The 72,089-nt window shown below is 38.5% G+C and overlaps 1 long non-coding RNA gene across 1 annotated transcript; it reads right to left on the bottom strand.

The window, feature by feature from the left end:
* Window positions 1-28,645: 28,645 nt before the first annotated feature.
* LOC148590947 (uncharacterized) lies at window positions 28,646-56,157 on the bottom strand. Its single transcript, XR_015914218.1, has 2 exons — window positions 55,983-56,157; window positions 28,646-28,767 (listed from the first exon to the last, which is right to left on the bottom strand). It is a non-coding gene; the product is annotated as an uncharacterized LOC148590947 (long non-coding RNA).
* Between the last annotated feature and the right edge of the window lie 15,932 nt (window positions 56,158-72,089).

Below are 72,089 nucleotides of genomic sequence, written 5' to 3' on the forward strand. Positions count from 1 at the left end.
TGTATACTGTAAAGAAGCTGTCCCTATTTATCTTAAACCAGCTTCTTGCTGCACATTGTGTATGCTACACAGCAGAAGGTAAGACAAGGCTCCTTGATTTTATTTAATGCTGGACAAAAAAAGAGACGTGGTGTGGTTTAATGAACTAACTGTCACCATAGAAACAAGGAACTCACAAGTGGAGCTGTGTAAATAATTGATATTTTGTTTCAAAGACTAAACCAAAAAAAAAGAAAAAAGGAAAAGAAAAAAAAATCCATTCAATTTAGTAAGATCTTTTAAACTGACATGAAATAAAGCGTGTTGGACAGACAGAAAGTTTTATTTTTAGCTTTCAATTTTTATGTGAAAAAATTATTTTATTTTTAGCTCCAAATACATTTAATTAGTAATACTTCTGAAGGGAAACAATGTTCCATACAGGAATGCCAATACCTCTTCCCCCCCCCCCCCCCCCAAATGTGTTAGTGATTATTTTTCAACCTGACACTGCATTTTTCAGTAAATATGCTGTTGGCATAAAAATACTTTTATTCAGTTCCATTCCCAGAAACTAATATTACATGGGCCAATATCTTTCCAACTTGTGTGGAAAAAATCCATTCCACCTTTTATTTTCTTTTTAATCATATTCCTTCATTACTGAAGAACTCCCCAGCAGTTCTGGGGAATGTTAAAGTAATACCTTTGACAGAGCCAGGTAGAAATTATTTTATGTGTATAATGGAATGGGAATAGTCTATCTCACACACATGCTTAGTTGAATGTTAATTTCAAAGCTGCAGGTAGAAACATATTATATTTTAATACCTGCAGCTTCTTCCATTCCAATCTCAGTGGAAGTCCAACAAATACTAGGAAGATGACTGAACCTTTGCAAAGCTTGCAAAGGAGGGACTACTCACTTAAACTACTACAATGCTGCTGTCTGTGTTGGAAGAACATATTTCTGTTGCCCAAGTAGCTAACAGAAATTTCTGCAGTAATTCTGTAGAAATTACAGCAATTCTTACATCCTTTCTCTAAGTCATCTTAACTGACCCTTCCCAATTTGGTGATCATCTCACCTAAGTTAAACAGAAGCACCACGCTTGTTTTCCTGCTTTCCTCCAGGGTCAGCAGGGAGAAAAAGACTATTCCAGAGAACAAATTGCCCCACTTATGTCAGCAGCCCATGCTAGTTTGAGAGGAGTAGCCATAAGCAAGGGCCTTCACTGGCTATTTAGTCTTAGTTAAAATTAGACATCTGACTTTTTAGTCACTAAAATGAAGTAAGACAAATCGCATCAAAACAGCGATAAACAGTGACAAAACAGTGGATAAAAAATATATATATACTAGGATTTGGGGCTGGGATTCTGGAAAGACACCAAAGTATATCTAATGTAGTAAATTCGTGCCAGAATATTTTTCATCCAGTGGAAGTTTGCCCAGTCTGTAGCAGACACTGGCGAGAAACTTTTCTGCAGACCATTCCGAACTAGCTTATCCATGATGCAAAGCCCTTTCTATCTTGCACCAAAGTTGATCCCACTACCAGGCTTTCATCTTCCCTACTACGACTGAACTTACAGTAGGCCTGCAAAATCCCTTTTAACTTTTGTCACTCCCCTTAGGAATACGATTGCTTTTTTTTTTTTTTTTTTTTTTTCTGGAATACTGATTTCTAGCACAGTTTGCTTCAGGCTGCTGAACTGTGAAGGTTCTATTCATTCCAGTGCCACCCCACTATTACCAGTAGGATTCATATCCACTGCTTCATCCATCCATGAAGTAGACTTCTACATCTGACCTACTTCTAAACTGCCTTTGGACAGTGGAGAGAAATATGCACTTCTAGATTCGTATCAATATAAGTTGTATCACTAAAATAGGACAAATGAATCACTTGTAAATAATTACTTCCTTTGACCATAAACACACTCTGAATAATTAGCATTAATAAAGGCCTCTATACTATACACAATCAGAATGAGTGACACGAACCCATCCATTGTATCTGACTATCAGACTTCTAAAAGGTCTATTGACATAAGGCATTCAGAAAAGATCTAAAGAAAGAGTCTTTGAGTCTTGAGTGAATTGAGTCCAGAGAAATATCTGGAAAAAAATCAGTGAAACTTTTTATTTCATTTGTATAAAAAGGTATAAAACATGATCACAATTATTGAGAGTTACTCAGGTATCTTGTTCAGATGGAGATCTCTGTAAGAAAGTTATTTAAAATGAGCACAAGTCCTCTGATTTTGAGTGATCCCTCAATTCTACCTTGGAATTTCTGCTTGTTTCTACCATCTTTAAATGTTGCAGCAGACAATCTATGCAGTATTGTGTAGAGAAATCCAGCAACAGAAAAATCATCTTTGACCTAAGGCAGTCCAGAGTCATCTAGATCAGTATCCTGCCTCAGATAAGAGCCAGGCAGAGAAGACAGAGGCATATTCCCTTAGTCATACCCTCCCAGGTCCTAGTGATTAAATAGCTTTTAAAAGATGAGTGTGAGAAGACGGATCATAGTCCTACTGTTCCCATGTAGAGCTGCAGCAACATGGGAGACACAAGCACACACAAGGACAGGCGTATAATGAAATAAATTCTTCCCAGGGCTGTCGAGGGACATAAGAACAGATAACTAAAAGGCTGTGAAATAACAGGAGACTGAGGAGGGATGCGACAAAAATCTAAAACTAAGAAACTGTGCTCTGTCATCACAGGAAGAAGAAAACGCTTCTCAAAGTCCTGCTGTGATTTTCTCTCTCCTTGCATTACCATCATTACCTCCTAAGTGCCACTTCCTACGCCTTCTGGCACCCATATCAGTTTCTTTCTTGTAGTTTTATATCAATGGGGTACTTCTTGATAGAGTTTCCCTCTTAAAAAAGATTACTGTATCCCTCCAAATACTTATTTCATTTGTATTTCTTTACTTGGCTGGCAATATTTTATTTTCCTTCAAAATATTTCAGGGAAAGGGCTGGGGGAATGGAACTAGCCATCCAGGTGTGAATCTGCAGGATGCTAAACACCAGCCTGTCTTTGGGAGTCATCACTCAAGGAATCCTTGCCTGGAAAAAAAGGTTTGCACAAGTGTAAGTAGCTCCACTGCAGTTAAATAGACGGATGGGTTAAAATATGCAGAATCTAGCATTTACATTTAAAAATATCCCATGATAATAGTCATGATCCAGATTTTCTCAGGTAACTTAGACCCTTAGCATGACAGTATTATACAGCCAAATTACACAGCAACCCATGCTGTGTAAACCATCTCCACCCCATGCCCAAAAAAAAAAAAAAAAAAAAAAAAAAAAAAAGAGCATGCATACCCACATCAGTACATCACACACACATCAGCAGCGGACTTTAATGATTATCTGGTGGCAGAAAAAGCCTCAAGGAGAGTTGAGGGTTAGAAGAGGACAGCTGACAGCTAGAAGAGGTTCCAGATGGAACTCAGTGCATATGTACACTAGAATAAGGAGAAAAACTGAAGCAAAGAGATACTGTTGAAGAAATAACCTGCTCCCCTGTCTTGTTAAGAGTTGAACTTGAAGTAATAATTCCCTTCCTTTCTTTCTCTTCTCTCTTCAACATTCATTATTTTCCTTTGTCATTGGAGTTCCTTCTCCAGAGCAAAAAAGTCAGACTCTGGGTCCTACTCAGATTTCATTTTCTTAAAAATCTCTTTTCCATACAGGCTTTGATGGTTGGGAAGGATGCAGGTGATGGTTGGGAGGGGATGAAGACATAGGGGAGCCCTTATTTCTTTTCTTATAAATTCTCCTGAAGAAGTTTAAAGCATTTAAGAGGAAAAAGACATGATGAAGCTCACATAAACTAATAGAAAATCTCAAGGTAATCATTGTTTCTAAAGCATTATAGGCACTGCACAGCAGCAGAGCCGGAGAAAACTACTGTGAAGAATAAAACAGTAACGAACATAACACCTGGGGATGGCAGCCTGAGGGTGAAGGAAAGTGGAGAACATCAGAGCTCTAGTCTGCTTCAGTAGACTGTCTACTTTCCATAAAACAGTGCTAGTCTTGCTCTTAAAGACTCGTAGTTACAGACGCAGCATCAACATCATGCTTGTGCTGGACCTCACCCAGAGGAGTGCTAGGGAACCCTTTAGTTGATGTTTGTGTTCACAGATGTTGAACACAGCAAGGGGGCAAAGCAAAGGGAGAACGGTTGAGTTAATGCAGAAGATGGGAACCCATAAGATTTCCTTCCATTTTTAATTTCAAAGCACACTGCTTTCTGTACAGTGCTTTTAGCTGGAAGAAATATCAGTGAGGAAGACCAGGTTTCTAAACAGGACCAGAGAACCTACTATTTTTACTTCTGTGCAATGGGGGTACCTTGTAGTAGGATTCATGATCTGCAATGCTAGGTACTACAGAAAAAGAAACCACAAATCTGTTGAAGTCCTAGACTTAAGTTTCATACAGGGTCATTTGATCTAGTGTCACCTGAAAAAAAATAAAATGTAGTTGCCTTGCCTACTGAGATTTCTGTACTTCAGTGATGTGCCATTTTTTTTAAAGGCACAATAACTTGTGCATGTGCCTGAGTCTCCATATTCTCCCTAAAACTTCATCCTATTATGTGTCCTGCAGCCCGTCTGAGGGGTGAATGAAATCCTCGGTGAATGAAATCCTCACTGAATGTACATATCAAATTATCTATGTGATTTTTCACTGAGAGGTAGTCAAAAGGAGGAAGAAGTAATTTTATTCTCCTCCTTGTTCTTGAATAAACAGAAGAAAAATAGCTTTTCTGGACAAGGCGGAAACTGAGAAGGATCGACACATTGTAAGTACAGCTGCCTTAATGTATGGGCACTTATCATCTCTTCTGAGAGTTTAAGAAGCAAACTTCTCCAAATAGTGCTTGGTAACTTATTGTTATTTTAGAAGTCAGTCTGACCTGTGATAAGTAGTGCTCCATTCCACTAACACACCCAGGAGATGGGTCTATGCAGTTCAGTCTAATAGAGATGACAGGCAATACATATAAAATATGTTTACAAAATTTAAAAATTAAAAAACAAAAACAAGTGTGGAAAAAGAGAAAAGAAGAGGGTCAAAGGAATAAAGTTGCTTTTATACAAGAAATATGCTAGAAATCTTCCAATGGTTCTGAACTTCTTCTGTGCTTGAGCTATTCTCTTTCATTTGGAACAGACAAGGGGGAAGGCTGTCTCTGAATAGTCCCCCAACTATCAAAATAAATGGGGCTACTAAATAACATAATTATTTAGTCATAAATAACAAACCAGCTGTTAGAATGGCCTCCTTAGACCTTGGAAAAAATGTTGAATTCTTGAGTCAAAATAATAATCATGGCATAATCCTCAGAAGCATGCATCATGATCAGATTCTGACATCATCCTGTGGGGGAGAAACTGTTTTCCTCCTTCTGTTCTTGCTTATGACACTTTTGGGTGGAAGAAAAATCTGGAAAAGAGGATCTCCGAAGCACAGGAGCACCCCTTGGGCAGAAATGTGCTGCCTGAAGTACATGTTCTCCTCAGTTCTACCAAACTATAAGGCTTATTTGCTAGAAACTGGGAAGCAGAGCAAAGATGAGCTGATGTAGGAGCTGAACACCAGGACTCTGATGGGAATACTCCTGGCAGTTCAAATGGAGGAATCACTTGTTGTGTAGGATGCTCTAGAGTAGCACAAATTTCTGCACCTTTCCCTCTTTTGATCCCAGATTAGAATACACAACCCAGAAAAAAGGACAGATGCTTATCTTCTTTTCCCTCACACCTACTGCAATTTATCCACAGTTCTCTGAAGTTTTACCAGTTAAAGTCACAGTACAAGCAGTTTGGACAAGATTCAGAAAGTGGATTTCCAATTAATTTCTTTGTCATTCTTTGACCTTCTCTCATTTGGTGTTGGCCACATGCCGTTCTTGCTGCAGTCCACGGAAAATGAAACAGGATATTAAACTATTAATTTCTTCTTTGCTTGCTGCCTCAGTTTCTTATCTCAGCAATACACAGCTACTTCTTATCAAGATTACAGTTTCCAGAATGTTAAGCCCTGTAAAGTTCTTCAAATCATGTGAAAGAGTGGCACAAATTGTTGCTCAGATGGAGAAGGGGATAGAGAAATTGCTGTTTCAGAAGAGACAAATGATGTACTTGGTCTTATGTCCAGTTCCTGACAGCTGCAGCCAACTGGACCAGAAGAATGCAAAAACTCTATCAGGATCTTCCCAGGTACATCTATATGTATATATATTTTAATTAGTCTTATTGATATACCTTACTGTATCACGTTGCATAAGTCAACTCCTTACCTTAAATAGTAACCAGCAATTTCCCTGGTACACACCCATGTGTTGATTCATTGCCCTTACAATGTCTCTTTAAGTTAACTGCAATATTACATATTTCAATGAGCTTTTTGTGCTGATATTACTTGAATCCCATGCTTTCAACCGGGATAAGTTTAGAAAACATCAATTCAATGTGCACGTGTCAATCCGGGCTGACACTCACCAGGAGAAGAGTCATTGAGAGGGTTCAGAGCAGCTGCCCTTCGTATCTTCTCCAGACAAGTCTCTTGCTCCTTTTTAATGATGCAGTTGGAGTGAGTTGCTGTGACCTGACATGTGAAGAAAGGACAATTACAAATTTGAAATAGTTGGGGAGTTTATGAAGATATATTAGCAAGCTCTGAGGTCCTGAAAGAGAAAAATCCTCAGAAGGGAAGAGGAAACTACAAAGGATTCCTTATCTTGCTCAAAAGACTTTGGGCTAAACTGTGCTCATAAGTTTTTTTGTATTGCTCTATCTGTAAAAAGTATAATTTCCAGTGTGTTTGCTTTCTTTTATCACAGTTCTTCCTCTTATAAGGCTCAAAGGAAAGAAATCATTCAAAGGGGAATCAAGAATTAATTGAGACTCAGTTTGGACTTCCATCAATTTCTAATGAGTTTTGGGCATTACTTTTACCTCTCTCTCAGGACTCAAAGCTAAATTAAAAGCTCTTTCTCTCAATCTTTCACCATGACCACTTCTTAATGGTTTCTTCTTCCTTTCTTCACAGTGAATACAAAGCAGCTTTCTTGTCAAAAGAGAATGCAATGCCAATTAAATTGAGATGACTTGACCCAAAGCTCTCTTTTTTTTTTTTTTTTTAATCTTTACAACCTTAAGGTAGTCCACTACAAGAAAGAAAGAGAAACAAAACAAACAAAAAAAAAGTACAGAAAAATGAGCCTATAAGAGGAATGTTGTGGCCAACAGAATGCAAGCAATCTCTAAGCAGCTACAAAATAAGAACGGAACCTGTTCTCAGAAATCAATCCAAGATTTTATTCCTTCTGCATTGAATGTCCAGGAGATATAAATTTAAAGGAAATAAATACAATCTCAGATTTCACTAGATCAATTTAAAAGGACAATGCAAAGGTTCAAAACACACTCTGAAAAACCCCAAGAAAATCAGTGCATGTGTTGAAGGTGAGATAGGCAATCCTTGCTCACTGCAAGCAATTTTCCCCTGCTGCATATTTCCCATATCCTATACAGAGTGAAGATCTCTCTTGAAGATCATCACTCTTGAGGATGGACAACTACAGAGGTTGTATATCTCCCAAGTGGTCGTTTTCCCTCACTTGTTAAGTAAATGTGATGGGACAAACAAACAAATTAATACCTGAACTCAATCTACTAGTACTTCAGGTTATTTGGGAGACTTCATCCATATAGGTCAATCTTACTTCCTAGCAGAGTGTGATACTTTTTAGCATATGATGAGGGAATCCATTTGCATTGCTAAGCATCGACCTGCCACTACACACTTCACACCCACTTAGAACAGATCCGAAGACACATATCATCCTGGTTTGGTGATGCTTGTGTTCTGCATGCTAGGAAGGAGAGCCATCTGCACATGTTTGACATTATGACAGTTGTGAACTGCCATCCCTACTTGTATTTCAAAGACAGAGAGGACTTCGGAATGAGCCTCTCCAGGAAAGCTTCACTCTCCATCTGCAGAAATCCATAAGGATTCACAGTTTCACCTCAAAGAGCCAGAGCCATTTTTAAGTGCTGTTCTTCCCAGGAATAAGTATCAGCAGTTTTCTCAGTGGGATTGATCAGACATAACCATTTTAGGTTTGTTTGTCTTCAAAACAAACCATGTGCTGTCCTAAGGGCTCTCAAGGGCTAGGAAAATACATATTGTCACAAATCTCTGGAATCTCCCAGGAAAACAAAGCCCTTGGCTATATCATCCCATAAATCTCACGGAAAACTGGTCAAACTGGCCAATATTCAAATTCTGAGAATTTATTAAGAAAAAAAAAAAAAAGAGAGAGAAAAGAGAAATAGCAAATAAATAAGGCTTGTGCTGCCAATACTGGTTCAGTCCTTATACTTGCCCAGTCCCAAATGGGATGTCTTTTATGAACTGAGTATAGGAACATACCAGGCTCTATGGTGTACAGCATGTGTAGGTTACAAAAGTTGTCCTTTTATATTTGCCAAATCTAAGCAGGCAAGTTAAAAATAAACTAAAGGAAATGTTTCTTCACATGGTTATTTTTTACCTGTGGGACTCTTTCAAACTTGATATTGTGGATGTTAGGTGCTTCTAGGACTTTTATGGATATAAAGTCCATCAAAGGATACTTAGAAAAAAAAAAAAGAACTAACTACTGATGTCCTCTGGGGTAGTCATAGACCTTTAAAATACTCAGTTTAGAATCTGTTTACAGTCAAAGGGCAAAAGAATGTGATTTATCCTGCCTATTTTAGTCATCTTTGTTAGTGTAAGGTAAGTCATAGACAGGATTTGCCTGACTATAAAGAGAACCTACATTGAATAGCTCAGATTTTATTGTTTTCATTATAAACAGCTGTGTTTAGTCAGATGAATGGTCTGGTCCAGGAGGTATTTAAGATGCAATGCTGAAGGTGAAGAGGGAGGACTGCAGTGATATGCTCCACCTGCTCCTGTAGCTTTTCCAAAGCTATTGATCTTGGCAGGATGCTTTGATGTCACCCTCTATAACCATCTTTATGCTGTTTCATAGCACTTTCCCTCAACACTCTTCCACCCATATTTTTAATGTTACTCCCTTTGTTATGGACTGAACATAGAGTTTTTGTGCCTGCAGCTGCTGAGTCCATCTCTAACAACTGAGCAGCAGAGCACAGTTCAAATGGAAGTGTAATCACAATCCTTCATGGCCTCCTGATTTTGTTTCTTTTGCCTCAAGGACATTTGCAGATTTCTGAATTCAGTAGAGACAGTCTGGTTTCGGTTTCCAGGAAGATATCAGTGATATGTGCAGTTAAAGAATACTTTGACACATACTAGAAACATCAAGAAACCCGGTGGGAATTGCATGCAATTCATATATTTTATATTATTATTACTCCCAAAGGACTGAAGGAGTTTGACTCACAGCAATTCTGAAAATCTAATATTTATATAGATACCACGAAATCAATCAAAAGATAGTCAATCCTAAAGCACAGGAGCCTTGAATCTAAAAACATTGAAGAATAAAATTCTGGCAAACATATTCAGATGAATTCTTTAAAACTACAAATGCAACAAATGCTTTTGCAACTGTAAGAGTATAAAAAAAGACAAATGCAACTACTAAAGATACCCTAAATATGCAAAAATTTGACAGCTTTTCTTTTTCTTCATTTATTTATATTAAGGTCATTATTTTAGAAATAAACTGACACGTGCTGTGCATAGCTTATGTTCGCTTGAAATTATAGCAATATTAATTGCAATCACATTTGCAATCTAAATATATTGTCTCACACATAGTCTCAAGACACTGCTTTATTGTAAGCTGTTCTATTAATAAAGCCACTGTTAGTATATAAAACTGAGCAAGCACCAGGTTAATGCCCCTGTCCAGGTCCAGACCTAACCTAGTCAGATTTGTAAACTGGAAAAGCAAATTTGAGGGTCACTAGCTCAAGCAAGACCTTCCAATCCTCAGAGGAAGAAATCAGGTAGGGGGAAATTTTCCACTCTCTGGATATCTTGGACACTGCATGGCATCCCCAATGGCAAAAGGCATGTAAATTTTGGTACTTGAGTCATTTTCCCAGTTACATCAAGTGGACACAGGTCTCCTCAATGTAAAACCAAGGCCTTGTCTGTGAATGGGAACTTCATCCTTGTGTCACTGTCAGAGAGGAAGGATTTCTTCCTGTACACAGGAAGAAATGTTCAAGTGGCTGGGAGGATATGAAAGATTTTTGAGATGCCAAAAGCTGTGAACTGAAAATGGTCTCAGCATTATCCAAACTGATTTGGGCCAATAGTTAAAAAAAAAAAAAAAAAAAAAAAAAAAAATCCCCTAAAGTCTAGATTGGAAACCTGAGCCTTCAGACTACATATATTCATTTAAAATATATTGTTCTTTTCATTTTACTCTCTTTAGGGAAATCTGCATTTTGTAAAAAACATGACTCAACTCCATGAGTTTACCCCAGTGGAACTGCAGAAGTGAGAGAAGTTACCAGTGCTCTTGAGAAACTCCAGGTTTAGGCAATTGGTTTGGAAGAATAGTCCAAACATATTTGGCATTTTCATTTCTACAAAGACCTGATCAAATATCGTATTTTAATACCATTAGTTGACCTTTCATCCTTCATGTTTCCATATTCTACCTGTAAAGGCCTTATTCAGATTAATGAAAAATGAATATATCCACTCCACTGAGGATGTGTCTGTTTGGACATCATATTAATAAAGAAAAGCACAATGAAATACAGGAAGAAACAAAGAAACCAAAAAACCCTTTACTAAGTCCTTCATAGACAGTTTTTTACATCAACATAAGCTATAAAGATAAACAGATTCTGATTCATCTGTTGTCAAAGTGTTGTCTCTAAGGTAATATGAGAAAAGATTTTAATCCATCAGGTTTATCAGCTCACCCACTTCACAGTGGATTGCACTTGTTACCAATTCCATCATGGTTGGATATCATTTTTTAAAAGTTAGCTTAAAATAAAATAAAATAAAATAAAATAAAATAAAATAAAATAAAATAAAATAAAATAAAATATTCCATAGTATGAGGGAAATATAGAAAGGAAACTTACTTTGCAATGGGAACATTACTGGATTTTATCCCTATTCCTACTAGGCAATGATTCAACAGGTCAAACTATGGCCAAAGCTTGCAAATCATCCTGTTAAAATTATAGTTCTTTGGGAAGGAGCTCTGGTTATCTGGATTTTTTTCAGAATTTATTTACATCATTCCTAGTCCCCACAACACTGGCTTGGCATTAAATAAATTGTTGTCTCCAGGAAGGCCTTACGTTGTTACTTGATTGCGTTTTTGTCTGCCTGCCTAAATGACACCCAAACTACTGCAATTTCAAAGCACTCGAGACAAAGCGAAAGGGTAAAGCGATTAGAAACTTATTCAAACCGAGGCACAATTGTACAGTCTTCGGCATAGTTTTGACACTATGCTTTAAGCAAATTCTGCAAAAAAAAAGACAGAGCAAGCTGCCAAAACAGGGCACTGTTGCCTTTCAAGCTGGTTTGTACAAATTAAGATACAGTTACCTCCTAACATCGAATGGCTCCTTGAGAGATGTCTGTCTCACAGCAGATTAGAAAATAGCTGCAACATAATCAGCAGATCCCTTCACCTGATGGATACCTTCCGAAGTGGTAGGTCTGCACAAAAGATGTGTGTTATGCAACATGGGGTACAGGCTATTTTTGAGTTTGCCCTATAACTGGGTTTTCATTCTGGAGATCAGCGGTAAAAACTCCTTGAACATGATGAGGAAATCTCTGTATGGTTTCTGGCTTCTTCTGAAGCAGCTGGCATCTTGAGTTATACCAACATTTTCCTTTATCCTATCTCTAATAGCAGGCGATCCCATATGATGTCTCATAAAGTGTTTTACTGGAGGGGAAGAACAACTCGCTGGGAAAGTGTTTAGAAATCCTGTTAGACACAATGCGTTTGAAGTAAATTTTCCAAGTTCAACAACCTGTTCCACTTGCAACCTGCAACCACATTATGTAAAATGGATTTCTCCTGCTGTTCCTCAGACTTTCTCCTCCAAAGATTCATCTCCACATAGCTATTTTTTATTCAGATTCAGCAGAAGAGTTTAGATAGATCAATAAATGGAAATCACTGGAGTGAAAGTTGTAGGGTAGGCTTTACCTTTGTTAATGCATTACATCCTGCTAAGAAATGAGGAACATATTTAAAGAAATCTAGGATAAAGTGTTCAGAGTCAGATGAACACCTGCAAGCCGGGAACAAAATGAGGTGAAATCTTTCATTTCTGTCCACCCTGGGACATACTGCTCCCCTAATCTGGGGAATTGCTTCTCTGATGAAGTGAACATTAAGGTGAGAATGATTTTGCTTTTCCAGTTTCAAGATTTGCTATGAAAAATCTCCATCTTGTCAAAAAGGCTCTAGTCTGGTCTCTTTTGGAGCCTAAAGGCTCTTAGCTGACCTCTGAATAAAGGATTTTATTGCTAATAGCTGACCCATAAGAAGGGCTCTGGTCTTTATCCTGACGTATACTTGGAGCTGCCCTTTCTGAGAGCAGTAGCAACAGATGAAGGGCTTGTTCCACTCTCCTGTTCCTTCCAGAAGATTCCTGGGAGAATATCTTGTATTTCACTAGACAGTACTAGTAATATAGTGATGCCCCCTATTAAAAATAGCCTTTGAAAGCTGTGTTAGGTGTGAGAGCAACCCCAAATGAGGAGGGCATAAAAGATAGTCTAAAGCTGTGTTTACCTTCTTTTTCTGTGTCGTCCTGATTTTGTGTTTAGAGTCCAGTCCCTCAAACACCTCTGCCTTCATCCGGTGGCTGTGAGATCATTATAACTCATAGCTATTTTCTAGCCCCATATATGACATTTACTTTTCAGGCAGTAGCATACAACCACAGCATAAAACATGCTGGAAGGGACTTGAGGAGGTCTCTAGCCCGAACTACTGCTCAGAGTAGGGTCAGGAAAGGGATCAGAACAGATTGCTCAGGAGTTTGAAAACCTCCAAGGATGGAGACTGCACAACCACTCTGCTTCAATGTTTAACTGTCTTCATTCCCCTTATGCCCAATCTGAGCCTCTCTTTCTCAGCCTGTGACCATAGTTTCTTATCCTTCTGCCATGCAGCACTTTGAATAACCTGGCTCCATCTACTTGATGATGTTCCCATAGCTTTTAGAATGTTGCTGTTAGGTCTCTCCAAAAGCCCTTTCTTCTTCAAAATAAACAAGCCCAGCTTCCTTAGCTTGTCCTCATAGGTTGTCTTTGTGCCTTTCCACTGAACTCATTTTAGTTCATCAGATTTTTTTGTAACGAGAGACCTAAAACTGGATGCAACAATATAGATTTTGGTCTAACAAGTACCGAGTACAGGGGCATAATCACTTCCATTGACCTTCCAGCTTTGTATTTATTAATACAGCCCAGGGTGCTGTTGGCCTTCATCTGACTTCCTTAGGATCTTCACAGCTTCCCATTCTGTTACATCAAAGCAACCAAGTAGCTGAAGGGATTATCACAGTGAAGAACTCTTGATGAGTTTCACTTGGCTCTAAGGCAGAGGGAATCTCTGCTAGTGTGAAACTTCTTTCACTGTGGGGACACTGGGAAACGGAGAGGCTTTTAGGAGTCCTTCATTTGTCATGCTGCCGGATGCCACATTCATTTGAAAGGCAAGCTATTGTTATTATTCATTATTATTTGCCCATTTATACTTCATTACATTTAAACAAAAGCCCGAGGAGAAAAGATCTAAGACAGGAAATTTGTTTTGTGCAGGCTCCCAGCAAGTTCAATAGAAACCCCATCTGAGTCACACTTGGAACAGAGACGTATGATCAACAGCTACAGGAGGCTGCAGAAACACTTTCTCCACAAGCACACATATACCCTACCCAAGGGAGAGATCTTTAATTAATCCACTAATCAAATTAAAGCTATTTGCGCTCGACTATCACACACATTCCTTCCTTTCACTCCTCCCTCCAAACACTTCCAACAAGCGCATTTTGCTGTAGCTGTTATTCTAATATTCCCCAAATGGAATATTTGGAAATATATGGAAATGGGGCTGGGGAGAACACTGAAGAACGGAGGCAAAAAGCTTATTACAACAGTGGTAACATGAAGCACTCAAGTTCATTCTCAAATTCACTCCTTCTTTCAGCACTAAGAGATACTGGTTCAAATATTGTACCAAAGTGTGTGTGTGGAGGGGCAAAAAAACAAAACTCAAATCTCACAGGGAACTCTTTACACAAAAGATTGCACCTAGATGAGCTTTCTCAGTAGGCCCTTCTTTCGCATTCCCATCTCTGGAAGGTTTCTCTGCTGTTCCACTGCAAACACTCAAGAGGGGAAATAAAGTATCTGCTCATGAACGAAATGAAGGAACTGCCTGAATGTTGTTTCAGAGCACCAGCACAGCGAAACGAGCCAGCATGGAGCTGAGCAGAGGGAATTAAGGAAGAGAAACAGGACAGGGAAACTTCCTAATGATGAACAGTGAGATCGTATATGGAAAAAGCAACAGCACTAGCAACACTATTTCTGAAGGAAAGGTAAGAGTTGTCTTAAGAGACTTTTATGAACAAATAATGAAGAAATATGAAGATGGGACTTTGGTGGCACTTCCATGGAGGAATGAACAGTGGTAGTTGAAGGATGTTGCTGGCGGAGCTATGGGACATGAGCTACTGTGTTCCTCTGCAGTCCCAGGTTATGACTGCAAACAATGGGTGAAAAACAGTATAGAAACACATTTGTAGTTCCAGGGCTTGTCTCTTGCTAGTGCCCAAAATGAGATCACTGGGTGACTTGGCAGTTCTGGGCATTGCACTATGGCTTCTGAAACCCTCATAAGGTGAATCTCATACCCGTTCTTCCTTTTGAAAACCACTGTTTGTACGCTGTTTTTCCTCCTTCAACACCTCAGATTTTTAATGGCCATCTGATCCACCAAACTCTCCTTGGACACAGGATTTAATCATTCCCGATCACCAAGAGCTCTTTGACAGTTCATTTAAATGCAATTCTCAGGAAACAATCTCTGGTTATATGCCATTATATCATGATGGAGAATTACTAAGCTCTGGGTAGGTAAACGGTTGCCAAAGACATGATCAGCTCCACCAACACAATTCCCTGCATTGACGTGGCAGCCAGTAGTCAGTGTGTTTGTGATTCATAGTAATGTAGCCACATGCAACATTCCTGTCTTGGGCATTTGAAAACTTAAAACTTATACACTTTTAAAGATGAATTAGATGTCACTGAAAGCAAGAAGTCACATTGTTCACATAACTCTTGTTAAAGGACCCAGTTCTTCAGCTAATGTATATTGACAAATAATGCTTTGCACTGGAAGATATGGATTTGTGTTTAATCCCATAACCTGTACTTTTCAGAACGTGAGAACAAGCAGCTTTGAGATGGACTCGTGTCTTGTGACCTGAATGTGATTGGAGTGTGTCCCCCTCAAGCACATGCGGTAAAGAGGAGATGTTTGACCTGAATTCCTGATATTACAATGGTAATAGGACTGTAAAAAAACATGGTAAAAATGGATGGTAAAATATCACTTTCATATATTCTATTAAATAGAAACCTATTCCCAGACTCACTGTCTGATGTGTTTCACTGTATTAGCCACAGTAAAAATGCTATAGGCAGGCCAAAATACCTGAGATTTTCAAAGACACTTAAATGATACAGGAGTACAACCCCACCAGTGTGTAATCAGAAAAAATATTTTTTTAAAAAAATAAATCCACCTTTTTCCTTTCTTTAATCACAGAACTTGAACTCCAAACATCTCAGATGAGGTTCAGTGTGACATATAGCTGCACTTTCTTTTCATGCACTAAAAAAAAACCTGATCCACCAATCTAAATTCATTTTCTGAGGAGTGGGGAGCAGCAGTACTATAGATCGGGAGCAGAAAAATGGACTAGCAGTGGGAGATGAAGTGTCCTAGTCAGCTCCACACTAGGCAGCGTACATTATTTGCTACACGGTACCACAGGGGCAACTATAACCTTCTAACACTCAGTAAATCCTGACCTCTAGAAAACAGACCTGAAACCTCCTGTTTTAATATATACTTATTTTTTATAACAAGCTGTGCTATGTTCTACTTGTGATATGCTTTTACAACAAAGTTAACCATGGCTCCACCATACTACATGGGCACATCCTCAAGCAGGCTTCAAGAAGTTTTTATATGTGATGTGCTCCAAAATACCAAAATACAGTTGCAAAGTTTTTTACTGAAAAAAAAGACACAAAATGCCAGGTAGTATATCATCACATTTCTATTTTCCTCTTCTCTCATTATAGGATATGATTTATTTCAAGGACAGACGGTATGCAGGGATGGAGATGATCATCTTCTGAGGGCAGATCAAAGAGCGACTTTATTCCCTCCAAAATCTGCAGGACTTGGATCCTTTTCAAATCCTGGCAGCTTAGCCACCAGTCTCACTTACAGAATTCTGTCTTGACCCAGATTCTGCTCCAGCATTTTCTGCTTTACCACAACAATGAAATTTGCTCCGATAGCTGAAGTGAGACCTTACTGAAAAACAACAGAATCAGAAGGTATTTTATTTCCTTTGTGGAACATCCCATGTTGTGTTCAGCCCCAACAAAATGCAGCAGACACCTAACGCGTTAAGTCAGCCACTCTGGCTGGCAGATACAAGGACATTTTTAATGCAGAACACAGTGGCACAGGGGCTCTCTCCAAGGATAACAGATGCTTCAGCTGTCCTGTTTGCATTTTTTAGGTCTCAGAATTTTTTGCATACTTAAGAAAGAAGAAATTCCTTAGTGTACAAAAAAAAAAAAAAAAAAAAAAAAGGAAAAATAAAGCCTTTGTGCACAGTTACTAATGAGCACTACAGAATATACATTGTCCAATATTCGTAATCCTTTATTCCCAAACACAGTTTGCTAAATCAATGGAAGCTTCAGTAAATTGGCATCTCAGAGACAGAGGGAAAGTTTCTGCTGAGGTATTTATGTAGGCAGCACCTTTAAAAGTGTCCTTATATATTGACCAAGTGAGACTAACTTTATCATTCTGGTCTTGAAAATGGGCATTTCCTCAGTGACTCTGACTGTATCATGCTCTCACTGATACCAGTTTCTGAAATCTTCAACCATCCTGGATCCTCACATCCCTGGTGTAGTACACATGCCAGCAGTGCAAGGCAAATCTCCACTCCAGCTGAGGTGGGAGCTGCACAATAGCTGCAGAAGACTCGGGAGACAGACCTTGGTTTGCTGGCCAGCCAGGAGTTCATGGTTATCACTTCATGGTTGTTGCTCTTAGGAATGCAAGAGTCTCAAAGGGGGTTGGTGCACAGGTTCAGATCGTACCCCTGCGGGAAAGCCCAGACAGAACCTGCAGTGACCAGCATTTCTCAGTTGTTAATCTTGTTACCTTCATTTCCAGCTCCTTAGTCTTATCCTTTCCTCCCCCAAAGATAATTTCTTCTCTGCTAATGTATTCCCAGTTATAGAGAGTAAACTCAGTCCTACCATGTATCCGATTTTCAGTTCTCAGGTACTTTGGCCCCTTAATGCCACTTCTATATCCTTACAGGTCCAAGGGTGCAAGGTTATACAGCTTTTCCTTTTTCTTTTTCTTTTTCCTTTTTCTTTTTCTTTTTCTTTTTCTTTTTCTTTTTCTTTTTCTTTTTCTTTTTCTTTTTCTTTTTCTTTTTCTTTTTCTTTTTCTTTTTCTTTTTCTTTTTCTTTTTCTTTTTCTTTTTCTTTTTCTTTTTCTTTTTCTTCTTCTTCTTCTTCTTCTTCTTCTTCTTCTTCTTCTTCTTCTTCTTCTTCTTCTTCTTCTTCTTCTTCTTCTTTTTCTTTTTCTTTTTCTTTTTCTTCTTCTTCTTCTTCTTTTTCTTTTTCTTTTTCTTTTTCTTTTTCTTTTTCTTTTTCTTTTTCTTTTTCTTTCTCTCCTTTCTTTTTTTTTTTTTTTTCAAAATTAAATGTTCTGGGGTCTCATAAATACACTTATTTCTGAATTGTAATGTAGCTTATATGAAAAAGAGATGTAGATATGAAGCCCTTGAAGTGGTAGCATTAAACTGCCCAACATCCAGTTGCATCATGACCTGCTCCTCTAGTATTAATCATGGTCCACAACAAGCTATTTTGGGTTGTGTTGGCAGATAGAGGGGAAAAATCCATGGACATAAAAAAGAAAAAAAAATCTTTCTTTCCTATAATGATATAATGAAATATCTGGAGAATTAATGATCTAACGTAACCACCAATTAACAGTGAGGAAACCAAGAAAGACTCTGCCTTATTTCTAGTTTCCATCTACTCCTTTGACTAACAGAAAAAATCCCTAAGAAATTTCCAGTGCAGTGTGTAAACAAAATTAAATAATTAGAAAAATAAATTCCTGTGCACTTGGGAGAGAATATGTAGGTCACCTCCAAGATGAAGGTAGATACACTTGAAGCTTCATATTAATGTTAGTGAACTCTGGCTGCACAAATTCCTTCGTGGTGCCTTCTGCTGTTCACTGACTATCCCTATTTCTGTTTTTCCAGAGATCCCAATGCTGCCATTGCTGACGTGCTGTGTATTTGCAGGCCACCATAAGGATGACACTGAAGAAAAACCTTTGCTTCCAAATATATGGATTTTATGGGTAAAAGTAAGTTAGATAGCAGGTGAGGTACAAGTGTAAAAGTGTAGTACAGTGTAAAAGACCACAGAAAATGAAAGAATAGGGAAATGTATTGATGAAATAATGGCAACATGCTTCAGATATGACTGCTATCTGTGCTTACAATTTGACCCACAAGATAGACCCAATGCGGTTAATTGAAGGTCTAAGGCTCAGCGTGCCTGAAAGACATGCTTAGTTTTCGAAGCAGCTCATTAGTAACCAGTAACGTAGTCCTTAGATTAGCAAAACATCTGATATCTGCAAACATCTGTCTTTGGCACCATCACTGTAATACTTGATCACACTTTAGCCTTAAGTGGATTTATCTTTTCTACGACTCAGAGGCAGCGCAAGGCATCTTACCTCATTTGACTTGTACAGAATTGAGGAAGAAGAGGCTGGAGCATTGCTCAAATCATGTGCTGAATCTGGAGCACAGACAGGTTTTGCACTTTAAGCTCTCATGTCTTAGTTATTGTTCTAATTGCCATTTATCCAGCAATAGCTATTGCCTGTAAGGTGGTCTGAAAACACAAAGCTTTTATTTTATTTTATTTTATTTTATTTTATTTTATTTTATTTTATTTTATTTTATTTTATTTTATTTTAATTATTTTTTGTGAGCAGTAGCACAAGGCTTCACTCACTGATCTCATAGATTAGTATCTCCTGAGCGGGCTCCTGCTGGGTTACTCTGAAATCTAACGGGGTTTGACCTTATGATGAATTTCATTTTTCTAGGGAATTAACACAATCTCTGTCTTTACTGAAATTGTTTATTTGCTTGGAACTTTTAGAGGCTTGAATTATTTGAGCCCTCAGCCTTTCTGTCACATGTAGTTGAAAACACTGCCGCATTCAGAATTTTGTGGGAGACACTCTGGAGAGAAAAAAAGAAAAAAAAAACACATATGCATGGGTGTGATCATGTAAGTTTGCTTTCTTTTTTTATATTAAAGGCCCTTCACATCTTACAGCACATTCCCACCGATGTTGCCTGCCTCTGTGAACTTCCCAGCTCTAACACAGTTGCTCTGCAAAGAGCATGGGCAAATCATTGTAGTTTGTGTGGTGAGAAGTAATTTAATCACGTTTGATGTCAGAGATGGCTGCAAACATGCACTCAGATTCAATAGTTATTTTAAACTAGCCCACAATACACCAATCTGGTTTTCCTGATGTTAATTCAGGCATATTAGGCAACATGTGATGAGTAAAAAAATGTTTAGATTCTGCACATCCACAATATGCTAAGAGATACTAAAATGGAGTATTTCAGCCTGTGATTACAGCCTGTGATTACATCATAATTTTGTTTATATCACAGTGTAAACATGTCATGTATTCTGTTATGCTTTTAACTTATGGAGCATATTCTCATAAAACCGGCTAACAGAGCTGTAACAAATAAAAAGACCTCAGCCAGAGGGCAGCAAAAAAAAAGGCATTTTAATATTTATGAAGGAGTAAACACAGACCTATACCCTTGAGCTTCAGTATGTCTCTAATCTCATCCAATGTGTGTTTTGCATTATCAATTAGCTGGCAAGCACTTAACAAGCGACAAAGCCAAAATAAAGGTCAGAACAGCTTTCAGCTAAAATATGTAAAATGCTCTAATGTGGCTATCATCTAAGGAGAAGAAGAAGAAAAAAAAACAAGCAAACAAACCAAAAAATCCTCTGCCCTTTCCCTCCCCAAATCTGCAAACACCAGTAGCTCCAATTATTTACAAACTGCTTTAAGAGTCTTGAAAAGACCAGATCACCAGCCTGTATTTAGCCTAAATAACACATTTTGGGCACAGATGCTGAGTCAGACTGAGACACCCAAAGCCTTTGAAAAGAGTGTACAGAAGTTAAAGTGTTTCTGTGTAAAGCTCCTGGAGAATTAATAAGAATTTCCCTCTCCGGAAGGAGCCTGCAGAGCAATGTTTGATGGAAAAGAACACTGCCCAAACATGTTATCGCAAGGGCCAGACACAGTAAAAACTTAGTCACTTTGCAATCTTCAGCAGAACTTTTTAGCAGTTTAGGGAAAGAATAAATATATATTAAGTACATCTGAAGAGCGAACACAGCCACAGAAGGCATAAAAAGACTGACAAACCACTAAACCCACCGACACAAAATCTGACTGAAAGACATGCATTGAGACCATTTTCCCCCAAGAAACAACATATTGTTTCAACCTATAGTCTAAACCATGCCAATGACCAACAAAAATATTGCCATTTAAACATTTTTAGAATGGGGTGGAAGTGTAGAAAACATTTCTTTTCCATTCTGTAAATATCTTTTTTGAATAGTTAATTTTATTTTTTTCTGTCCAAAAAAAAAAAAAAAAAGGCAAAGGAAATTGAAATTAAATGCTTCTAGCTTTTCTAGAAAGAAGAATTCTGATCAACTTTTTTTTTTTTTTTAATGCTACCTTTTGGGGAAAAACATTCTCCCATTTTCTCTAAAATTGATTCTTCATTTTAAAAAAATCTGAAATATTTAAAAGTTTTTTTTTCCTTTTTTTGACTAGAGACCCAATAATCTATTGGGTCTCTTGCATACTAGTACACACATTAAGAACTTGATTATTCCAGGAGAGATGTAATAATATTATGTGTATTACACATAGTAAATGTGTAATAATTTTGTGGTAATAATTTTGTGGGATTCCATGAGAAATCATCTTGGAGGATTCTAGGATACTGATAAGGCAACCCAGTCAATAGATGAATCACTGGACAAGGTGGGCTTACTTTCATCTGTTCATCAACATCAACATCAACATCCATAAAAGATTGCTTGCCAATCAACAAAGATGACGTGTCTAAAAGCTATTAAAAAGTCTAGTTTAAGGTATTTTTTAATGGCCTCGCAATGAAGAGAGGCTTAGGGACATTTAGAATTGCTGGAAGTGTCTACTCAATTCCATTTACCACACTAGAGTTTTTGGTGGATACTAATGTTGATAGATATCCTAGATTTGACATCCAGCTTTTAAGTGGCTAAGTATTGCCCTAAGTGCATTTGCTGACACCTTTTATGTACACAGCTTAGCTCTAACAGGCACAGAGAAGTACAGAGGTAGATCTCTTCTATTAATAGGGTGATATTTACTGTTCAAATCACAGCCAGCAATATATAGCATGGCACAACCGCAGCAGAGATTGACATGTTTTTTAACAGCTGTAGGGGATCCATATCTCCCAAATTGTCTTTTCTAAGCAGTTTCCATGTGAGGAAGAAAAAAAAAAATGGTTCTGAGAGAAATTCTGTTTTCTTTCCAGGAACATGAGCACAAGGTAGCCTGGAGTGAGCTATTCAACCCTTGCCCAGAGGAACAAAAAGGACTTTGTTGAGTTAGCTTCTTGGCCCTTGGTGACTGCAATGGAAGCAACACTTAGGCTTCATGGTTGGCAGAGGTTTTCTCCTTAATGGGCCTCACAGATTTTGATTAAATAGCTATGTCTCTAGTACTTTGAAAAAGAATCTCTGGAAGCTGCACTCTGCCTCTCAGCTACTTCTTGTTCTAATGAACAAGAACGTCTTGTCCCACCTACAGCCTACAGATCGCTCAACTTGAAGGCCTTAAAGTGTGCAACAAGGGCAGTTTATGGGGTAGCTACTTGATCCTCAGGTAAGCCCCATATAGAAGAACCAAGGAATTATTTACTTTACTGATTGGGAAGCAAAAATAAATATTTAGCTATTTAGTATAAGCTATGAAGAGAGGGATAGGAGAACACATAAAAGACCAGCCCCTAGCAGGGCAGCGATACAAATGTTTCTTGTTCTTTTTGTCTCTCCCTACTCTTCTGCTTCCTTTCTAATGGAGCTATGTTTTTTCATCCCAGAAAGCTCACTCTGAGCTGACTCTACAGCATAGACTGCTGACTCAGCAGACCCAAGGAAGAAGAGACCAGCAGCTTACTTGCTATAGACTTGAGTAATATCCCTCTAGGTGCTTGATATTTATAGCTGAGCATCATGAAAAATCACTGATTCTGATTTTTTTTTACAGGCTCATTTCTTGATCTCAAAAAGAGATTTTTTTTGTTTTCTAATTTTCTATTTGACTGCTCATTCAATGCTCCTCCAGGCTCATGCATACAATACCGGCAAGGAAAAGAATCATATTAGTGTTCTTAAATCAGGGCTGTCATCATATTATTTGTCTGATGCAGAAATTATTACTACTACCTGAGGGTACAAAGAGTGAAGGCATTAATGTAGGGCAACCGTTTCCTACTTTGCAATCTGCAACCAAGCATTTCTAAGACCCAGATACCTTGCCAGTCCAAGTAAGGAAAGTTACATGCAGATGCCTATGTATGTGCATAGTGGTGTGAACCTGGTGTTTGTAGAATGCATTTATTTCTAGAAGGTTTTTGGTTTTGTTTTTTGGTTGCAAATCATGTAAAAGTATGTACTTTTACATGTGTGTGTGTCTTTCTACAGCTTCCACGATAATCATAACTGCCATCTAAAGCTCCCAGGCTGAGATTATATATCAGCATTCTAGACAGAGCATGAACACAACACCAAGGTCTCCCAACAGCTTTGAACATCTTAGACAGAAGTGTCAACATACTAGGCTTTCTCTTGGAAACATTGGAACTTGTAGAGATACAAGGTGGACACAGTCACCCTCTGGAACTGTCCATCTCCCCTTGCTGAGAGTCTAACTATAACCTGGAAAGAGTGATCCTATTTTTTGTGCCTCATAAAGGCACTTGAGGTTGGTGTAGGAGAAAGGAGCACTGGAAGTATTTGTGGTAGACCTTACCAGAAGTTCTGAAACTTCTCTTTGAAACAACTCACTGTTGCTCATCCACATATATATATGTATAAATATACATGCAGATATATATTTAACGAGGCAATATATATGTATAGATATACACAGATGTATATTTAATAAGGCATAGGTTTTTAAGTCAGCTTATTTTCTGCTGGTTTTCCCCAGCACTATCTCCTTGTGTTAAAGAAAAAGAGCTATAGCAACAGCAACATCTTGGCTTGCTGAAGTTTTTCTCTTTTGGAGGAGATCCTTAATCATATTCGCACAGGAACTTCTGTGGTGTTACATAAGGAATAGGCATGTCCCATGCTGGTGTGTATTGTGCTACACACTGTTGTAATTCTGAAGAGAAGTTGACTTTTCTGGTCAAGTTATGCAATCATATGAGATAAACTCATTAAAAATGGTTAAGTTCTAAATGGAAAAAGAATAAGTTACTTTAAAAATGGGGAATAATACAACCATTTGTGCTTGTGTCAGAGGAATATCACATTTGGGCTGCAAGAAAAAATGGATACGATCACAAATATATCAGGGAAGGAGAGAAACTGGTGGAATAGTGCATTTAAAAATACCTCATTTTTAAAATATCTCATTTTTAAAAGCTGACAGAGATTGAAACACAGTCAAACCTATTTGAACATACTCAGGTGCTGGAAATGACAGTTACACATCAATAATGGAAAATACAGATAGTTCTCTGCTCAGGAAGGACATACCCTTAACAGACTCAGAAACATTTCCCCATTCTGCAAACAGGTTCTGAGCAAACAGATCCAGTTTCTTTCCTCATCTCTTCTTGCTCAAACACAGCTAGGTAGGGTTCTGGCTCTGTGATCTGTGAGACTCTGATGGCAGATGCAAATTCATATTTAGTTACCTGATTCTCATCCAGTACTCAAACACTTCAATGTTAGTATACAAGAGGCATCAGTTTCACCTTTCATTTTCATCTCTCTCTCTTTTATTCTCCTTAAGAATATTGATGAACAGAATTTGTTGGGCTAATGAAACACTACAATGCTCATCCGAAACATTTACGCTTAGGAATATTAAACATGCCTCCACAAGACACTCCAAGTATTAGTTCATGAAATACATCTGATTGAATTATTACAGGCAGTTAGAATACCTGCATTGCAGTTACATTTAAATTCAGTTCATACACTAAGCCAACATTGTGAGTCATGAATTTCATTGTTTCTCAAGTACATTTGGAATCAGACAAAGGAACCATGTTTCAGGATCCTATTTCCTCAATGTTATGATGATTTGTTAATATTAAAAAAAAAAGCAAAACAAAATAAAAAACCCTTCTGCTATCACAGGTGAATGGAATGAAAAACGAAGCAAATAGCACTGAAAGGGAATTCACAAGGAAAAAGTATGCAGGATGAAGAGAAATGATGTGCAAATGAAAACAGGGAATGTTCAGACAAAACCAAAATATGAGAGAGGTCGGGAATAAATGGTCTAGATAACAACAAATGGATTAAAGAACAGCTAAAATAGCAACATAGAAACTTAGGTTTGAGGCCTCCTAGAATTTTCCATGAAGGCACAGATGTGAGTGCCTTGAGATTGGTTCAGAATGTTCCATATGGATGTGAACATTTGTGTGTGAACTGTGCTGTGAACTGCACTTCTAGAAGATGCTTCTTAAAGTAACACCCCTTCCAGACAAGGTGGAGCTTCTATGACAAACAATTTACTCTCAACTTTCAGTCTCTCTTTTCTTTTGCCATCCTGCTGAAGGTAAACTTATTCAGGTCCCCCGAGAGTACCATCTCCAGAGGACACTAAAGTTGGCAACACAACTGCTCACAATATATGTCTGAGAATGGCCTATGGCCTCAGAATTGCCTCAAGATAGGCCTATACTAATCTCTCTGCTCATGGAAAACAATGCGTCCAGGCTTCTCCAAGAATTTTGTTCCTTTTCTTACTGCCTCCCCAAACCAAAGAGATTTAGCAATTGTATTTTTGCTGATTTACTGATGAAGGCTCAAGGTTTGGAAACATAAGACTACAAAAGAAAATACCATACGGCCACCCTAATAGCATTACTCATATATGTTCTGGTATCTCAAGAAGACTTCAGTTCTTGTGGAGGTTGCTCAGTCTTGAGGAGGTTGTGTTCATGTGTTTTTTCCTTACAACTCAGATATAGTCTTTGATTCTATGAATATATATCAATAATTTATCCAGAGAGTTTCTACCTTTTCTGTTCAACATATTTCTTGAGCTTTACTGTCCTCCCATTGCATTTTTTTTTTCCTTTGCAAGAAATTTAGCTCCAGCTACCTTCTCCAAGATGGACTAACACAAGGTTTTTCCATCAATTACGTATCACAAAAAATCATTAACTAATATATCATGTTAAACCCATGCTCTCAGGTATGATACCAGCTTACTAAAAAGGCATATTTTAAAGGATAACAGTTGCAAAACTTGGTGCTTGGTCCTATTCTTTTTGAGAATTCAAATGTTATTAATCAAAATTCCACCAACAACTGCTAATATAGCAAATGGAAGCCATATAGAGCCAGCAATAAGATCTTGGTGGTATGAATAGAGAAGATGTGGAAAAACACTTCTATGATCTGATTGTCAAAAGTAAATCACTTTGCAAGACAAATTAAAGATGTCCATAACCCAAATGGTTAGGAAATGAAATCCTCATGCCCTAGAAATGGGCCTGCAGTTTTCACAGCTGAAAAAGGTGTTTAGTGGTGAAATAGTTTTTCTTGAAAGCAAATGGAAATTTCTTGAACAGTACCAGCTGTGTTTAAAGAAAAACAATATAGAAGAGTTTTTGAGGGCCTTTTAAAGCATAGGAGAACAGTTAAATTTACTCAAAGTATTACTCAAAGTATCCACTCTCTTAGAAGAAAATCTGAAAGTCTACATGATGGGAAAGTATCCATCTGAGAACATATCAACACAGTGGTTTGAGGGGCAAGTCTGTCCCAGAGGAAAGAGAATCTGTTACCATGAAAACATTACAAAAAATTTCCAGCAAGAGGAGAACCGTGAATAACATACCAGTCTTTGAGCTCCAGTCCAAGAAAAGAAACTTTAGGGAAGAAGCAAACAATGAATAATTCAATATATACAATTTACTGCACAATCTCTGCCATGGGCCCAAGTCTCTACAGTGACCAAAGTATGTGTGCATATTCATGTGTATGAAATAACTGATTTTATTGCCTGTATTCCTGCAGGAGGCTATAATAAAATCTTACCCTCATAAACAAGCTCATAACCATTGCAAAAATAACACAGATAAAAGCATATTTGTTCTTATTAACTGAAATACTGCTTCACAGTATTTCATTAGAGAGCTGTTCTTTCCAAAAGCTAGAGCTGATCACTAATTATCCAGCTCAGTGATCACAGCTATGTCCTGAAATGCTACCACTTGGAAACTGTCCTTGCTGTCCTTTTACATTTGCCAGGAAGGTCATCTGAAAGCTCAAGAGATGTGTTAAGCCGCATTTATTTTCCTTAATTAAAAGCAGTTCACGTCTGAAAAAGGAGACACCTTTTGAATGTCTTAAGCTGAACACCAAAAATTCTGAAACATTCAAGTTTACTGGTCATTTAAAAATATATTTTGTTTCTGTCTTCATATGATCATATGATCATATAATTATTTATTTTATTTTATTTTATTTTATTTTATTTTATTTTATTTTATTTTATTTTATTTTCAGTATGAAAAATATGCTCTCATTCCCAGGAATTCAATGTTCTACCAATACACTTTCCAGTTTGACTTGGAGTACAATGAGTCTCACTGATAGTATCCATGTAAGCGATAAGGGTGCAGTAGTAGTGTTAGTAAGGCTGACAATAATTCATAAGAGCGCTGTTGTCATATCCAGGTCTTAAGCCAGAAGTTGCAGAGTAGGTTTATGTAACCAAATTTATGTCAAAAAAATGCCACACTGAAACATTGTTAATGGAGAGGTATAGGCACCTCCAGCAGAAAGAAGACCTCATATAAGCACCAAAAATACATTTGCTGATGGGTCATTGGCTTAGAGGAAGTCTAGTGTGGTTATCTCAGACATACAATATGAAAGTTAAGCATACCCAATTGTTTCTAAAGTGTATTTTTTACCTGACCAGAAAAGCTAGGTAATAGTTATTAGCATCATGAACTAGAAATGGATCCAAAGATCAGATATTTATGTGGTAAGAGATAGGCTTTATTATTCAGATTAACAGAAATATACTACCAGTTCCATTGCTATTTTGCAGAATTTAGCTAATTAATGCTACATTTTAGACATACTGTTAATTGAAGTGACTTCTAAATAAGTTCTAATAGGAAAGAATTACTTTTATAGGAGTCAAAATAAAGAAGAGTACTATATGCTGATTGCTATGCATTATAAAAGATGTTTTACAGTCAATATACATCAGCAAGGAACTCTAAAAATGCTAAGAAATATTCTGCATATGTCACTATTATATTAAATAGTTTAAACTCAATAAATATATTTCAAGAATTCTTTGTAATACCTGGTCTTTAAAGCATAGAAACATATAAATGTCTGTATATTAAGCATTTGTAAAGCATTTTTGTCAAAGTTACAGAGAGCTATTAGCAAGAACAAAACAGGATTTTAGAGTGCTATTTCTCACAATACAAAATGTTTTTTCAGAAGTGGTGAAAAGCGGTTATGAACAATGGTTTAGCAAGAACTGGGCTGAAATGCAAGACGATTTAATTATAGAGGTGGTATACTATTCCCTATGGTGGCAAAGGGAAAAGACATGCTTTTTTTTTCAGTGGGTTTATGGCTTTTGTGTGAGGCTAGATGAAACCACAATGCAGTTGGGAACAATGGGAAAGAATGAAGTTACATGGCCCAGCCCCAGCCATGTGATCACAGTTCTACTTCATCCACAAAGAAAACTGGAAAAGATGTAACCAAACTATGTTGCCACACAGAAAAAAGCCAGAATCAGTGTAACAACAGGTTGTTCACCCTAAGCAAATGCTATCTTTGAAAAGATGCATTTAAATGACCATAATAGAAATAAAGATATATTTCCTTACCAGAGGAAGCAACACGAGACTGAAGAAGCAGGACTTCCAATCAATGGCCATCTTTCCTAATTTTGGTCTTTAGTCAAGTTCTGCTTGTTTAACACTATTATTAGGGCTGAAGCACACTCTTCAGATGCTGCTATGTCTTCACATCAAGGTGCAGATCTCTGTAGCGAAACAGGATAGTGATTATAAGTATAGAAAACTTTAAGAGAATGAGAAAGAAGTGGACATAGAATACCGAACTGTGAGTTTTGTGTATTAGATATCAACCGTGTTTGTCTGTCTTGCAGTTTTTATAGCTGGTTTTGGATACTTAAATTAAAGCCCAAGGACAAGAACTTGTGATCAATAACTTTGATCATAGAAACTACTGTATCAGATTTTGTAATAGCAAAGATCTAAATTGTATCCAAAGGAAAAGCAAAATAAAGCATTTTTATCCAGAGGGAGGAAAAAAAAAAAAAAAAAAAAAAAAAAAAAAAAAAAAACTTGAATGTCTACTTCCCTTCTAAAGTCATGATTTGACCTTTATGATTTGGAACAGAGGCTCAAAATTGTGACTATCTGAAGGCTTTTTAAGAGATTGTGTGACTTGATGATATACTCCCTCGGATTACTTTCCTAGATACCAAAATCCATGTTCAAAGCTGCTAATCTGATAGCTTTTTAAGCACTTAACAGTAGAGACAAAAAAGAATGAATTGTGCCCCCCGAAAGCCTGAAGATTCATCCATGACATAAGTCAGAATTGATTTACCTTGGTGAAGATGTCAAGCATATATGTGACTTTCACTGCTTGGCTTTCAGCCAAGGGACTAAACAAGTAATCAGGACATCAGCAGAACTATACCTCTGACTTTAGTTCTGTCCAAACAGCTCCTGCCATGACCTAAGATTTCAAAATTCATACTTGGCCCAGGTCACGATGATCCCTGAAACAGTTGTATAGCATTTGAGAGAACCTCTCTGTCTCATTTTCTGTCTGGATGCAAATCACATTACTCACTGTTTCCTTTTAAAACATCAGCTTGCCTCAAATATTCATACCTTGGTGACACAGGGATCTCACTTGACCTCCTACCTACAGGTGGGCTTTTACCTCTGAGATACATTTCCAGATTTATTTGTTTTCTTTCACCAATCACACCTCACCTGAGAGGACTCTTCTTCATGGCTCCTCTCTAACTACTAGACCTTATTCCTCCAAAATAGAGTCAGCCAAAGGTCCTTTGTCCTTTATCTTAATTCTAGTAGTGAACATGTAGTAGTGAAGATTCTATATAGGGGAGCTTTCCACATGGATATTAACTCTCCCACACCAGCTTGTCTTAGACAGAGATCCGTCCTTCATCCATTTTATACATTTTATTTATTTATTTTTTATTTATTAAAAGCTCTTTGTCTGATGCAGGGTTTCTCCATTCCGGCACTTATCACCTTTGTGGGCGTAAATATGACTGACATACATCTTCACAATTAGAAAACTGTTCATACAAGTAAATTAATATAGGATGGAAAAAAATAATCACAGCTTATAACAAGAGAGGAATAAAGGATAGAGAAACAATGCAGAAAACTAAGAAGAAATAAAGAATAACAACTAACTATACTAACTTTACAACTAATAATAACTATTACAACTAATATACTAACTTTAAGGTATTGCCAAGACATCAACATTTAGAATGGAGTGAGTCTTTCAATTAAACTATAAAAAGAGGAAAATTAAGCCATTTCTAGATTTCTGTCCTCTCTATCCAGACCCTGACTAAATGAAGGACTGTGATTCATAAAATTCCATCTAAACTGGTCTGCCTTCTTCTATCCTCACTCAATCAGTCACTCTGCCTCTGGTCTGCTACTGAATTTAATTACCTAGCTGCATTTCTGATGGTTTATCAAATAATGAGGGGCTGATAAGATCTCAGATGAGTAGGACAGAAACCATCCATAGTGACATTCAGCAGGAGAGAGGGAAAAGGAAAGTCACTCCATTAGCAGAAGGAACAGAAAACCAGACAGATGCCTCAGCAGACATTGGATTTAAAATTATATCTTGATAATTGGCACTCGCATGCTCAGGCATAGCCAGAAAGGCCAGAGTGGTTTGGAGAATTAATTCTGTCCTGAGCTTCAGCAACTATTATGCTTCAGAGAAACAATATAAATGCAATGGAAGGATGGTAGATGATTGACTAAATGAATGAAAAAAAAAAAAAATCCTGTGGGAAAACGGTAACCTTTAGAACACGTTTTTCCCAGGATTTGATTTGAGCTTGGTTTGGTTTGATTTATAAACCTGCTTTCATTTAACCCAGCATCCACTAGGCTTGAAGAATAGGAAGTGGAAATTTTACTTGCTTTTACTTTGATTTTAAACGAACCTTTAAAGAAAAACGGACAATATCTGCTAACCACTTTGCTGACTTTCTTTGACATTTTCCAGAGAAAGTAAAAGAATCAACTTCATTTTTGCTTTCAAAGTAGTCATAGAAACCTGAATCACAAACTGGACTGAGGTTTTCATATCACCCACAGAGGCCCAAGGCCTTATTAGCTAATAACAGCTACCGGTCTTGCAGATGCTGCTCCCTGCACCTGCAGAGGAATCTTTATGATTTTTTTTAGCCACTCCTTACATGTGATATTTTGAACAGGTGCAGGATCCACCTATTACCAATAAACAGCTAATTATCACACAAGCATGTAAAGTCAAATATATTTTATATATAAAAAAAAGATGATTAACTTTTTAAAATAAGGGCAATAAAACATCTCAATTTCAATATTGGAAAAAAAATAAAAATATGAACATGGGATTTGGAAGGAATAATTAGATTATGAAATAGACCCCTGATGCTGGTGGCCAAATGCTGTACTTTAATTAGCAAGTTAGAGTTGTTGATGTTTCATCCCATTGTTGTATCTTCATCTGCTACAGCAATTAAAATTAGTAAAGCCAGACTAGTCAACAGCATAGGAGTTACCCTCTCCAAGGAGAAAAACACAGATGCCCAAAGGAACAAGATCCTCAAATATCTCTGGTGAAAAAAGAAAGCTGTTAAGTGTCTGAGATTCTGAAAAACATTAGTTACTGAATTTCAGGGGGCATCCTACAAGGTCTTCAGGCCATTATCCCAAGCACGGCCGGAATGTAGGGAGAAAAAAACAAAACAAAATAAAACAAAACAAAGAAAAAACTTGTTTTGGTCACTTGGTGACTTAAGAACACATGTTGTCTTGAACTGGAAGATTCATCCTTCCACATCCTTCAGTGGCACAGCAGGTACTACTACTACTACCACTGATGTGGTAGTCAGTGGAGAAAAATAGACCCTTCATAGGCAAGCTAGAGCAGTTCTAAAGAAACATCTTCTGCTGTTGGTTTCTGCTTCTTTCTCCTCTGTATGAAGGAACTCTGGAGTGCTTAGTTCACCTGCGGACTATCTATTGTGGGGGCCAAGCAGCTGGTGAGAAGTATCTCCCATCAGGAGAAGATAGTATGTGCCAAGCAGGCATGTTAAGAGCAACTTTTTAGCAGGTGGAATATGATGTCACTGAACAATAAAAAGAGATAGAGGGACATTCCCTAGTTGGTTGTTCCTACTCTGAGGGAGTCATGAAAGAATCCCTGTCTAAAAGATTCACAGTTATGACCTACTATTAAGATATCACCCAAAAGAAATAATTAAAATTTTTAAACAAAACAAAATCCTGATCTCCTAGGCTCTTAGCTATGGTCTGGGATTTCTGCCAGTGATTTGAAAGCAAGCAATAAATTTTGAAGCTGACCCACAGTGACTTAGATTATTGTTGACGAAATTTGAATTAATTAATTAATTAATCTTAATTCAGTGTCTAGCCAGAGTTGCCCACCATGTCCTTTTTCTGTTACATGACTGAACTACTGCACAAGTGCAGATATCCAAAGGCTTTTGAGACCATGCAGGACCAACTGAGCATGTACAGGCTGAATACTCTGCATTGCAGCAAAGTCTTTCAGTCCATGCACAATTTTCCAGCACAGTTTTCCAGTGCTTCCTCGTAGAATTAAATAAATTCCCTTACGCAGAATAAACATGGACGCAAAAGACATAAGGTACCAAGTAGTATTTTCCACCTGTCACCAATCTGCCTCATACACAGACCATTTCCTCTGCATTTCCAAGTTTTCCCGAGGAAAAAGAACACCACCAGCACAAAGTCTGCTAGTTAGATAACCATGGCTTTTATAAGAACAAGAGTTATGCAATTAATACTCTATTCATCTTCTTTAGCATCTCAGTAGAAGGTGTGGAGTCCAACACTTTTCATTATTTCCCTCCCAAAACATTCTGGATGAAGTATACCAACTCAAAAATTTATATTAGAGGACAACGTGTAACTCTTTCACATTAGCCGAGACTCTTACTAGCAAGTAGTAAGCAAGGTTGGGGAAGTAGACTAATTTTAGAAATCTGGAAGCTAGATCTTAAAAATCGAGCTCTTTGTCAAGTCTCTTTGTATAATCAATGGAAAGAAAGAGATATATGTAGAAAGCATTTTTTTCCTGACCTGGTTAGTTGTCTACTTTAAACATTCCTACTTCTCTCCCTTGAGTATAAAGGAATTCTTAATGGCTAGCTCATATATTGACATCTACATTGTGGATATCTAAATTTGGGCAGAATATAACCCTCATTCTCTTTGGAAGTATGTGGATCAGCAATATGAAACCCAAAATAAGAAAGTATGGCCTACCACAAAGTCTTGAGAAATAAAAAGACTGTGTTAATGGGCTGATAATGAAATATGTAGATAATTGAAATTGAAGAAAAGAGAAAAGGCAAGGCAAGGCAAGGGAAAGGAAGGGGAGGGAAGGGGAAGGAAGGAAAGGGAAGGGAAGGGAAAAGGAGGAAGGAAGGAAGGGCTCTAAACTCTTCCACAGAAAGTACTAAAGCAGAGTCCTACACAGTCACCCCTGACAACATTGTGACTTTTCTACTATCTCTGATATTCCACTTATTATTTTGTGGACTTTAGTTATTCTAAATTGCTTTGCTTTACTTGCTTTAGTCTCTGCAAATTCACTGAATTTAAAGGAATATGGATTCACAGCAGTTGTGAGTCTGGCTCTATCTTTCTCTTAAGCAGCAAGAAGATATTTATTCACTTGGTCCCAGTGCATGCTAAACTGGGAATGTCTCTGATGTTCTTGCTTCCACTCACCATATCTGTTGTCAGTGGCAGAAGAACAGGGTTTGAAGGGAAATTGCATCAGGGGGTCTAATGAAAGAGGTAGGTTTTCAGGAAGGATTTACTGCTACAAGGCACAGGTCAGTCCTTTCCAGCTATTCATGAATGTCTTTGGGGCCTCAGGAAGAAATGTCACAGCTTTGTCTGAAAGACTTGGCAATGCGCAACCTGGACTTTGTAACAGGATTGTCCACAAAGAAGGATGCAGCCTGTAGGACATCTAGCTGTCATTCTAACATTTGGACTGATGTAAAGGTCATTTACTGGTGATGGATGAAGTCATGAAGACATCCAGTGTCTTCACCGTTCAGGAGAACAGTTGCTTTCAGTTTCAGAGAACAGAATTAAAACAAGAAGCTGGCAAAATTCTGACAGCACATAGAAATAGTTGCAAGTAATATATTCAGGTTGCTGACTGGCTTAGGCATTTTGATATTGAAAAAAAAACCTGTCAGTAGTAGTCCTAAATAGAGGAACAGGCGCGTGTTATGCTTTGACTTCTTTTTGCATGCTTCAAATGCAGAAACCCCTATGAATCTGCTACTATACTAAAATAAAATAAAATAAAATAAAAGATATAATTGCAAAAATAGAAAATGATTCATTTCTGTTGCTGTGACTCCCTTATGAAAACGGAAGTCTGTAGAATTTTTGTTCCTAGGTTATAGAAGACGAAAATCATAACAATGAAGTTTTGTAAGAAAAAAAAATATTGATATGGGAGATTCAAGAATGATAGACTCATTAATGTTAGAAAGCACTTCTGGAGATTGCCTAGTCTAACCCACTGTTCTGAACTGGGTCAACCAGAGAAGGTTGATCAGGGGTATGTCTTGTCAGCTTTTAAAAAATTTCCAAGGACGAAGAGTCCACAACGACTTTGGGCAATCTCTTTTAGCACCATTATACTAACAACAACAACAACAACCAAAAGAAAGCAAAACAACAACAACAAAAATTATACTTAAGTTGAATTTCCTATATTTCAGTTTGTTCTCATTACCTCTCATCCTTTCACTGATTCCACTGAAAAGTGTATGGCTCTGTCTTCTTTACCCTTACCACCAGGAATTTTTATTTACAAGACCCTCCTTAGCCTTCTCTTTTCCAGGATAAACAGCTGCATCTCTTGCTGGCCACCTTCCTCTTAATACAGCTCACGATTTGGCCTTATTTGCTGCAAAGGCACATTGCTGTCTCTTGTCTGACTTGTTGTCTACCAGGACCCTGAGGTCCTCCTCTGGAAAGCTTATTTCCAGGTGGTCAGCCCTCAGCATTGTGCTGTTGCATGGATTTATTCCTCCCCAACTTTGTATTTCTATTTGCTGAACTTCATGAGATTCCTCTATGCCCATTTCTCCACCCTGTTGAGGTCCCTTTTAACAGCAGAGCAACCATTTGGTGGATGAGCCACTCCTCCCAATAAAATTGCTAGGAATTAATTTGGTGCCATTGTCCAGGTCATTAATGATAACGTCAACTAGTATTGATAGCCTTGCCAATGCCCGGGGTGTATGATCAGTGCATGGTCTCCAGACAGACTTCATTCAGGTGGTCACAGCTCTTTGATCCAGTTCTCAATCCCTTCATTGTCCTCTTGTTTAGACTGTATTTCCTCAGTTTGTCTGTGAGGATATGATGTCAGTCATATCCTTAATGCAGTCATATCCTTAATGCAGTCAAGACAAATAACATCTACAAATAACATCTTCACATCTCATCCACCAAAGAAGACATCTTCTCTTATAAAGTTATCAGAATGATCCATGCTGACTACTTTCTTGCACTTAATATATTTGGAAATTGTTTCAAATCTCACTTGACTTTAGACATCCAAATGCTAGACATTCTCAGTTCAGTCTAGTCTGTCTAGGCTCCCTTTATAAGCGATGGAGAGGAGGTAAGTATCTCCAGAGAGCAATGTCTCTGTCCTAATGTCCTAATTTTAGACAAAGGGACTTACTCTTTTGCAAGTGTCATTTTTTTCCATTGTCTACCAAGGCAGACTGAGATGAGCAGAGAAAATTCCACCTCCTTATTTTAAGACACCTCTTAAAAGCTGATAGTAAGCAACACTGAGCACTGAATTCCATTTATGTCTTAGTCTTTTCATACTTTCTGTACTATCTCTATTCCTTTTTTAACACAGCCTAATAACTTCCACGCATATTTTATTTCAGCTGTCCCTGATTATACTTATGGGATTTTTTTTCTTTTCCTTTGAGTGATTTCAATTAACTTGAAATCTCTTGAAGACCCAACAGTATTATAATTGGTCCTTACAAAGTACATCCCTTATCACTTCTGTATAACCTGTTAGCTCTTGCACTTCCTAGTCCTCTAACTTTATCGAATTTTCCTAACATTTCAAAGAATGCTCTCAAAACTTTTCTAAGAAGTAGGACAGGTATAGAATAGATTTTAATAAGCACCACTCGGGCGATTCAAGAAAGATAAGCCAGTTTACACCTTCTGACCTGATTTTTTTTCTCTCTTTTTTCTCTTTTTCTCTAAATTTTTCTAAAATATTGTTCTTGGTCTTTCAGATCTTCCATAGGATACTTTAGCATGTTACTCCTTGTGACACTTATTATTAATTTTCTATTAGGCTGAGAATCAATCATATGATTTTGATGCTTTCTTTTCTCTTTGTTTAAAGCTCAGGCACACAGTTAGATTTTTATAAATTATCCAGTTATTATCTCTCAGTTGATATACAGTAAGGATACATGTGTCTCTTGGTTCTCATCAAATTAAAGGCAGTGCAATTTAATTTTAGTCCTCTTTCATTGTCAATAAGCCAAGTTTCACTGTCTTGCATTCATCATAGGCTAGATCACATAGGAAATTACACAGGGCAGCTGATGTGCAGGAACTTAAATTAACTCAATCATCTACCTGAGCTGCTCATCTCTTCTGACCTCAGCTAATGACCACTTTCCTTCATCAGTAAATGATATTATCAAAAACTTTTTGAAAATCCAAAGCCAGTGTATTTTACACTTTCGTATTTGTGATCATAAAGCCCAGCCTTTCTACTTTGAAAATTTATGCCATTTCAAGAGAAGAAATATAAAACTAAGCGATCCTCAACTCTTTAGACAAATTCCGGTTAAAATACCTGGCTTTTAGGAATGACAGAAATCTTCATGATATGATAATTTTTATCCTTCATACTATGGTGCTTCACCCAAACATCCATGAGTCAACAACACAATATTGAAGGATCCTGGTATCTAAAGTCTTATCCTGGATATCTGAGTAAAAAGCCATTATAATGACTTTGAAAGTCTGCAGCGGCCTTTTCTCAGGCTTTCTGCAGCCCCTGATGGGCACGGGTGAACCACTTAGCCGTAGGATAAATGCAAGAATAGCCACTCTCAACAGGCTCCCTTCTTATAACACCACAGAAAATATATCTATCAGTTATTGCCTGGACAGGAATTGTTTTCTCTATTGCATTATCTATTAGTTTTCTCATTTACCCTCATTTTGTTGCCCTCCTCAGAAAACTGGCAAAATTGCATGACCCCTTTAAGTAAAGATCATGACCAGTCAGTTGCAAGAAAATATCTATAAACTACAATGTATTTAAGCATTAATAGCCAAAGTAAACATGGCAGGAGAAGTTTTCTTTTTATCTCTTCAGTCAGGTTAATTACCCTTTTCAAAAATCTATGATTTTTTTCAAAAATCAGCTCTTTCTTTATGGTTAATATGAATCTAATATAAGATCATAAAGATAATCACATTCTTCTCCATTCCAGCATAATTATAAGTGCTTATTGGTGAGATCCTATGAAAATATTGCTCCCTTCAAGAAGTGAAATGTGTTCTCCTGCGGGTGTATCAAAGTTTCATATCAAATTTTTGCAATAGATGCTAGATTAATTTCCTTTCCTTGAGTGGTCATCTGCAGTTCCTGCAATGATCATAGGACTGTTACTTGTCCATCCACATTGCTATCCATATCCACTTTGAAATCATCCGGTTCATCATCTAGATCCAGCAAGATCATACTCAGGTCATATTGTCTCTGGGAAAGGGAAAGTATGCCCTTCCCTTCTCAAAAGTGGGTGAAAGTAAAAAAATAAGTGGGGGAAGAGAGTTACCTATTGCTCAAGGAGACAGTAAGTGCAGTGAGCAACTGCCTCACGATGAAGAGTAAATATGTGACTTTCCAGTGTGCAGAAAACAGTTTGTGATACAGCTTTGGCACTCCAGGGATGCTGAAATGCTGGCAAAATTCTGAAGGTGTTCAGACAGGGCAACCAAAAGATCTTTCCTTGCCTTATATGTGCAATTCCTTGTTGCTATTTTCCTATGCAGACATCAGAGCTGTTCTGGGTATAATATCTTTTACTTCAGTAAGCACTCTGAATCGGCAATCTGCTCTGTGTCCCAGATGATCATCCATTGGCTTCCTCCACAAAATCTATACAACGTGAGTCAAAGTTCAGATTATCTTGATGAAGAAAAACAGATACAGTATTTTTCCTGATTCCTCAATGGGTAGAGAAAATGACTCCCCTATCCCTGTGATCCCTCAAGTACGGAGTGTTTAGCTGTCAGAGAAACACATCCCAGAATGGATCTGGGCCTGCAATGCTGTCACTTCTGTCTTTAGGGAGATTAAATAAATATATATATATATATAACGAGAGTTTAATTCCTACTCTGAAAGATAAGGCTAAGTCACTGCAGGAGAACAGGCAAGTTGCTTAATTCAGTTTTTTCCACTCACATTTCCTGTTGCCACACATTTCTACTGTTTCTTGAAATGTCTAAGCTTGGTCCAGACATACCCCAACTTGTAGTTAATGAACTCATTATTTGCTTATCTGAGTTCAGCACTATTATGACCTTCCATGGCATGTGTTCTTGCCAGAGCAGGGATGAAATTCATGTCACCTGAATTTATCTACCTAGAAGTGAAATGTTTACATCCAAGTTAGTCTCTTTTTATGGTGAACTGAACGATTCCCCTAAGCATCATATGGGTTATTCTTGTCCTGGCGGCAACATACTACTCATCTTGGTAAGTAGAGAGCTTATAAAGTAGTAAACCCAGTCTGATTACCTTAGAAGAGTGTGCACTGAATAGGGAGAGTACTGAACATAGCAGAAGTATAAACAAAGGAGGAAGAAAAGCAATTTAAATTAAAGTCAGTGTTGGTAGAAAAAATATGCCTAAAATGAGAATTAAAGGAAAGCTTGTAACCGTTGGCAGAGAAAGGTCCTAGACCTGCCTTGCAGAAGGAGGAGGGGGAATCAAAGAAAGTTACAAATATAAGAGGATTTTATATCATTTGAGTATTTTGTAAACCACTTTCGCTGACATCTGGGTTATTAGCAGTGCACACAGGTTCCAGTCATAATGGGCTCCCATCCAGTCACTCTAAAGCACAGAGTGAACCTGAGTTTTAGGAAGACTGGAATGTGTTCTTAGCCTTTTCGGTTCCTGCTAACTTAGAGGAAGAGGAGACTGGAATTTTTCTTGGTAATGAATGAGGAGTGCGATTATAGCTTAGGTAGATGGACAGACAGGAGGCATTCATGCCCTGGCAGAAATATTCCTACTCACAGTAGTCCAAGAGTCTTTCCTTCAGTATGACATATCGAGAAATTAAATTGAGTCTAGGGAAAGTTTTGTGGGATTCTCTTTTTTTTTTCATTATTTGTTTGTTTTTTGTTTGTTTAATTTGACCAAGTTATAAAGGCCTTTTCACTCTTGCCCACAAAGCAAAGATATATCCAGTGATAAACTTTCATGCACTTCCATCCTTCAGGGAGTAGTGTATTGGAGCTATTTTCTTCTCTTAACTTGTCTCTACATGGTTTCGAGGGAAAAAGAAAATAATAATAAGCAAAAAAATACAGCCACCACCAATACTTCTAGAAGAATCTGAGAACCCCATTGTCGTGAGTAGCACCGCACAACTATTTAACGCTATAAAAGTGATTTCTCAAGCCATGTTGCTTACTCTTCTTCCCGGTACCCTGTAGCAAAGCTGTAAGAACATCAATGACTGCACATCTGCAGAATAACTTGGGGTGTGATTTTACCGTGACCTGGACATGGGTAAAGTCTGAGCAGTCACTGAGCAAAGTGGTCCCGTAATCACACCCTTGACCTCAACTTCTTTTCTCCTCCTATATGTGACCCAACATCGTCATCAAATTTGCTTTGTTCACAGGGGTGATGAGGGGTGGAGGGGCTGGAGGGGTGAGGAAAAGCCATTTTTTTATCATGCCGGACTTGGATCAGCCTTGAAACTTCACGCTTAGTTGTCTAGTTATTTCTAGTGGAAAAAAAAAAACAGTCCCATGGATATGCTTCTATCTCCTCTTAAAGCTACCACTATTTCTGAACAGAGCAAGGCTAGTACTGTCCTTCTACAAAACAAGTAAATGTAAAAACAAATGGGATTACGTGGTTCATTCCCACATAATCAACCCTTCAGCCTGTAAATAGCCTGTAAAACACAATGGTTTCTATATGTCTCTCCATCATTCTCATGGATTTCCATGGAACAATTCTAACTAATACCGCAGCAGAATCTGAGTGAATTCACCCTGATTCTGGGTGAATATCTGGGAAAGTTTCCACAGTGCAAGATCAAAAAAAGCCTAATATAAACACACATAAACACACACAAAGAAATGCTAAATTGTTGGCTGAGATATGTTATATTCCCTCCTTTAATTTCTGTAGCAGCTGTTAAAAAAAAAGAAAAAAAAAAAAAAAAAAGAAAGAAAGAATCCCAGAATCCCAGAATGGTTGAGGTTGGAAGGGACCTCTAGAGATCATCTAATCCAACCCCACTGCACAAGCAGGGACACCCAGGGCACGGGGCACAGGGTGGTGTCCAGTCAAGTTTTGAAGATCTCCAGAGAAGGAGACTCCACTACCCCTCTGGGCAGCCTATTCCAGGGCTCTGTTACCCTCACATATCACATATATCACATATATTAATGTCAAAAGTGTTTGTTTATTTTGGCTGCAAAATGCAAAGCACAAACTGATTTTTTTCAGGGCATTCAGCATGCTTTTTTGTTCAGACAAACTGCTCACACCCCAGCTGAGGAATGCTTTGGTTCTGTTGCAGCTACCATGTTCTATCAAGGCTGTGAATATTTTCTGAGCATTGACACAGACTTTCGATTTAGAGATGGATAACAAAAAGCATACCAGTGATCCCCCCAAATCACCCTTTCTTTTCCATGAAATTTCAATTCCTAGTTCCAAATCATGGAGGTGTCAGAAACTCTTGATTAAAAGGGTCACCAGAATGTGCAAAGCATTTGGCTTTGATCTTAGAGGGAAGATCTCAATTGATTTAGAGGGAAGAAAGAAGGAAGGAAAGAGAAGCTAACCTTAAATAATGAAAGCAATCTCCCAAACTGGATAGAGGTAACTCGGAGTTCTATCAACATTTGACTCATTAATATGAACTCCACTTTTAAGAGTAGTTTAGAACCTTCTGGTGCTGTGAGTATTCTGCAGCAAAGACCAGTAGTTCAGCTGAGGCACCAGGCAGGTGGAAAGCAATGTGAAAATAATCCTCCACACACAGTAGAAAAAAGGTATCAAAGTTGACAGCTGTCTCTAGAGTTTGTAGCCAGCTGGAATAAATGAAGTATGAGATGAATCTGTATGTTGTTTTCAGATGCATCGCTCACTGTGGAGATCATGGTACAGGTACATAAAGGAAAGAGTGAGCAGAATTGCATGTTGGCAGATAAAATTAAACCTCTAACAGTTTGAAGAAAATGCAACCTGGAGCTGTTCTAGATAAAACAGAATAAATTGTGTGATGGGGTATGTACATAGTCACTGTACGATGAACAGCTTCGCCAAAGTGCAGCTTCATTTCAGTTAGATCTGTCCAAACAAATAGGTATTTTCTTAAGGATTATTTAGGAATCAGCCCTGAAATGAAAAAGGTATGAGAGGAAGATATTTTTTCCTATAATATTTTGTACAATTTGTGCATATGCACATGTCCCACTTAGAAGATACCAAAATTTTGTAATATGATTTAACTGTCCTTTTGGTGGTTTCATTTCATCTAGCACAGCTTGGCTGCAACTAGTTGCAAAATCTGCAGGGTATAATTTCTGCTTCCTTGACGGGCAGTGATCATAAACTGTACAGAAATTAGTCTGACATCTTTTGTGAGGGAGTGAATGTGTTCTGTGTTATTTTCAAGACAGTCATGAAAATAATAATCATAATTAAAAAAAAATGATTACAATAAAATAACTCTACAAAATAGAAAAAAAGATGTTAAGACTCAGAGGTCATGAATATGTAGGTGAATAAAGCCTAAATCCAGCAATCTGTTGTTCAATGTCAATCATCTATCTCAAATCCAAGAGGTCAGAATTCTCCTTGCACTCTAACATAGATCACATCTCTAAATTAGGAAACCACATAGTTTCTTTTTCTTTTGCCTGTGTGTGTGTATACCTGCTTTTCAAAGCAAGGAAAACACCCCAGTGAGCTCACCCATATAAACACACTCTGCAAGCAACAGTAGTCTTTAAAGTTACATCACCTACAAAGAAAAATGCAGTGTTGCTGAAGTTATAATGCATATTTGTCCTCGGATTACCCTCATCATTTGCATATCAGTGAGTCCATAAAGCAAATGAATGGCTTGTATTTCTAAAGAGAGAACTAAGGGCTTCCGCCTTCAGTGACCTGAGTGGGAAACGAGACAATTCAGTATCCAGAAAACTTCAATACTGCAGATATGCATGGGCTTAATCTACTGAGACAACCAATTATATCTCCTCTGATGGCCAATGTGGGTGGCAACAAAAAATTATGCTTTATTATCCACTCCCAGTGTTTTCCTTTTTAACTATTTCCCAGATAGATAGTTAATAGGGACGGTCGAGATGTTTTGTATGTTTTAGGTGAGAATTAGCTGAGTTTTCTTCATGAAAGCACTCTTTTTTTTTTTTTTTTCTTCTGCTGGCCCTCTTTAGAAACAAGATGCTCACCATCCTAAAGAAATGCCACATGAATGTCTCAAGTGACTGTCAGCTCTTGACATCTACATTAGGCTGTGGACATATCTCTCTCCAGTTGCAGGCGCATTGAGAACATTGCTCCCCATCAGCTTAGAACTACTAATCCACAGTGTGCTGCCTCCGACCTGCCATCCTGAGTCTTGCCTAACTCAATTGAGTCTGGATAAATTGGGTTAACTTAAATAATATCTCTTTGCTAACCAATGGCAATCCCATCCAACCAGGTTAGGGAGAGACCTTGAGAGCAACTCAACTGGCAGATTGGTGGGACGGTGACCAGTGGGGTGGGCTGAAGGTGGTGATGACCTCAGCTATGAGCTGGTGACCAGCTGGGTTGCTGCTCAGGAATCTTTGCAGCAATTGGACATACTTGAGGCTACAGAGCTCATAAACTGCTAGTAGTTATATGACACAATGCCTGACTTTTTAAAAATTATTATTAATATTTTTTATTTACTATTCCTCCCTGCTGATGCACTTTGCTTCAACTACCAGCTGGTACATTTGTTCTGCCACTCTTGACAGAGCAAGTGAAAAAGGGTTGTCATAATGCACATATTCTAATTTTGCGACTAGAGACACTTTTCAGGAAGAAAATGCAGGGTAAATTCTCCTGCCACTTCATTTGCCACTTAATCCATGTATTCCTATCATGCACGTTAAATGGTAAACTGTCAGTTTAATTCATTAAAGTCTTATTTTGTTTCCCTTTTCCTCCCTCGGTCTTCCCCCTTCCTCAGTACACAACCAGCATATCATTTTGCATCCCATGTGGAATTTCGCTGATTTAACCTAGTAAATCTTTTAATTCCTAATTTGATATTCTGCTGTAATACATTCTCCCACGAACGAGCCTAGAAGGCTCAAACTTAGAAAAATCACTTTCATTTTCTTGGGTACTACCGGGTGATTTAATGTAAAATACACATGCAGTGCACAGTTTGGGATCCCCAATTTTATCATCCACTCATGCCAGAGCTGATTCAATCCTGATCAGCTTTTTGATGAAAGACTAAAGATTCAGGACCAGACTGGAGCCAAAATGCTGAGTTATAGGAAAAAAAAAAAAAAAAAAAACAGAGTAGTTGCATAAGAGCATGAAGAGTTTACTGGAGAGATTGAGATAGCATCCAAACGCACTGATGTGGAAAGTAAATACCAACAGAAGTGATCCAAAGTAGGACTTTTAAGTTTAATTAAGCTTGCTGTATATTTATCAGTGATTTCCTTTTAAATTAATGGTTTGAATCAGAACATTAAAATAGCAAATGGAAAACCAGCCAGAAGAACCATTTCTATTCAGCATATATATTTTTATCTTTTTTTTTTTTTTCTTTCCCAAAAGAAGGCCTGCTGCTAATTGATTTGGGGATGGGGAATACTGTCGGTTGGGCAGTACATGTAAGCAAGATTTTAAGTGGGCGTCTATTTTAGTTACCACCTTAAGATGTTTTGCTATATTAGACTATGTCATACGATGATTTACTTTATGGCAATCATATTTCAATCATGATTTACTGTGGCAGCACTGACTCATTAGAACATTCACTTTCCCTCCCTCCCATGTTTAACACCCACTATCCTGACTATAAAAGGAAAAATAAGGTCCCTCAGGACACTGCATTTTATTTATAGTTATATGGTGTCCTGAAAAAGAGAAATTTGATGTGGTAATAGGGACTTGACTGGACCGTTCCTAGTAAGCAGGGCTTGGATTTCCTCACTTAATAATTATTCATTTCTAAATTGTAAGTACAGCTATTCTAATCTCGTAATGAAGAGAGCTAAGCACCTACACAGCATGATCCATATTTTTTTTTGACTTCAGGCAGTCTTTGGAATTGCCTAGATCTCTTCACAGTTTGTGGAGGAAGCCTATATTGACAGCACATGACATGGCAGTAGAGTTTGTTCTTCAGTGTTAGCTTCAGGGCTTAATTTCTCAGGACCTTCTTGTCATGGGTTTTAAGTCCTTTCACTTTTCTTTCCTATCTATTCCTCTATTTCATTTTTCCTCTATTATTTCCTGTGTGACCTCTAAAGACATCCAGACTGCACACCTACGTGCCAGTTTGGGCACAATCATATTTTCCTAGAAAGAAAAGCTTCATTCCTCTCCTGGCGCTCAGGAGAAGCAGTGGGTGCTCATCCTGCAAAGCTTCTTCAGAAAACACCAAAACATGTTGCTCTCATTTCCAAGTAGCTCAGTTCTACAGCTAATAAGACATGTTCTTTTTGCTAAATCAAGGTCCATAATTTGTTTTACAAGCCTCCTGTGCATAGCAGCAGATACGGAGGGCCCTGGCTTACACCAAGGTTTGCTTCTTAAACATAGTTGATCTTTTCCACTGAATTTGCTCACTTCCACCACTAGCATGGTATGGAGAGCTGGCATCTCTTCATTGGAGTTGGATAGGCTTTAAAATATATCTACCCAATAGCCCCACAACACTCACGGAGCAGCAACAACTTCCCAACTCACTACTATTAACAAGACGTTTTAAGAATTCTCGATCTGTTCTTTTGTCTCTCACTGTGTGGATGTAGAAATGCCAACAATATTAGGACAGACTGTTATGAACATGATCTCCACGCCAGTGTGAGCTCCTGAAGAGAGAAGGAAAAAAAATCACATACAAAAAAAACCATTTTTGCTCGGAAATGCCAATTGTACTCTGCCTTCTGAATGTATCCAAGCCACTGAAAACAGACATGAAGAAAACAGGTTGAAATTGTTCATGTTGCCATTGTCACTAAGGAAACGACTCCCTAGGAATCTGCAAGTTTAGTACACAAACTCTCTGATGTGCAGCCAACTGCCTCTTCCATCACGCTTCCCGGCTCCCCGGGGATTCTGAACTGCCTGCCAAGGAGAAGCTCTCCTGATCCATCCCAGCAGCATCCTCGCATCATGGAGAGGCTGAACTCTGATGCTCTGGAAAACTCCAAACTGAAAAATTGCAAAGTTGACACAACATGAGATATCAAAGGATAGAGTCATGACTAATCCACGGGTTTTTGCCTTAGGGGATCTCCCCCTTTAGAGTTCAGTGGAAGTACGAGGAGACCTGGAGTAACATAGGAGCTAAGGACCAAGGAATCTGGGAAGGACAAAATGGACCTTTTTTTAAAAAAAAATCTTCTTTTTTTGGCTGTTTTGCTTTCTTCAGGTATACTGTTTCCCCTCCCCAACATAATTTAGATGCATGTTAATAAAGTGTGTGCAATTCTTCTTGGCACTGACAACAACTGACAACAACTGGCAGAGAACAGGCTACCTGTAGACTGAACATTTTTAGTCCTTCAAATAGGGTAGCCACCTGTGAAATACCTCTTAAGAAACATGTATGAGCTTTGATGACTTGTGAGCACTACCCAGGCACTGTAAAGTAGCATGTTAGCTAGCCTCTCCCCAAACTCATGCAACATACCATCACAATAATTTTATATTAATTTAATAATAATTTATTAACAATTTAATGATCAAATTCCAGTGATGCAGCACATTGCCTGATGCACTTAAATTTCCCAGTATAGGTGCAAGTAGTGTGTTCCACCGTTGTGGAATCCTTTGTATCCCAAAGAACTTCCTAACAACATGTTCTGCTGAAATATATTTGGAGAGTAGTGTGCAGGCAGATATCCTCCATGACCAGTTCTGCTGCAGAGTCACAAACATGTTAGCAATTGTTTTAAAATTAATTATTTGAATTATTTTTAAAAAGATACCACTTAAAATGGGCTGCAACTCTGAAACGGAATGATTTTTTGAACCATCAGGCACTCAGTCAAGTCTTGAAGACAAAGGGCCAAATGGAAAACATGAAAAGTCTCCACTGATTTAAAATAATTTCAGAAAATTTGAGATTTGCAAATTCTCTGTCATTATCACTGACAGGTGTCTGTGTCAGATTCTATCTCCTGACATTGCTTGGCATTTGTCAAGAGAGCTTATATGCTGCGATTTTTATCCAAGAGCCAAGAACATCTCCCTGTAAACAGAGTTGTATCTGATGTGTCCCTAGCTTTAGTCTTCTACCTGCCTTTCCATCATGTAGAAATATATTTTGGCTCCCTAAAAATCACCTTTGTGCCACTTCTAGACTGGAAATACGTAAAAGGTCTAAAAGCAAATTCATTCTGTCCAAGCAAACAGCTGGACCACAGTGAATCCATCTGTCAATGGCAGCAATTCAATAACCACGGAGCCATCATCTACCAAGGCAAAAACCTCTCTGTCCAGCCAGCCAGGAGGCTCTGTTTTTATGTTAAATTCATCACTCACCTCTGTATAAGAACTGCTTTGTCAGCTACTTGCTTGTGATTGAAAAGTGGCGTGAAGAAGCAACTGAGTAGCCAACAATCATCAGCAGAGGTTTCATTGCAGGGTCACAAAAAAGAAATGGACATTAACATTACATCTGAATTGCAAAATAAAACAGGTCATGAATCCTTCCTTGGCCGTAAGGTCAAGTAATGTGACATCACTTGTATCCGCTTTCCCAAACTGCTTTGTCCCAAGTGGAAATGGTCTCACTCAAAATGTGTTTTGGAACCATCTCTGGCCCATGGTATGTCAAGAACCACCCTTGTTTGAAAGGGCACTATTGGCTTTTATTTGTCAAAGATGCCATTTATTAGAAGTTGTAGAGAAGGCGATTTATTTGGAAATCATATTTTTCCACATTACAGTACTTCTTATTTTTTCTTTCCACCTATTTTGTCAATGCAAATGATTATCTATTTTCCCAACTATTTCTAGTCTAATTAGCATTCATGCAATGCTGAGGCAAACAATTGTATCATTGCTAAACACATCTTACTGAAAGAAGTCTCTTCCACATTGTGGGGTGTAGTTTACCTTGAAAAGAAAACAGAAATTTCAGTTGCTGTATACCATAAAAATAAATTGACATATTGAAAAAACTAAGCAACTGATAAATGTTGGAGGATGACGCTTTTATTTTCATAGCACATAAGAGCTCTGAGCTTCTTTGTTTTAAACAGATCATTCCTTATTAACTATCAATTCAGGATAATGACAGCGATCCTTTAAGGAAATCCTATGGGAGAAGAAGAGTAAGTATTCGCTCTTTAATTCTATGAATTGCACTCTACATTATTATGCCTAAATCTATCTCAGCTATAGATATCTTCCAGAAATATTTTTAAAGTATAAGCTCTCCAAGTGACTCATGGGCAGAATGCTTGTTTTTTCACGATTGAGTTTTGGTCTGTAGCAGAACAGCATGTTAAAGAAATGACCGAAAAAAAAAAAAAAAAGAAGTATATGAGCAGATTCATTTAAATAATTTATTTTAAAATAAATCAAAAAATATTGATAGGCTACTTGCTAAGAGATATATTAAGAAAGCAGAATCACCTTTTACTGATTCAGTGGTACTGCAGTAAGGTCAGGCTGCATCAAACAGGGAGAATCTATTTGACAGACATTTCAGCCTTGCCCACATTAATGATCGGGGTTCCTTCCCTTATCTCATTGCAGAATATTGTGCAGAAGCTCCTCTAAAACTGCTCACAGGAAACTAAGAAGCGAAAACTCAAAGCAAACAGTAGGGTAACATCCCACTGTACTTGGTCTGCTTTGTATTGTTTACTTACGATTGCTAAAAATACTATTAATACAGACAATAAAAAATAAGAGTTGGCATCATGAAGGACAGTCTGTAAACCCAGACATGAATGTATACAGCTGCTAGCCAAGGAGATGATCTTCCTAACGATTGTCTCAAGTCATGATACTGGTGAGAAGAGCCTGAATCTCTTTGAGCAAGAGGACACATAGCAAAAATGATCCTGAACAATTCACAGCTCATAGAGAAGCAGAATGCATATTTGCACATGCATGGGAAGAATGCATATTTGTCTACTCTTTTGCTCATTTGATTATTTCATTGCCTGGCAAAACAAGATGGTTCATTTTGCTGGATAGGAAGGAGCTTTTCACTTTTTAGAGGCTAATGCCTCCTTGAAGGGTAAGATCAGGTGTGTGACGGGACCAAATCCTGGGCTAAGTTGCTCCACCAGCCTAGGAAGACAGATCTTGAAATGTCTTGCAAGCAAAGATGAAGATTATTATATATAGTGAGAACTTGTACAGATGTGAAACAGCAGGACAGGTTCAGTCTTCCCAGCATTTACCTTTGTTTAATGTATATTAAATTTTGTGCATTATAAACAGGTCATGATCTGTGGTCTGGTTGTTTATCCATTGTAGGCTGACTATTGAGGTACTAAAGCCCGTCCTTTTTCACAGTCATATAGAAGCGGTAACATGTTGGGATGATGCACTTTGGAAATGGCCAAGGCACAGCAGAAAGTGTAGAAATACCTGACAGGCTGGAACCAGCCCATAGACCACAAGCTGTGAGATTTTGGCTTCAGTCTCTCAAAACTGATATATAAAGTGCAAGTTTGAGCATGTTGCTAAAGGCAGTGACACGGATGATCTTGGACATGCAGAAAGATGAACCTGAACCTTGTTTTGAATCTGCTCAGTTTAGAAGAAGTGGCGAGATCAAATTTCATTTTTTTTAATCATTTTGGCTATCTTTCCTAGCTCTTCTATAGCAGTCTCTGCCCAATATCTCCTTAGAGTCAATGGAGAAAAAAAAAAAACAAAGGAAGAAAAGAAATATTATGCAATGCAAACTGAAAAAAAATACATATGATAAATTTGTCTGAAAATACAGAATGTTATTTTTCTGTCTTAAGCAAAAAGATATTGAAATTAGAGCATTTTGTTACAGGAAGTACAGTGTGGAATAGTCTGTCAGATGGAACTATCAGGTAAGATTTGATCAAAATTTTATTCTGAATCATCAGGAGGGGTCAAAAACCCAGTACAGGATTAAGTTATGCCATCTCAGGGTCATTTGTTTATGACTTTTCAGACTAAAGAGTAACGTACTTCACTCTAAATGGATTCCTGTATTTATTTAGATGAACCTCTCCCTCTGAGTATGTTTCACTGTACTGGTCTGGGGCCAAAATCTGTAGCCCACACATGGGTATTTGGTGTCCCTAATGCCCCAGGGTACCTGTCTACCCTCATATAGAACAGAAAAAGATCTGATGCAGATCAGCATCATACCTCCTAGCTCCAAGAGGATGCTATGTGTCCTAGGGGATCTCAGATGGCACTTGACACCTGCATTTAGGTGACTGAATCTGTTTCAAATCTCTTTTGATAATGAAGGAAGCTCTTAAGTGCTTAGCTCACAGGTAAATGGTTCAAAGAACACACCTGCCCTTAGACATCTTATCACATTTTGGGTCAATAGGATAGAAGCTATTACAGCAAAAGATTCCATGAGAGACTTCCATGCAGAGGAAAGAAAAGGAGATGAACACCAGAGAGGAAAATCTGGCTGCACTTGCTGCGGGAACCAAAAAGGTTGTGATATCCATTTTTTTTCTGCTCTCCTGAGTAACATTCAGACCTTGGTAGTCTCCTCTGAAAGTTCTTTTGCATCACCATCATTAGTGCATCCATCTGTGGTGTACAAAGCAAGTCAGAGAAGAAAGGGCTAAAGAGTACATAGCAATGCCTAGGGATTTGAAGCTGTGGAGAAGCAGCCTGAACGCGGCTAATAATGGCTTTTCATGCTGGTCTCTCCTCTGCAATCACCAAGTCCTATTTTCTCAAATAAAGTTTGTTCCAGCTGTTCGCCCACTGTACATAATCATCTCAGCTAACTAACCCATTCTCTAGCACAAAAACCACCATCCAAGCTGTCAAACATAATGCAACTCGAATGAATGAGTGTGAATTGTGGAATTCAAGACTCCAGTGACAGCTGTGACACATTCACAGCCTTAGTCATGATGAGCTTAAGCATCTGCGGTATTTCTGATGCTCTCTCATCTCCCCTGCATCTTAAGATGGAAAAGATCCAAAGATCCAGTTTTCTAAAACACAGGAAATGAGTAACTTTACTAACTTGAATTTGGCCCTTTATATAATGCACTTGCACAAGCTTCTTCATATAATTTGTTTCTAGGCCAGTTTTGAGAGAGAAAGTCCCCTTGTCTATCCAGTATCTTTGAAAGGTGAACACAGTATACTAAGTCCATGCTTTTATTTTGGTACATACATTGTGCTTATTTAAGTATCTATATATGAGTATCAGTGTCATTATTACATGATTTTATATACAGGTATAAGTGTCATTATTACAGGACTTTTTAAAAATAAATTATTGACTTCTAAGTACAAATGTAATGTAAGTACAAATGTACTTGTAATATATACATATATATATATAAATTAAATGTTTTTATATATACCTACTTCAAAAAGTGTCAGCAAGAGCAGAAACAAAAATGTTATGATTTATTAAAGTCTAATAAAGCATTCCAGAAAAATGAATTAACAGTTAAGAATTTCTTATTTATTTCAAATTGCCTTTCTAAATAAATATAATTTATTTCATTTGCAGAGTAGTAGATTTTTTTCTTCTGCAATGTTATTTCCAGTCTACATATCACTGTGTTGTGAGAGGTTTGTCTGCATTTTCTTTTCATTACTTGGATTTCAGTAAATATTTTCAAAAGCCACAGTTAAGGAGAATGGTATTAGTTAAATCCATTTATCAACTGACAGTCGGATTTTGTTAGCTTAGGACAGAGAGTGCATTATAATAAGGAGGCACCAAGCTATTGATTTATAGCAAAAAGCCGCCTTTCAGGTCACCTAATTCTAGACATCTCAAGTGCTCCAAGCTGGCCAAAATGTATTTTGCAGAGTGCCAGCCCCAAGCTAATGCGATCTGGTCAGCATTCATTTGCATCTTCTCCCAATGTGCAGTGTGACTATTCACAAGTTGAGTATTAGCTCAGGTTTGGAGCATCACACAGCTCTGGCTCACTCAGGAAAGTGTGTGTCCCTGCAAAAAAAAAATCATGTTGCTGTTCTGAATGTATTCCCATGTGTTTGCATCCCCACCTGGTCACAGAATGACAAACTAGCTTCAACTGGCAAATACCTCTTAGGAATCAGATGTGCTCCGAAGGCAGGAAGCGTTGTCAATAAATAAAATACATAAATATATAGGGTGCTGTCTGGGACGGGTGGCATGAATGCTCCCTGCAAGGGACAGGCCAAGCCTGCTGCTAGTTGCGTCAATGGAAGAAGGTGGTGATGAAGATGTGGGAAGGTGGTGACAAAGCTGTGGGAGCTCGGACATCTTAGAAAATCAGACACCTACCATAATCTGCAATCACTAGAACAAAATTACTAGATGGGAGAAGGATTATACTTCTCAGGCATGTCTCCAAGATAACACGGTGGATTCATCCCACCCGACTCAAACGTGAAGCTTTGCACAAGTTACTGAAGGAACCCCCGTTGGGCAATTTCAGGATGAGATGAACGACACTCTGCATGGAGAATACAATAAATCAGGGAGGATTTGCCCAGCAGTGACTATCTAGTTTGCTGATGCCTAAGTACATGAAAGTCAACTTAGTCTGCCAAGCAAACCTCCCAAGCAAAAGCCTTCTCCCATGTGAAATGAATGAGGGTTTTGCCAGGGCATTCCTCGGAGTCCAGATTTCACCTTGAGAAGAGAGCAATTTACACCTTGACCAGCTGCTGCTATCTACAACAACAAAAAAAAACACGATTCTGCCACTTTTCCTGTACATAGGAAATTTTTTCATCAGAATTCCCACCCAATTAGATAGGGAAGTGTGCAGTCCATTGTAAGAAAAAACAAAAACCAACAACAAAAAAGGAAACAAACAACGACAAGAACAAACAGCAAAACTTGCCTCATTTGGAGGAACCGAGCAATAAAACCTGTCCTATTAATCCAGCATGAGGATCAGAAGAACTGTTGCTATCCTAACTCTCAGATACATTTAGCAATCCCAGCGAATCCCAGATAAGGGACCATAACCATCTTTCCATTCACAGCCACTGAGCAACTATGGCACAAAAATCCTGAACGGAAAGCAAACACCATCATGATTTAGATATTCTGTGAAATACCTCAAAAACAGACAAACTTCCAAACAGCTATGGCAGAAAAGCGTAAAGGCGTGTGGTCAGGAATGAGCTTTTAGACAAGTTTCCAGCATGTTATAAACAGATACTGTTATTATTGTTATCATCATCAATACTGTTAAGAAGAATTAGGCTGTATAAATATTTGTCTCCTTTTCTGTCATCTTTAGGGTGAATGTTACTTGGAATTACTCATTTTTTCATATGTAAATATATAACATCTTTCAACTGTTTTAAGAGTCTTTCATATTTAAAAGAAAAATAGGAAAAAAATAGTAAGAAGAAAGGAATCTGTTAAATGAATAAATCAGGGTAGTCTGAGATCACAGTCCTGTGATACGGTCCAAAAACAAGCTGTTAAAATGGTTCAAGGAGCAGCAGCTCCGTCAGTCCAAGGGCAAAGGCTGACACCCGAACGAGTGGGAGTGAGACTGGCAGAATGATTCCAGGGCAGAGAGACCTGGATGTCAAATGCAAATCTGCCCTTTTCCTGGGACAATTTTGCTGGAAGAATTTGGACGCACCAGTAGCAGCACAGAACTAAAGCGGCAAGAGAGTTCTGGTGGCTGCATCCACAATCTTAAAATGATTTGGTGCCTCTTCAGGAGCTATACCCTGAAATTATTAGGCAGATTACCCTACAGATAAGACAGCCAGTTTGCACAGCGATACAATCAACAAATGGCAGTGAATTACCCAAACAAGACACTGAGAATCTGGCCTATTTTACAGCAGCCGCATGTTTGCCTTTTTGGATATACAAATTCAAGGCAAAGAAAACAGGTCATTATATGGAGAGAGCAAATTTGCAGGAGGTGGTCAGAGAATAAAGGATAAGCAAAATAAAGGGGAGGAGGACGGGAAAAAACACCAGGCATTTTGCAAGAGTCTGCACTCCTTGCCATGTATGTGAAATCAGTTCCCAAACAATTTCCAATAACATCATACACATATGAATTCTATGACTTATTACTGAGTGTTGACAACCATCAAATACTTCCTGTTTTTTTCATGCAAAGCCTTTCTTAAGAATCAAGCACAGAGAGTGCTGGAAAAGTGTCTCACCAAGGGATGTTGTATGAAGGAGTGCTCCAAACCACGGCGCTGTCAAAGCCGTCCCCGTGCTACCACTAAAGACGCGTGAAAGTTGGGGATGGCAGAAAAAGAGAAAGGCCCTTGCTGGTGTGTTCCCTTGCCTTGTGCTTGGGCCACCCCAGGTAGATGATACTCCAAAATGTGGAGTATCATCTCCACTGTCCTCTATATTCTGATATCAGCTTAGCTCCCCTGAGACTCCTGGTAAGTAAATAAGACCTCCGTTAAATCAAGAGAAACTCAATAAGGTCTGATTTATTCCTGCAAGTCTTTCACTCTGATAGAAGTTGCAGCATGATGCTGTCCTGAGTTTACTTTTTCTTTTCTTTCTATTTTTATTTTTTTATATTTTTAATTCAAATACTGCTGGCTTCATCCAAAGATAATCTGAGCTAATTTAGGAGCTAGACTGATTGTACTGTGTGCTCAGAAGGAAGGAAAGAAAAACAAAATCTGCTATATTCAAATGAATCAGCTTGGGGACAGAGGTCCCAACTGATCAGAGACGTAGGCACATACGGAACTCAACCTTAGGAAAGAAATATCTCTGGGATGCCGGCTTGGTCTGCCAAATCAAGAGGGATGTGATGAACAAGGGTTTGAGCGTGCACAGCCCACCATCTCAGAGCTCTCTGTTCCTTTTCTCTCTGGTAGAAGCAAAGCTACAACACAGCTTCTGCCTCTGTGTTTGAGACTCCTATATACACGGAGAACGAGAGGTCTACAGCACTGAATAGAGCACCACACAAACAGCAGACATCTTAAACCTATAGGGAAGAGGGAGCCCTCTCATTCCCTTGTGGGGACACCACCGAAAGGGGGATGGCTCGAGGCAAGGAGCGAATGCAACGCTGGGTCCCTGCTTAGAGATCAGCGCACGGGGCAGCTGCGTTTTCCTTCTGGAGCCCCCAGTTCATGCCAGTGGTTTTCCTTCCAAGCACCGCACTCATGCCTGTGATCCCGGTAAACAGAACAAGAGGAGCCTTCCACTCCACAATGTCCCGGACGATCAACACTGAAATAACAAGATCATTGTTGCCCTGAACAGACAACAGCGCAGCAACCGCTGACCTCAGCACACAGAAACAGGAAAAATGTATATACATATGTATTTGTATATAAATTCCAGAACTCCGACAGAGAAATAAACGGAGTCACCAGCTTTAATCCAGCTCCCACCATTGTGGCGAGTGACATTGCTTAGCTATGCATCGGGCTGGAGCAGCGTTGTTTTACTCATCCTTTAGGACAACTTATTTCAAGACAGTTCCAGTGTGTTTGGCATTAGGCAAGCAAGGATGATTGCATAATGCATTTTTTTTTTCTTTCTCTTTCATGCAGCTATACCTTCATGGTTTTAAGCAGTTTGCCTTCCTGTTATCATTGGCAGTAACCTTAAGACATCATATATTCCCTTTGATTAGAATATATTAGCCATTTCCCCACTGTACATCACCAGTGTTGCATAGGAAGAATACAGAACGGAGATCGCTGTGTGCCCAAATAATATCAGACAGAAATCTATTTCTATTTTTGTTGACTCCAGCAGATTAAAAACAAAAATAAATAAAAAAGAACACTACTTCAGCCACATCACACTTCACAATATCAGTCCAACATACGCACTGTAATTAACATACACAACCAAGAGGGATGGCAATCCATAATTCCCTAGGAAAGAACGAGGTCACTCTGCTGCACTGTCCAGTTTGGCTAGCATTTATTATTACTATTATTGTTATTACTTACAGTGCTACTCAAGCTAACAGCCAGATTCTGTATAACCGTAGATTCAATGCAGAGGAAAGCCACTGACTTCCAGGGAGTTCTTCCAGATGAACTTCTGTGCAAGCGGGATGATCATCTAGCCATCCATAAACACCACTATGTCACTAAACCCGCTCTGCTTTCCTCCGTGCCATTCCCACTCCCGAACACCACGCTGCATCATCTTTCCCTTAAGATTCCAGTACATACCTGGACCCCTGCATATGTTAAATTCACAGCATAGTGGTAAAGAGTCCGTCCTAGCCCTGTGACTGCGATGTGCTTTGCATAAGGACGGTGATATCAGAACCAGCTGCTGAAATAGCAATGCGGGGCGCGCAGAGGCATGCGAGCAGAGGTCAGAGGCACATTCACATCAATTCTGACTACTGCCCTATGATTAAAAAAAAAAAAAAAGAAAGAAAGAAAGAAAAAAAAGAAAAAAAAGCCAAGTCCTGCCTTGGTGCGCTGGCTGGAGGGTGAATCAGAGTTTCTGCGGCAGGTGAAGATGCAAAGCAGCAATGCAAGCCTCGAGCCCGATTTAAAAATGAAAAAAAAAAAAAAAAAAAAAAAAGAAAAGAAAGAAAGAAAGGAAAAAATGCCAACAGCAGCGCCGGGTCTGTCAGCAATCAGGTTTTATTTACCAGCCATATTGTGTTAAAAAACCAGACGTGCTCCCCATACCAAGCGCGTTAACCTGTCACGGGGTAGACGCATTTCTTGGCAGGGGGGAAGCGCCGCCCGGCGCGGCCGCATCCCAAGCGCTCTCCGCGGGGCCGAGGATGCTGGGGCGGGCGGCGGCGGCCGCAGGGGAGCGCGGGGGGCCGCGGAGGAGCCGGCACTTACCGCGGACAGCGAGCGCGGCGAGTCCGAGGCGGCGCAGGGGATGCTCCGTTGTCCCGCTCCGCACCTCCGACCGCGGGAGAAACCCGCTTTTCCCGAGGTGAAAGTGGCCAGGCGAGACAGAGGGAGCCCAGCTCCTTCCTCCCTGTCCCCCCTCTCTTCCTCCTCCCCCTCCTCCTCCTCCTCCTCGCTCACACCGGGCGGAGGAAGGCAGAATTCCTCCTCCCTCGCCCGCGGCCGCTCAGGTCCAGGCTGCCCGTGCGCGGGGAGGTGGTGATGGGCTTCGTCCTGGCCACGAAGGAATGTGCCATCGCTACATGGAAAATAAATAAATATTTTTTTTTTTTAAAAAAAAGAAGGAATGTGAGAGATTTGTAAACTTTTTTCCCTTCTCTCTTTTTTTTATTTTTTTTTTAATTTTGTTGCGGCTTCGGGGGTGGCTGGGAGAGGGGGCTGTGCGTGGGGAGAGGCTCGGGCGGGCTCGGGGGCGATGCTGCGCTCGCCTCCGTGTCCCTGTGCCCGTGTGTGTGTGTGTCACCCGCCTCCCCGCGCTGCCCCCGAGCAGGACAAGGCTCTGCAAGGCGAGCTGGTCCTGCGGAGAAATGCGAACACCCCAGGGAAGGGAAGGCGACACGGAGCCAATCGCTTCCCCTTGGCTACTCTCATTAATATAGAGGAGACAGAAAGACACCAATGAGGACGAGGAGGAGGAGGGCTCTCTTCAAATTAACATAAACGCTTTTTTTTTCTTTCTCTTCCCCTCTCCTTGCCCCTCCTCCAAATCCTCCTTCTCTCTGTCCCCTAAACAGCATCTCTGCTGCCCCACGGATTTTTCGGTTGGTGAGACAGGCACAGCAGAATGCAGTGATGGAGGGAGGACGGCATCACTGCTGGAGGGAGGAAGGTGGTGAGGGAGAGAAGAGGGAAGGCAGTTTCTTCCAGAAGCTGCAGAAAAGTTGGTTGCCAAAAAAAAATAAAAAAAAAATAAAATAAAATAAAAAGCAACAAAGTAGCTCAAATTGGCCAGGAGGGGAAGCGGAGCAAGAATTTTCATTTTTCAGGTGGTGTTTGCAGATGGGCAGGTGGCCTGTATGCAGAGTGAGCTTGTGGAGAGCATCGCTTCCTAGTGTGTGTTCCTCGTGTCCTCTCACCAGGGACACCCACACCCAGGAAGGGATGTGATTGCATGGGACAAGCAGCCGCTGCAGCAACTTTATCTCACAGCCCCCCAAGGTCACCCCTTGACAAGCAGTGCAAGAGGGGAACCTGATGCTGCAACAGTAGTGAAGCTGTGGAGAGGACCGAAGTGTCTGCTGAGAGGAGAAGGGATCTCCAGCAGGGTCCTGGTGTTTGGATACTAGCAAGGAGGCTGTCAAAAGCACCCAAGGAGGCTGTCAAAAGCACCCATCTCCCTTCAGCAGGGAGAAAAAACTCTCAGATCTAGGGAAATGTTCACTAAAAAGGTCTAAAAATCTTCAGCGGGTCCAGGCTTAGAGGAGCCCTCTGCTACTACAAACATACTGCTCCCAGGCCCTGCAGATCTATGTCAGGAATGGGAGATGCTGAGAGTCTGCATCCTTGTCAACATTCGCTGAGGCATGCGCTGCATAGAACCTATCTCCTTATGAGATTTTTCCAATTGCCCTAAAATTTCACAGCCCCTTGGTTACCAATTCTGTAGTTCTGCCCTATGTGCAGGGACGCTTCATTTTCTGCATTTGCCCTCTAAGTATCCTCCACATTCCATTTCTCTTAGCATACAAAGCCATTTCAGCTTCTCCTTGCCATCACCCTCTTTTTATTTTAAACAAGAAAATAATAATAATAATAAAAAGCTAATTCAGTCATAAGAGCAACCAAAACTGCACTTGCATGTTAAGGTCACTGAGGGTGATGCAGCTCCAGAGCAGAACTGCTGGACAAGGCAGTGTGCATGTTCCCTGTCCCCCGGCACGGTAAGCGCCCCATGCACGGTACAAAGCCATTTCTACCAAGAAATGTGTGCACAGACACCGTGTGGATGCATCCAGGTCTGCATTTTATTCCAGCAGCATTGAGCAGGCCAGGGAATCGGCTGAACTACTCAAAGATTTCCTTTGCACTTTTTCCTTTCCCGGTTATGCCAGCTTCCTTAGATACATCCCATGGTTTTTAGCAATCTAGCTGAATGAAATAAAGGAAAAATAAAAAGAATTTGATGTCTACATCAAACAGTTGAGATGGATAGATAAAAACACTGTGCAGTCTTTACAGAGAGAGAAATTTGTTATCTGTCAATCCGTGTTATATATCTAGCTTAGGATAAGATCCCATTTAACTTAAGGACTAGATTTCCAAAACCTGAAAATGGAGGCAACAGTAACTAAATCAGGTGTAGTCACCTATCATTTACTCAAATGTAACACAATAAGCCTTATTTTACTACATCCTAAAGGGTAAGATGCAGGACAAAGAAATCTCCTCAGCAAATTGATTGGTCTTCTCAAGCAGAGCACTTAAATTAATCCTGTGGAAATACATATATATACACATATATATAAAAAGAAACAAACAAAGAGAAAATAAAAACAAAACCCTTCACCTAGGTTCCTTCAAGACTTTCAGGATTTATGGCAGTGCTTCCTCAAACACCAGGAACCCCACTGTGGAATTTTCTCCCAGGAAGATAAGCGTGGAGGAAGGCTCCCAGCTGCTCAGTTATTATGTGCCGCTCCAACATCTGCTCCCTGTCTTTCCCAGGAGAGGGGCAATGGGCCAAGAGAATCATCTAGTGGCCCGAATCCAGCTGCAGTTGGACTGCACTGCTTTAGATGATCTCAGCTGATAGTCGTTTCACGTTTCCTACCGACACAGGCAGGAAAGTCTGTCTAAGAACTTTGCTCTCTAGAGAATATGATTTTCTTTAGAATAAAACAATTAAGCCATTTTAAGACCATGGGGCTTTATTTTTATGCTCATGAACAGTCTATCAAATAAATCTTCATTATTTAAGTGTGTGTGAAGTACAACAGCCAATAGTTGGTCAGCATGAGGGACTTACAGTCAGCAATAGATCCTACCTAGTTCCAAGGGCAAGATCTGGTGGAGACAAAGAGTGGAAGAAAACACAGGTTTTATGAAGGCAAAGATAGTCATATATTTCATTTCCAGCTATGAAAGCAATCTGTAGTAGTTTAAGACATTTCTACTAGTAGAACTATATCCACAGCAAGGGGAAATGTGAATGTTAAATATCCTGGCATGATTAAATAGGACATTTTTGGTGTGCAGACAGAGAGTTACGAGATTCTGTTAAAATAAGGCAATTCAGAATCTGAACTTTAAAAGTGCTATGTATCTTGTTGTGTGTGTGCTCTTGATCTCTAGCAAATATAAGGAAGCTTAGTCCACAGTGGTGTTCACCTTAAGGGTTTGGAAGCAGAAGTGGGCATGAAAGCAGGCATTGCTGAGGTGCTGTAAATTCACTGCCAGCTGGAACACGGACTGTTTATATGGCCATCCTCAAAGGGAATTAACTGGATCAAAATCCTCAATCTGGATATCCAGTCTTCTTCCATTTCTCTCCCCCACCCTGGGCCTATAAAAGGAGGTTTGCTGGACAACAGCTGCATCTTCTCTCTGCAATTCCTCACTCTTTCTTCACACACATGCTGCTTCAGGAGACACTGCAGCTGGTCACACTGGAAAAATCAACAGGAGAGAAGACACGTAATAAGCTTGTCTTACAACACATGCATGTTAGGCTAACCTGACTCTGACTCCAGTTTCTCCAAACAGAAAGATCACCCACCAGAAGACAGACACAACAGAAAAACGCACCCTGCTAGCTGGCCTGCAGGTCAGCTATAAAGAACTTGAATTGTGGCAGACCCTCTTTACCCTGATCACGTAGACTGCCTTTCTAGACTGCCTTTCTAGACTACCATGCAACAACACATAACTTCTCAATGTCAAAAGGTGGGATTCAGTTTGCAGATTAAGAAAGGTTAATGTGTGTGTCCACATGTGAGCTAGGAAACTACACTTACTTTATAATCAATGGAGATCTACTCACTACAGTCAGTGAACCTGAGGGATGTATTCATTGATAAATACTTTCATGTGGCCAACAGCTCCTTGTGCTCTGTTGGCTCACGGCATATCTACAGCATAGGTAAGATTTACAGAGCAATCAGTTGCCTAAGGATGAGTGTCCAGTGTTTTTTGAGATGTCCTAGAGGATATTTTCTGTCCCTAGCTGCAGGTCCAGGAGGGTCAAGGGCTCCGGTAGCTCTTTCAGAAATACCTAAAGCCATTGATGTCCTCACACAAAATACCTTGAAGTTTGACTTTCTTCTATTGAGGAGTTTTTGCTTACAGTTAGGACATTTAATATATATGTGTATATATATATATATATTTCTTTCAAGGAAAAAAAAAGGTAGTAGAATGAGTAGAATGAGCTTGGGTGTGATGAATTAGGGAAAAAAAGATGGAGAGATTTCATTTCAGTGCTTTCACAAGAAAAATGTTTTGACATTTTGTTTTCCTTTTTGACAGGTTGGGTAAAATGCTCAAGTCAATCTGGAAAGAAATTTTGTAATTTTTCAGATTGTGTGGGTAAAAAGATGCTTTGGAGTGACATATAATGATTTTTAAATATATATACATATATATACATATATATATACACACACACACACACAATATATATATATTTTTTCCTCAATTAGTGTTCAGACCTAAACTGAAAACCATCAGCATTCTTCCACCTTATTTAAAACCTCTCTCCCAAGAAACCTCTTCCTGAAGTGTTCTGTGAGTGAAAGGCACTAAGATGTCTATGTTCAGTCTAAAGACATTCATAAGAAAATTTTGATTTTTAGTGGAATTATGCAATATTGTATTTGTTCCCTGGTTGGATAGTCAAATATTCATGTTTGTGCACTTAAGGTTCAATTTCTTTGTTGATTTGCAAAACAATCTTAAAATTTGAGCACCAAAATTTTGCAGAAAGTTGGAAGAGGGCAAAAAAGTTTTGAGCTTTGTAAAAGCAAAATGGAAGCTCTCTAGATAAATTATTTGCTAATAATAATAATAGTGAGTGTTTAATAAATCCTACTTTACCTCCTCTTGCTCCTTATTGATTTTCTTATGTTGATTTTTTTTTCAGGGGGAATGTATGGACAAGAAATTTGAATAACATAAATAAAAAAACCCAAATGTATTCTTTCTCTAAATAGTAAGAACTGCCTAATCATGCAGATGTGATCACACTATGTTGATGTGAGAAGAGTGTTGGATTAGATGGTGCTAAATGGAGTTGAAGATGAAGTGAACAATCTGAAGAGATGATGATATGTACCTTCTGCCACTCAGTTCTCCATGAGGACATTTTTCCAGGTCATTGATGAATCAACTGGGAGTTTCTTTCCTACCCAGACCTAGATATGACTGGAATTGGAGAAGTAATAGTTAGAATAGTATAGAAGTAATAATAATAGTTACACTGCACCTCCAAAGGAAATAGATATTATGTTCTGTGTTGTTTCCTTTTTCCGAGTGCAGAAGCAATTAACGTGCAATGACTAATAAAGTGCAGGACACAAGCAGCTGTATTACTTTGTACAGGATGCAGAGTTGGTGCTGGTTAAGGAGGAACATCTCCAGTGTAACAAAAATGCAGAGAGAGGCTGTGTTCCAACCACGTACTAAGCTCAAGATCAGGCTCTGGGTCTTGTCTGAATGAGGCTGTGAACCTACTGGTGTCATAAGCAGAGTCGGATTCAAGTTTCTAATGAAAAGTAACGTCTGACATCATTAGCACTTCCCAGATGAGATGAGAGTCAGTCTACTGATTTCATTTTCTTCATTCCTGGAAGTCTGTTTCTCAGACCTGTTCTGCCAGGTATATATAACCATAGATGAATTAAGTCTTCTGCCTTCTAGGAAGGCAGGGAAGAAAATGTAGTATGCACTGCTAGCTCTGGTTAGAGTCAGCAACCAAGTGCTGAGAAGCTCTCGGCAATATCCTCTGCTCTGTGACTCCCATTTTGCTCAAGGACATCTTGGAGCATACAAGGCAGGCTGGCCTGCACCACAAGAGACACTATGTGGAGACAGAAAAGGGATCACTACGACTAGAATGAATCATAGAATCATAGAACCCTAGAATGCTGAAGGTTGGAAGGGACCTCTCGAGGTCATCTAGTCCAACCCCCCTGCACACGCAGGGTCACCTAGAGCACGTGGCAGAGGACTGCGTCCAAGCGGGTTTTGAAGATCTCCAGAGAAGGGGACTATGAACATTTTTGTTAGGATCACAGTCCTGAGAACACTTGTTTGTGTCCTTTGCTTTTCTGTCATGAATTATCCCACCAATTTAGTGAGTCTGCTCAAAGCAGTGTAGCTATGTACTACGCTTAATTGTCTACAGGATTTTCAGAGGAGATACTACATTGTTCAGATAAATATTACTGTTTTCTTTTGGGGAGGGGCTTCTTTTATTTATTTGGGGGGAGGGAATGTGACTTTTTTTAATAGAGCATGTGAGAAAACGGGGAAAGTATGTCATCAACTTTTGCCCTAGGACACTGGATATCTTAGTGAGATAAAGTCCATAAGCTGTTAGAAGAGATAAATGTCCCCTGAAGGCTGAATGTAGTCAGTTATTCTTGTCTTTCAACAGATATGGAAAGAGCCCCCCTACAAGTATATAAATCTTCATGGATTTTTATCAGGATGAAAAGTGAGGATACCAATCAACACTTCACAAAGTTTTTCTTAAAACCAAGCCCCCTCTAGGAAGTTTGAGCTTCAGTCTTCAAAGCTGGAAGGTGATTTAAGGTGGCTGCACAAAAAATACAACAGACACAATCACAGCAGATTCTTAAGAAACTTCTGTCCTCCTTTCTTCTAACGTGAATACATAAAAATATTAAGTTAGATTAAATCTTCATAGCAGGAATATACTTGCTCCTAAAAGTCTCTCAATCAAATCTAGCAGAGAGAAGAAAAACTAAAACTAGTGGTAGGAAGCAAAAGGCAGACAAATTCACTTAAGACATAAGAAATGCTTTCTTAAATAAGGAGAAAAATTAACCACTGGAATAAGCTACCACAGGAAAGAGAAGATTCTTTTTCTTTATTGGAATTCTAATCAAATTTAGATGAACACTTGCAATATCTGTAGCTGAACTAATCCTTGGTGACCCCTTTTCCATTGGACAGAATTCCAGTCCATACAGTCAGCAGAATAAGTGTATGATACATTTCAATCTCATGGAGATATATAAAATATATAAAATAAATAATAAAATTATATCTTTAAAACATATTTTCCATTAACTAGGTGGGATTCTTGGGTCAGACTTAGATAATTATGTAGCCAACATCTAAAGACAGGTAAGATGAATCTCAATTTAGTTGTCTACAAAACAAATCCAGTTGTCACTGAAGATATTTTATCCAAACATAAATCAGTTATCTCAGTGATCAAATTAAATTTAGTAGCTTATGATGGTCAGATGAGTAAACAGTTGGGGAACTCTAGACTAGTAATAAAAAAATACTTCTTTATAAGACATGATTACAATGGTGTAATAAATTGCCCTAAGAAATAATTAAGACCAAAAGAATCATCAGAATGGATGAAATTGGAAAATAATAAAAATATCACAAGCATCCAAAGAAAACATTCATAATGATTAAATAGATTTAATGGAAGTTATTAAAACTATTATTCAAAAGCTTTAATCAGTCTCTAATTATTAAAGAACAGGACAAGACTAACACAGAATACTTATATGCCTATGTATTAGATACTTGCAGATCCATCTGATATATCTTGTCCTGGTCACTGCTGAAGACAGCATTACATGGGCATTGGTTGTCACAGAATCAGGGTTTCCCTACAATCCACAAACTTTCTGGACATACCACATTGCAATTAGTGAAAGAAAGGAAACATGTTTGTCTTTGTTTCTGATGTAAATAAATCAATCAATATACAATCTATCCTTTATCTTTTCATCTAGATGTCTATTTTCATTTGGGATTTATGATTATACTTACTAAAATGCTAATGTTTTGTTTAAATAGGTTGTGAGATTCTTGAATTTTTCAGTTCTCTTTCAATACTGAAAGAAGTTTAATATTAGCGTTACATATGGAAATGCATGTTGCACAAAGACAAGCACAATCTGAGTTATTTGTCTTAACTTCTAAAATCAAAGTCATGCTGAACAAAAGACTTCATACTTCACACCTGGCAGAAACAAGACAAAGCACTGTCACTCTGGGGGAAAAAAAAAATCAAAAAAGTTTTTATTTAACAGTCTATTTATTTTCAAGCTGTTTAACTTGCATGACTTCTAGCTTGTTTTACATAACCTTACAATAAAACACTGCATAAAGTCAAAAGGTTTAATATAACTCACTTTGTATTTTTGTCACAGTAATATATCAGAATTTAGCTTAGTTCTACACACATCCGACAACTGAAGAGTTCCTTGCATCGTATTTTAAATAACAGCTTTGTTTCTGCTTTCTGTTCAGTCAAAGCACACTCTGATCCTAGCAAGCTGACACAGCATAAGGTAGATATAATTCATCCTCATCCTAAAATATTGGCAGGCTGTGAAGTTTATTGCCTTGCTACAGCAAGATTAGCAAGAATCAGCTACTACTCATGTGCTGGGCAAATCATTCTTCTTCTTTATTTCATCAGAAAATCATTAATTCACTACCTCTGGGTTTTATAATCCATTTTTTTTCTTGCTCATTTTAGTTTAAAATCTTGTATAAAGGCTGCAATATTCCCTCTTTAATTAGTGCAAACTTTTATATTATATTTAATATAATATATTATATAATATATTATATATATAATATATTATTATCTTTGCCTCTCTCGCCTAGTTTTCATTCCTCTGACTTCCCATCTGGGCTGCTGCTTTAAAGATACTAATTTCACCTGCTTTTCTCTCGTCTTTCACTTCTTCAGTTCCACTTCTCAATCTTCTGTAGACCTTTCCAAAGAGGAAACTCAGCTAGACATCTATCACACACTTAGGTCATTTCAGAAACTTTGCAGCCCTCCTCAGCATTTTGGATCCTCCTGAGGATCTCACAACTTCAAGGAGTAAATTTGCCACCTTGTTGGAAGTGCTCTAATATTATGTTTTTGAAATATTGGCATAGAAAATCTAAAAATTGAGGATGCCATTATTTGACCTATTTCCTCTCAATAGCAGAGTCGCTACAGTGACTTTCTTTATAGCTAGTGGAGGGATTTTAAAAACATGGTTTGTCTCCTCTGAAAATAACCCTCTAGGATGGGTTGTTCTGCCAAGTGAAGGTGTCTTCAGTATAAATGTGGACATGTATAGATGGGGAGGGACTATTGCAACATTATTCTCCTCCATACTGCTCTATCTAGAAGTAAGGTTAATTTCTCTTGTCCTTTTTGCCATTTTCTCTTAGAGACATGGGATTACACACACACTATAGTTAAAACAGCACAACATTGGGAAAAAATTACCTGTTGTCTTCTTTAGACACGCTTGTTTGTGGAAATTCACATCCCATTAAGATTTTGCCAGTACGGAGAAGCCAAGAGGAGGGTGGTTCTGCACGTATTTGTGACCATGATAGCAATTTTGAAGAATATGTTTTGCTGATAAATCTTCAAAGAAACCTCAAAGACAGTAATACTGTAGCGTTATCCAGTTTTTGGCAATAAGTATGAAAACACACTGCGGCAGCAGCAGTGCCTCTGAACACTAAATGTTCCCTTTATTCATTTCTAGTTTTTATGAGCAATAAAGCACATCATTCTATCAATTCTGCTCTTCTGCACATAGGACTATAATGAAATGTTCTGAATGAACATGGATTGGAAATCTAGAAAGGAAAAAAAAAAACAAAATGTCATCACTGGCAATAAAGACCTTTTATGTTGTGTAGCTGCAATTTCTCTAAGAAGTCTCTTTTCCTCCTTTTTTTTTTTCCTTTTTTTTTTTTTAATCTAAGTGCTCCCCACATCCTGACAGACAAGTAGACCAGTTTAACAAAATCATTTCACATGGTGCAAATTCCTTCCAAGGCACAGTGATAAAATTACCAGTGGTTGCTCTGATTGGAATTGCTTCATTATAACTGCTGGGGAATTGTCAACAGAAATTGGCAATGGGAAGTGGGAGTAGCTCCATGCGGGAACAAAGTAGCCTGGGGATTCCAGAAGAATAATGAACAAAGTGTTGGTAAAATAATAATTACCCTCCATGTTTGCAATACGGTTCATCACAGAGCCCTGCAATGTCCCCAGGCAGTCAGAAACACATTTTGTACCCTTCACCGCTCTTAACAAAAGCATTTCTCCTTCCCAGGTGAGCTTAAAATATGTATAGACATGATAGAGGGAAAAAAATTAAAAAGGAATGAAAAGAGAGTATTTTACAGATTAGAGATTGCTGACAAACAGGCTAGGATTTTTAAGGCTTTTAGGTACCTAATAGTTCCTCCAGAGAGCTACCTAAATAACATTACTTGGGAAACTATAAGCACTGTTGTCCATGCAGACAACGTTTTGATGAGTCCAGAACCCAGGGCAGGCAGTTTGGCAGATTCCTTGCTGTTTCCTTTGGTGTAAATCTAAATCAGTGATTTTCAATATCTCCCCATCGTGAACCGCTATACTTCCTCTCCAGTGCTATACAGCAAACAAAAACCTACAAACAACTCAATTGACTGAGGTACCACAAGCCATCAGGGACAACGGACCAAACATCATTCTAGAGTAATCCAAAATTATTACCCTTTAAACCTCTCAAACAAATAAACAAACAAATAAAAACAAATAGGTAGGAAAGCAGGAAAACAATGACACCAGCCCCATCTTCTGCCCAGGAAGGTTTTGGGTAGTGATATTGATGTAGCTGAATTGCATTTAACCCTGTTCAAACACGCATGCACCTCTGGGGCGTATATTCATGGATGTGGGAGAGGACAGGACCGGGAGCGTGAAAGGAAAGTGTTGAAATAGTGGAACATCTGGGGAACACAAAGGCTATAACTGAAGAGATCAATGTAATTGATTGTTATATTTGATAATATGTATGCTTTGATCATAAGTGTGTATTTAAGCAATCACGTTGCAAACTCATTTTGCTCAGAAATGGGTATATAATAAATACTGGGGAAAGAGAGATAGGAGGGAGGGAGACCACCTGCCTTTAATTCCAGAAATGAGGAATTTATTATATTTATCATGAGACTTGGCGTCCAGTTGCCTCGTTTGGTCTGCAGGACTCAGCCGTGGTCCACACGGTTCATTATCTCTTTATCGCTCCAGTGAAACAGCTACTACTAGTCCTGTTTTGTTACAGTCCCTTCTTTTTGAGATCCTGTTAGCTTTTGATCACTTTCCAGCATGTCCAGAACACCTCTGATCTCAAAGGAATGTCAATTAAATAGGTTTAATTTTTAATTTTTTGCGCATCTTTTCAACAAGCAGGTGAGAACTTCTGCTTGTCTCTTAGACAAGGTCTTCCAGTCATGGCCTAAAAATTTCCCTCTCTTCCCAGTAATATTTCATTTTACAGAACCATTCATTACATACCTTTGGTTTTTGATATAGACAATAATTTCTCATTCACAAATAAACCTAGTGGCAGAACTGGAAGGGAAAGACAAGTACCTGTAACTCCAACTCCTTCATGAGGAAATCAGAGACAACCAGAAGCCCTATTATATGTCCTCCATTTCTCTTTTTTGCCCCTCAAGCAGAAGATGACCACAAAAAGAAGGAGCAGGAATCTAAGGGAAAGGAGAAGCAGGGAATTATCCCTGTGATTGCCCTGAAATTGCAAGCAATTATCTTGTTGTCTCTGCCTCGCTGTGCTGCACAGAGGAGCAGAGCTGTGATGGCACTGGAGTCTTCCTGGTCTTCCTTTGCCCCCAAACAGGGCATTTTTTAGCATCATGCATCACTCAGGAAAGGCAGCAGCAATTCCTTGCTGTGATTAGTATTTCTGTGATTTCAGGGTGATACCTGGGAGGAATCCATTCCCATCACTCCTATTAAGGCAAACTGGAGAGCTTTTTCTAAATGTCAGGAAGTGTAATATTGAAATATTACGGCTGCAGATCTGAGCTGGTAACAGGCATTACAGATCGTCTTAAAAAATTAGCAAAGGAGATTAAAGATGTGAAAAGCATTTCAGCACGAGCCAACAAATGCAAGAGCTTTAAAGGCGAAGGTCAGAAGCTGACTACAAGATCCCTATCCAGTGCTGATGATAAATGTTAAAATGATTTCATACAGTGCAGAGACAACCTTCTCAGTCTCACGCAAAGGGATTAATCAGGTAATAAAAAGAAGAAAGAAGTTTGCAGATGCTTCTGAATTTGTAAATGCATCTGCTTTCAGACGACTAAATCTTCATTTTACTGTGGCTAAAATCATCACAAAATCCAGCTGTTCTGGATCTCTTTTTCTTTGCGCACAATGCGACTAACAGTGAAATGATTTCTAGTCATTTAGAGAGCTGCACATCTGAGAATTAGCAATGTAAGATATAGCAGGGGTTGTATTTTGACAGGCAGTGAGTGCAGAAAGGACTGGCAGGGAAAGTAGATAAGATACCCTGAGTCAGCCTGAGTCAGGAAAGAGCATAGAAGCCTTCCTTTTTGAACTATGAATAGGAGAATAATGGGTTATTTTTCCTCTCTATATTATTTCAGTATGATTCACCTCGGAAAATGTGGATTATTGATAAAAAAAAAAAAAAAAAAAAACCCTTACAAAACATTTTGACATTGACACCAAATATGTCCAAAACAGATATCTGAGCAGGTCATATCAGGGTTATTTTATACTCAAGTGCTAAGAAATAAGCACTATTAAGTATGGATGTTTGTTTTAGGATGAGATAAATTGTGAACTGGTTTCCATTATTTTGACTTTATCTCTAAAGAGTCAAGAGGAAGGAGCTCCAGCGGAGCTATCTCTATTGTAAAAACTGATATTTCATTGTATAAATCCCAGACTGAAAGACAAGAAATGTGGTCTGTTCTGGTTATCAAAAAGATGACCGAGAGATGACTGATAACACTCTAACATGCATATACTACACTGGAAGTAAATAAGGCATTTCGAAAAGTTCTTTTATCTAGTTGCAAAAGGCATAGGAAGAATGGCAGGAAATTACAGTCAAATTATTACATATTAGAAATAAAATATAGTTTTAATACTTAAAGTAGTAAACAACTCCAAGGCAAACCATAAATTCTTGCTTTCTGGAGACTTCAAAATCAAAATAAATGTCTTTTCGGAAGAGATGCTATAGCCAGACACAAATTACTGAACACAGGCTCAGCATGGGTTGAATTTCACCAGTACAGTCCAAAAAAAAATCCATGGTCAGTTTTTCTTATAATGTTGTTAATAATGACATTGATAAAGTATTTGGGAACAGTTTTATTTCTGCGAATACACAGAGATTCAGCTCAGTGGAAATCTAAAGGACTGTTTTGCACAGAGCTGTAGATCCGACACTGTCCCCCTGCATGCAGGTACTAACCAGCATGACCCATCTCTCTGGCTGATGCACAACTGGTGGGCAGAAAGCTGCTACCCCCTGAACACAGTCCCCGGCAAGGTGCTCTCGGTGACCCTTTTTGAACCTTTTTGGGTGTTGGACTAGATGATCTCCAGAGGCCCCTTCCAGCCTCAACCATTCTGTGATTCTCCAAACTCATAACTGGTCTGTCAGCCAGAGTGCAGTACTAGTAACATCAAGGTGAGTTTTGACATGTGTAGGATTAGGTGATGAAAGGTCGTGTTAAGTGGTGACTTTTGCTGTATATTTTATGAGTTTTAACTTTCCCTGGGAAAGTTGGACTGCTTTTTCTAGTGTAAGTCAGAAGTAACAGAGTACACAGATTAACACAGGAGTAGAAGAGATATCGTAATCTATTCTCTCTTTCTTCTCTTCTTTCACTTTTGCTCTTTCTTTTATTCTTTTTTCTCTCTTTCTTTTGCTCTTCCTATTTTTCACTCTTTCTTTCCTTTTTTCTTTCGCTCCTTCAGTCTCTCATCTTTTACTCTTTCATTTTCTTAAAGTTATGTGCAACAAAAGTGGGTCCAGTCTCCTTTTCTTGCTCATGGAAAATAATTTCTCCTTATTTACAGAAAGATGACCCAAACAACATTCTAGGGTTTTTCAGTTTAGTTTTGGATTGGTTTTAATATGTGAAACTGTGGTATGAAACAACTCTCAGAAATGACCAAAGCCAAAGAAAAGATTTAGAATATTTATTTTAAAAAAGTAGTTTAGATTTAGAGAGAACTCAGTTTCTTAGCTTCAATGGACTCTCATTCTTTTATTGATTCAGCCACTTAGGGATACAAATATTTAGGAAGGATCATAAACACAAAAGGAGCATAAAATATCTTTTATTTGCCAGATAAATTGTTTGCCACAAATTCTACCAAACCTTTAGGGGACTGTTGCTCTGATCAGGACTGATGTTTTCATTAGATCTTTGTCCAGCAGAAACTGGCCTACACAGAAAAGCCATTTGCTATTTTTTCAGCAACTTACACCATTTATAGTCTTGATATTCCCTGGAGCAGGCACTAAAGGTATTCATTCAGTAAAAGATCTCCTCTAGATCTGCAATACTTTAAGGCGAGTTCTGAAGCCTAAATCTGTGGCTTTTATGTTCCAGACACAGCAGCATCATGAAAAAAAAATAAAAAGCAGACAAAAATACATGTTTACCAGCACCACTCCAACTTTCATTAGGACAAATCTTCCAAGAATAATACTGAAATAATTTAAAGTTCAGATTACTATTTTCATTAGGATTGATGGATGGATTGATAATGCAGATGGAGAATGGGAGAAGGAGAGACATCTTGTTCATCTGCTAAAATTTCTCTCTACATACCTCATTAAAAGGAAATCAAAAGTTGATTTGGGGCTATATCCATCTGTAAGGAAACAAAACAAACAAACAAACAAAAAATGCCCTCACCAACAAGAAGTATCCTCTCCACTGGAGAAAGAGGAGCTGGGCTGCTTCAAAGCTTCAGAATTGTCTCCCCTCCAAAAAAAAGACTTGCAGATGAAAATTAGATAACATGTCAAAAATACTAATCGCATATCCAAACTCCATTTATAGTTTAATTTCAAAATCTGTCACTTGACAGCCTTCACATAATTCCAGATGTCTCTTTAAAAGAGACTTTGAAACACACAGTATACCAGAGATACTGCATTATTGAGCATGTGTCAAATTACAAAAGAAACAGTCAATCATAGGTTGATAGCACTGAAATTAAAGATAGAAAGACTTCCCAGTTCATCTTAACCATCTCCTTGCTGCTAATGAATCAGTCAAAGAGGTCATTTTCTAATACCGACACCTTTTAATGTCTGGAGCAATATCATATTCTCCTTCTATCTGTAAACTTCCCTCACACAGGTT

The sequence above is a fragment of the Tinamus guttatus genome, unplaced genomic scaffold, assembly GCF_059628265.1.
Source record: "Tinamus guttatus ecotype Peru unplaced genomic scaffold, ASM5962826v1 Tinamus_guttatus_pri_ptg000982l, whole genome shotgun sequence".
Taxonomy (NCBI): Eukaryota; Metazoa; Chordata; class Aves; order Tinamiformes; family Tinamidae; genus Tinamus; species Tinamus guttatus.